This window comes from Nuphar pumila, chromosome 14 (genome assembly GCF_984573655.1).
Source record: "Nuphar pumila chromosome 14, dmNupPumi1.hap1.1, whole genome shotgun sequence".
NCBI lineage: Eukaryota > Viridiplantae > Streptophyta > Magnoliopsida > Nymphaeales > Nymphaeaceae > Nuphar > Nuphar pumila.
This window is the reverse complement of record NC_143262.1, coordinates 4,353,230-4,425,318: the sequence shown is the minus strand read 5'-3', so window position 1 is coordinate 4,425,318 and position 72,089 is coordinate 4,353,230. Positions and strand designations below refer to the sequence as shown.

General features: G+C 37.3%; 2 protein-coding genes across 4 annotated transcripts; both read right to left on the bottom strand.

Annotated features, from left to right (window-relative positions):
* Positions 1-14,059: 14,059 nt before the first annotated feature.
* On the bottom strand, positions 14,060-15,734 carry LOC149816133 (uncharacterized). The gene is made up of 3 exons (XM_089987634.1): positions 15,585-15,734; positions 15,370-15,499; positions 14,060-14,944 (listed from the first exon to the last, which is right to left on the bottom strand). Exons 1-3 carry the CDS (start codon positions 15,715-15,717, stop codon positions 14,173-14,175), a joined length of 1,035 nt encoding a protein of 344 aa, XP_089843760.1. The 5' UTR covers positions 15,718-15,734; the 3' UTR covers positions 14,060-14,172.
* A 9,339-nt stretch (positions 15,735-25,073) lies between these two features.
* LOC149816132 (mediator of RNA polymerase II transcription subunit) lies at positions 25,074-70,681 on the bottom strand. 3 transcript variants are annotated; one of them, XM_089986565.1, is made up of 22 exons: positions 70,526-70,681; positions 70,417-70,460; positions 53,725-53,824; positions 52,603-53,589; positions 51,678-51,918; positions 50,146-50,363; positions 49,837-50,050; positions 48,901-49,181; positions 40,795-40,878; positions 37,396-37,490; positions 33,187-33,349; positions 32,861-33,106; positions 32,351-32,521; positions 32,140-32,253; positions 31,868-31,993; positions 29,963-30,114; positions 29,523-29,763; positions 28,676-29,447; positions 27,777-27,958; positions 26,795-26,898; positions 26,448-26,669; positions 25,074-25,435 (listed from the first exon to the last, which is right to left on the bottom strand). In XM_089986565.1, the coding sequence occupies exons 1-21, from the start codon at positions 70,616-70,618 to the stop codon at positions 26,471-26,473; spliced, it is 4,827 nt and encodes a 1,608-aa protein (XP_089842691.1). In that variant the 5' UTR covers positions 70,619-70,681; the 3' UTR covers positions 25,074-25,435; positions 26,448-26,470. The 3 variants fall into 3 exon arrangements, with proteins under 3 accessions (XP_089842691.1, XP_089842692.1, XP_089842693.1); XM_089986566.1 differs by having other exon boundaries at positions 33,187-33,331; XM_089986567.1 differs by lacking the exons at positions 53,725-53,824; positions 70,417-70,460; positions 70,526-70,681 and having other exon boundaries at positions 52,655-52,772.
* Between the last annotated feature and the right edge of the window lie 1,408 nt (positions 70,682-72,089).

Sequence of the window (72,089 nt, the reverse complement as noted above, 5' to 3'; positions counted from 1 at the left end):
GACTGACAAATTTTATGGATTTCTCTCTCTCTCTCTGCTTCCAATGGATCTGATCTTGTTAAAATCTGAATCTAGATCCAAAATGGACAATATAATATTGGATCTAGTAAGAAATAATGAAATCTAAGATTTTTACATGTAAAAATTGAAATTATATTGGATTTTGATCTGGATCTGAGTTGGATCTAACCTAAAACACTCTAAATACTTCTTCAAATCTTATCTGAATATGAATGAAATCCTATCTAACAAATAATCCCATCTTAACCCACATTCAGATCATGCTGTAAGATATGAATCCGATTGTGTCAGATTTGGGTCAGATGTTGGATCATATCTGATCCCTTTGCATCTCTCTCTCTCTCTCTCTCTCTCTTTCTCTCTCTCTCTCTCATAAATGCGTGCCCTTCTCACTCACATTGTACATGTTTAAAACCCAGCATTTCACAAATGACCATTTAATAATACGGACTTGGGCATGTTTGATTACCTCGTATACCTACTGATTAATTTGAGATCTGAGTATCTTAGATGCACAGACCAGAAATCCTTGGATTTCACAGTTTAATCAGGTGGGTCGTGAAAAAGAAAGGTGTTTTAAGCCTTTTCAGGATCTCAAACCAACCTAAGTCCTGTTAGAAGTGAGACCCAGGTAGTCCAAAATTTTGGTCTGCTGCGTACTCGACTTGCTCGAACTGGAGTGAGCCTTATGCATACCGGTAGCTTTACTCTTTGGCCGCGTCTTTGCTCGGTAGCTGGGCTGCAAGGCTAAGCAGCAAAGTCCTAGCTGGTGAACGGTTTTCGTTCTCGGATCCACTTTGAAAACTCAACTGGGCTTACACTCTAGCTGAAGCATTACCCGATTAGGTTGTGCCAAAGGGTATCCCTCCTACAAGTTGCATCAGATCTCTTATCCTAGACCCCCAGGCATGCTGCTTGGAAAGAAATGGCATGCCATTTTTGAAATGGTGGTCGTTCTCCACCTGGTGGTACATTTGGCTAGCTGGAGAGGAACAGAAGGGTTTTCCAAAAATTTGTACTGGGTACCTGACCCGAACCCAAATTCCTGGGTAGGGGGATAAAAAGCACCGACCCGAATAATATTCAGGTCGACCCGAGCCTGTCCCAAGCAATATGCAGGTCGGTTTTGGGTTATAATTTTTGCCGGCTACCCGATCCGTCCCCACTTTTTTTGCCGGATACCCGACCAGACTTGAGCGGTTTATATGTATTTTAAGCAAAAGTAAACTAATTTCGGATCTGGGTTTGGAATTTCATTTTTGTGATCCGGCAAAACTCTAACCCAACACTGTGTTATTTGAGAGGGGTTAGGTATACCCTGATGGGTTGGGTACCCGATCCATTGACAGCCCTAACGGCCATACCTGAATATTCAGGTTCTGGTAGTAACCAGAGCAATTGACAGCTCTGTCTGGACTCCTGCAGGCCTCAGACTGGAAAATCGTTCCTTATCAAAGCGAAAATGGGCAAACTCAAGTACTTTTAAAATTAGCTGATATTTGCCAAATCGGGCTGTTCTACACTGAATCGATTAATTTACATGTCAAGAAATATATATCATCTATTAACAAATCAGATTAGCTAATAAACAGTCTTTGAAATGATTCGATTTATACATTATCTTATTCAATTTGATTCGGACCGATTTTATCATTTTTCTGAAAAATCGATTGACTTAGTGAACCGGTTTTAACATCATTGCATTTTGCTGTTTTAGGTTGCTCATGCATTGCCTTAGCATACTGTGGTCACCTTTTCATCAAGTGGCAAACATCTCATATGCCAAGAAGGAAGAGTAACACCCTTTTCTCTTTTCTCTTTTCTCTCTTGCTTTTTCAGAGAATTGCAATGGACCCAAAGTTCCTCAATAACATTAAAACTTTTGGATACAAGAAAAGGAAACACCATAATTGAAAAGGAACATCATAATTAAAAGAGAAACCTAATTAGCACTAGTGGATTGGCCAAGATTCTACTACAAGTCCCAAAGTCAAGAATGCTTCAATAAAAGCAGGGAAGTCAATCATGCCATTCTTCATTGTTTTTCCACATTCATCGGTTTATCCTCTTTGATGTATCTGCGTTTGCCATTTTTTTTTTATTTTTGTTATTTACACGGAGAAACTGCCCACAGGATCAGAGACCTAGTGCTGACTCTGCCTGCCGTACTTATGGTGGCTCTCCTGGTAGCATAAAACTCTATGGGCTTACCCCTTGGCCCCAAGATATGGGTTGGCTGTCCTTGCCAGTCGTTCTTTTAGTCTCTAGTATATGGATTTGCTAAATCCATTATTCAAATGTAATGGGGACCTTATTTTGCTTCAAGGGATCAATGAAAGGCTCTTAGACCAACCCAAATATTTGATGTTCCTTGGCTTAGAGGGATCAATGAAAGGTTCTCTTTTCTCTTCCTCTAAAAAAAAATCATGTGTAAGTGTGATACAACAGAGGCGTAGCTTGGGGGGGCGGGGGGGGGGGCAGGATTGGGCTGTAGCCCAGTCCTGCCTCCCAAAACAGTTATTATTTTTTTTTTAATCTCAGCTCTAGCCCAGCCCTGATTCCATATGAAATAGATTTTTATCTATTTCTGTAGCCCAGTCCTGACTGCAGCAAATAGTTTGATTTGTCCATATGAAATAGATTTTTATTAATAATTGCAGCCATTTTTTATTTTATCTCAAAAAAAAATCGGGGGCGCTGCCCCCGACCCCCGACCAAATATTTTTCTTTTGCTACACCCCTGTTTGCCCCCCCCCCCCCCTCACATGAATCCTAGCTACGCCCCAGGATACAAGGATACATATTGTGCAAAACTTCCCTCATGGCTATGTTCACTTTTGGAAGTGGGAAAAATGATAAGCAAAATGCAAGTGAAAAAGAAAAAAAATGCAGTTTTTCCAATTCTTCCAAACCAAAGAAATTCTCACATGAATTTTTTTTCAAAAATCTGTGTTTTACATATTAATTTTTTTCCCATCTCTGGAGATGGAGAAAGCTTCCACATGACAATGCCCCCCCCCCCCCCCCCTCTCTCTCTCCAATTCAAATTTCACACAACACAAACAAAAGAAAAACTTTTGGTGTGTAAAATTTTTCCTACGAGAACTTCTCATAAGTGAAATTTTCTTTTATGTGAGATTTTCTCTAACTTCTAAACGTAGTGCTGTGTGATGATGCATTGTGGGCCAGATGGAAAGGTTAGAAAAAGAAATAATAAAAAAAGGAAAAGGAGCTCTTAAAACAATAAAAATGCTCACAGGGAATGGCTGCATGTCATGCTGAGTAAAAGAATAGAAGGTAACGTGTACTAGAAGGCCAGGGGAAACGAAGGGAACAACCCTATCAAGAACAATCAAAATTCCATGATAAAAGTGACCACCCAATAAAAGATTATGAGCTAGATCTTGGCTTTTTTAATAGTGGGGGGATACGCCATCCTGAAAAGTGTGCCTATTGGCACCTATCCCATCTCCAATTAGGGCTACCCCACCAAAAAAACTGCTTCAATCTCAAAAAGACAATAAACTAATGCATAGTGATTGCGAGCAAAGCAAACATACGCCTACTCTTCAACAGGGCAAGGACAAGTGTGGACACCAGCCACTAACCTTAAGAACATGCATCCCTTGAACTTTATGAGGATAAAACGTGTTGTGAGATGGACCAATGTGGCCCACCACTTCCCAGTAATTAAGGAGAATCCAACCTGTGGGCTTGTGTTTGATCATCTCGTCCCACAAGCAGGATATCCATACCCTAAATATTGGATCCCTACCTACCAACCCCAACAAACTTCCACCATTTAAGTTCCCAGAGAAATGTATAATAGTAAGTAGAACTTGGAACTGTTCAACATAAGATTATATATATAATGCTAGCTAATTCCAGATGTAGGTCATATTATGCGCGAAGAATAAATTTTTAAATCTTGATTTCTTTTGGCTAGTCACTAAATGCATAGTCGTGAATGCGTTGCTGATGAGTCTAACTCTAAATAGGGACCAAAACCTGCTCATGTGACCGTGGCCAACTTTTATAATGGACCCTAATTTTGAAAGACAGTTATGACACTGGGGACCTTTGAGGAGCCTAATAGTCCAAACACCTGTCATGATCTCATGTTACAAATATAAAAGCAATCACAAGGCTTCATCATCCTCATCTTGCCTATTCACTCTTCCACTACCTACCTAATGCTATTATACAATGGGACCTCTCATGTGCCCAAAGTATATACAAAATCCATGGAAACAATCATTGTGACAGAGAAATAACCTTTTTTTCTATTATAGTTTCATATCCTAGTGCCAAATTTTCCTTGCATTTAAACAAACCCTAGAGCTTTTTCTCGGTGTCAATTTCAGAAGAACACAAAAGGGTGTAGTCCTTCGGTTGTGTTCAACTTGATTTGAGTTGAGTGGCAAACATATCTGCTGTGCATTGTCAATGAAACCACCTCATTTTCTCCTGAACTTTTATCTTGGAATCACACCATGTTTATGGACTTCAGCGTTTCAATTACTATTTTTTTCTTCTTGATATATATGTTTTATCTTAGCAAACACTTAGTTTAGGAAGAGGGAGTCTCACCTAGTAACATTTAAAAGTGGGGTTAATACGAGTCAGATAGATTTTTTCCTACTTAGAAAGAGAGATAGGGGTTGTTGCATCGATTGTAAGGTTATACCAGGAGAAAGTGTAGCTACACAACATAGAGTCTTAATTTTAGATCTTAGAATTAGACAATGCCACAAAAGGGATAGACATAGGATAGATCCTAGAATTAAGTGGTGGGCACTGAAAGGAGCTAAACAAGGAATGTTTGTAGAGCAGGTAGTTAAGGAAGTTGATTGGTGTCTCGAGGAGGATTCAGAATCAATGTGGAATAAGATAGCGGGTGGTATGAGAAAAGTAGCTAAGGAGGTATTGGGTGAGTCTAAAGGCGGTGCACCACTAGGTAAGGATACATCATGGTGGAACGAGGATGTCAAATTAGCTATTAAGGTTAAAAGAGAGTGTTATAGAAATCTAAGTAAGAGTCGTGATAATGAGAATTTGGAGAAGTATATGATAGCAAAGAAGGAAGCTAAAAAAGTTGTTCGAAACGTGAGGGCTAAGGTATATAAGGAGGTTTATGACAAGTTGGATACCAAAGAAGGCGAGAAGGATATTTATAGGCTTGCAAAGATGAGAGATAGGAAATCGAAGGATTTGGGTATGGTTAGATGTATCAAAGATGAAACGCAAAGGGTTTTAGTCAAAGATGAGGAGATTAAGGAGAGATGGAAAGATTATTTTGATAAGCTATTTAATGATAGTCATGCTCAAGATCTTGGAGACTTCTCCATTCCTTTTCATGAGATAAATCGTGACTTCATGCGCAAGATTCAAAAGAAAGAAATTGCAGAGGCTTTGAAGAAAATGAAATCAAGAAGGGCAGTTGGCCCAGATGGTATACCTATCGAGGCTTGGAAATGCTTGGGAGAGAAAGGTTTAGAATGGTTGACAAATCTTTTTAACTTGATTTGGCGAACAAATAAGATGCCTAATGAGTGGAGGAAGAGTACTTTGGTGCCTTTATATAAGAATAAGGGTGATATACAAGATTGCACAAACTATCGTGGTATAAAACTCATGAGTCATACTATGAAACTTTGGGAGAGGGTGATTGAGTCTAGGTTGAGGAAGGTTGTCATGATATCGGAGAATCAATTTGGTTTTATGCCTGGAAGATCAACTATGGAAGCTATACATCTTCTTAGACAACTTATTGAAAGATATAGAGAGAGGAACAAAGATTTGCATATGGTTTTTATTGATTTAGAGAAGGCATACGATAGAGTACCTAGGGACGTTCTCTGGTGGACAATGATGAAGAAAGGTGTTTCTCTCAAGTACATTAGTATAATTAAAGATATGTATGAAGGAGTAGTAACCAATGTCCGCACTTGTGGAGGGGTGACAACCAATTTTCCGATAACGGTTGGGTTACATCAAGGATCTGCTTTAAGCCCTTTCCTATTTGCGATAGTGATGGATGAGCTTACGAGATCAATTCAAGAAAATGTACCGTGGTGTATGTTGTTTGTTGATGATATTGTTTTGATTGATGAGTCTAGAGCTGGGGTTAATGCTAAGTTAGAATTATGGAGACAGACATTGGAAGCTAGAGGTTTTAAGTTGAGTAAGAGTAAGACTGAATATATGGAATGTCGGTTTAGTAAGCAACAAAGTAGTGATGGGAGTGTAGTGAAGCTTGGTGAGCAAGATATACCGGTGAATGATTATTTCAAATATTTGGGATCCATCATTCAAAAGTATGGAGAAATTGATGGAGATAAAAATCATAGGATAAAGGTTGGGTGGATGAAATGGAAAAGTGCTACTGGAGTGCTGTGCGATCGTAGAATGCCATTGCGGTTGAAGGGAAAGTTTTATGGGACGACTATTAGACCCGCTTTACTATATGGTACGGAATGTTGGGTTGCCAAGAGACATCATATTCAAAAAATGAGTGTAGCTGAGATGCGGATGCTTAGATGGATGTGTGGAAATACAATAAAAGATAAGATTCGGAACGAAGAGATACGTAAGAAGGTAGGTGTTGCACCCATTGAAAATAAGATGCGAGAGAATCGTTTACGGTGGTTTGGACATATTCGGCGAAGGCCTAATGATGCTCCAGTTAGAAGGTTGGAGAAATGGGAAAATATATTAGTTAAAAGAGGTCGGGGTAGGCCTAGGAAGACTTGGATGGAGATGATAGGAAAGGATATGAATGCTTTGAACCTCACCGAGGACATGGCGTTGGATAGAAATGATTGGAGGAAAAGGATTCATGTGGAAGACCCAAAATGAATTTCTTTTTTGGTTCATATCGCTGACCCCAATTGTTTTGGGATGAAGGCGTAGTTGTTGTTGTTGTTGTTGTTGTAATGGGGCGAAACCGCTGTTATGGTTTCGACAACCTCTTATAGGTTGAGAGGTACCACATTGACTGTGACACTGTTTGAGTGTCTATGGTACAGGACTCAACTAGTATTCTCCCTCCACTTGCTCACCAGAAATAGTTTCTCATTGGTTTCCACCCAGTGGCAAAGGACATGCACCCTGAGTATCAAACTTGCGGCGTCCTTCAACTTGAATGCCTTAAGTTGACCCACCAAGCTAGGTGTACAAAGCCCTTGTGAGCGAACATTTCTGTTACTAGTTGAAATAACAGATTTCATAAATTTGGAACAAATTTTATTTGAGATTATAGGCAGACTAAACATTTCAACAATCACCAATATTCTAACTCTGAAAACTTTCACTTTCTAATAGTACAAATGAAGGTCCTAAGCAAAAGGTCAGCTTTTGCCAGCAATGGTTATGCACAGTGGAAAACTGAATAGTGTCTATAAAAAATAACGAATCATCATTTACTATAGGCTCACATGAAATGTAAAAGAGAGTGTAGATATCGAGTTAGTAATAAAAGTAAACGAGTCTGCTAATCTGGTGTCTTAAAAAAGTACAACTTGGTTATCATTAGTTGCATGCTTCATTTTTAGATTATTTCTTTCGTTTGCAACCACTCCGTATCATAGTTGGACTCTTGACTTGCAATTTACAATGACTTCATTCCTACCAACCTCAACTGTCTTCGTTTTTCCCAATTTCTCAAATCACCTTCTTTCCTCTTCATGTACATGTCATATTATTCTCTTGATTCCGGAGCACTTCGACAGGCCGACTACATGATCTTCTTCTTGAGCTCACTATTAATTTTTATTGTTACTGTTAATCTTTTTCTCCCTTTTGTCTGAGGGAAAAAAATGCATATTAGATGTCATCATTGACAGCATAACTCAACTACCCAGGGACCAAAGAAGTTGCATTTTTTTTTCCAATTTATTTTCCTTTCTGGTTGGGAAATAATGTTCGAGGAAGACTTGGTATCATGAAGGATTGAATATTTTTTAAATATAAGAACAGAAGTATCTGCTATGCAGGACATGTTGACACATTTCAGGAATATTTCTTGGTATAAACAGTGTCTTTCTATGTGGCCTTTCAAAAATAATTGGAATTGAGCACCACTTCTCCGCACTTTTGGCATTGACATTTTCAAATCTCTCTCTCTCTCTCTCTCTCTCTCTCTCTCAAAAGAAGATCCCAGCTCTACAACCATGCAGTCATGCTAATTGGACGTCCCTTCTTTCCAATATGTCCTAGTGAATCATTTATAAGCAATCTTTGCATTCAACCACTATTGAGACAATTCAGTTACCAAGGGACCAATCAGCATAGTATTATGTGGTTCAGTCTACGTTTTAGACCCATAGATGACATTTGCCATCGCACATATCCTTGGAATCGAGTGGATTTGGAATTTAATTTCATCAAAATTCCTTCATAAAGAGCAGGGGGAAAAGTGTTCTCTGATGAAACCGGATTCCAATTCCTTAAATCCAAACACACCCTCAAGGTTTTATGAACATGCATAGTCAACCAACATATTTTGCCAAAATCTTGACATCGCATCTCACTAGAGTTCCGCCTTTCTGATTAGGGACGGTTATTGTTTGTCACCTAACATAAGACTACCACGGTTTCAAAACCATATCGAATATCGGTGTACTCCCCAATAGGACTTAAATATCGACCACAGCTTACAACATTACAACTATACCCTATGGAGTTCGAACTTGCAACATCCAACACAAGGTGACGTGCACAAGGGTATAGTTGTATAACTGGTAGGGGTCTGCCTAACCCCAGCTTGCCTTTCAAAAACAAAAACAAAAAAAACTATTATTTTATGAATTGGACTAACATTGCTCCCTAGTTCAACCTCAGCAAATTGCATGCTGATGTCCTTTTCTAAGGATGTGTGGCTAATTTCAAGATGGTTGGAGACGAGAAGGCAACTTTGTAAATTTATTAGGCCCACAGTTGCATCCCTTACCAAATAGCATCAACTATATATGATGATTTCCAACGTCTACAATCCCTCTAGTCCATGAAACTCACTTCTATTGCCTTGTGCTCCTTTGATACTACAAGTCATCATACGAGTCTACCCTATTACTGTTTATGCCTTCTCTCAGATTTTAGTTTTGATTTCAATTTCAATTACAATTACTATTGTTGGTCTACAACTTGAATTACCATGAACTTGGATCTCACATTTATGGCTGTTTTTGTTACGTGCGGATCACGCTTCAGGCGAAACTCGTGACCATGCAGGAAACTGCTTTCACATGGACCGGGTAGATGAGATTCCATTTTCACGTGAGAATAGAAAGCAGATCCCATTCTGAAGCCGAGTACTTGACAAACTTCTTGGTATACACAAAACATAATTGCTACGCGCAATGGGCGGTGTTGCACAGTAGTTTTCGCTGTGTTTCAATTTCTCGTGTTTTGTCTAGGCCGAGTTGTTAACAAAGTACTCGGCCACACTACTGGATCTGCTCTCATGAAAATGGCCATTCTGTACAAAAACAGTGGGCCCACTGATAGAATCTCCAAGGCGTTCATTTCAAACTCCATGTGAAAGAGGCCTTATTTCTGACAAATTTGGGCTTCTTTCCCACGTACTTTTTAAGCAGGGGCGTCTACGGGTCAGATCTGGTTGGGACCCAGGTGGGGCTCAACCCTAACCTGAATTGAGGCTCTGGTGCTGGATTCAATTCTAGATCCAAGCTGACCATACTCAGGTCCTGTAAGAATTACATTAATCGGAAATTGGGTTGGGCCCGAATCTGGTATGAAATTTTACAAACTATACCAAGCTCCATATATTAATCAGACCCTTTGAGTCCGACCCGGATTCTAATCAGACTTTATTCTTTATCACCAAACCCTGGCCTATAGGGTTAGGTATGGTCAGGTCCAAGTACTCAAAGCCGACCCATTGGCACCCTTACCTTTAGGGCACGTTTGGAAGCTAGAAAGATCGTAGGAAATGGGATGCAAATTTTTAAAATCCGTACAGATTTTCTGACCCCTACAAACAAGAGACTTTTTCGATGAGAGTTTTTCTAAAAAGTACATAGGAAACATTCCTCCATAGGGAAGAAAAATGTTCCTTAACAAGAGAATTTATTTTTACACTCCCCACCCCCCCCACCGTATCACCACCACCACCATCCATATCACCACCACCCACCACCCTCCGCTTCCTCTCTCATTTTTCCACTCTGTTTTTTTTTCATGCTACACAAACAAGAGAAAAACTTTCTTTTAAAGAACTTCCCATATCAAAAACTCTTATAAGCAAAACTTTTTTTTCTCTCTGAGAGTTTTTCTTTCTTACAAACCTGCCCTTAGTGATGTTTGGGAAGAGAATGCGAAAAGTCTGCATAAAATAAAGAAAAGAAATCTTTTGTTGCACTTCAAACGGGTATGATTTCACCACCCGTGCATGTGAAAAACTTATCCACCTACAGACGGAAAAGTGGGGCAAATGGTGGTCGTCTGTCCAGGGTGCGATGCCGTTTTCATTAAAAAAAATGTTCTGTATGAAAATGGTGGGCCCCAACGCTGTAATATGCTTGTTTTGCCCACCGTGAGAAAGAGGCCTTATTTCTTACAAAAGGGAGCCTCTTTTCCGTCGGTTTGGGGGGGGGGGGGGTGAAACGAACACACCCTTAGGTGACGCTTGGAAATGAGAAGATTCTGCAATAAATGGAAAAAAAAATCATGCACTTCTAAACGAGTATGACCCCACCAGCCACGCATAGTCCTCCATAAAGACAGACAAAAATGTTGGTAAAACTGCTTTCAATTGTGCATCCCATGCTTTCTTTTTAGGGAAAATTCTATTTCAGAGCCAACCTTTTATTCTTAATTCCGAAAAATGAGCCTCACTTTTCTGAAATTCTTGATACTGACCACAGGTTCCTTGAAATCTGGAAACTGTCAAATGCAACCTCAGGTTCATGTCCATCATCTTTAGAAACGTGATTTCTTTGGGTTTCCAACATTATCCGTGGGACTTGAAAAATACTTTTATTCTCATAAATGGAGAAAGTAAATGTTTTGAACATTAGATTATGACGACTTACTGCAATTTGACTTGAGTTAATGGATAAGAAGAAGAGTAGGTCTCTATTTGGAAATTTACAGAACCCATATCAAGATATTCAGAAATCTCTGGTCCACTTTTGAAATTAGGGGCAAAAGGTTAGCACCTAAAAGGAATTTTCCTTATTTCATGTGAATTGAATATCTGATTTTTCTAAGAAAAATTCTACCACTTCCAAACGTGGCCTCGGGGTGCATTTGTATCTCCCAATACAAGTGTGGTTTCGACGGCTTTTTGCTGCATGGTAGACGAAGTAGGTATGTCCCCCCCCCCCCCCCGAACAGGGCATCTCATGCTCGGGGGTCCTAAAAAGTACCACGTATTTAAGCCTGTGCATTTCGTATCCCCATGTTTGTCAGCATTAATTAGCATTGGAGTTTGATGCGATTGAAAAGACTTAAGTACCCTCTCTTTCATTGGTGCCAAAAAAAAATAACGATTCTAGAAAAAGAGTGATTGTAAAGACTTAAGTGCCTCGAAGATGATTATTTAAGACACAGTCTCTGCACTGCAGGATTATCCGAGAAAGAAATCTCTCCTGGAGGAGGCCATGAACATCAACCCTCTCACTCTCTCTCTCCCTTCTCTTTCTGCTTCTGTGCACATCCAGCAGAAGATCCTACATTGCTCCATCAAGCACCGACTGACCTGCACATTGACTGTTGTGGAGTCTGATTCAGAGTTTTTACCCTTACAAGAGGAGGGTTTGGGGGCTCCTCCCAGCGTGGGTAGCATCATTCAACTAATGAGTTGTTGATCCTGATTCAGAGTTTTTACCCTTACAGGAGAGAGGTCTGAGGGTTCCTCCCAGCGTGGGTAGCATCATTCAACTTGATGAGTTGTGGAGCTTGATTTAGAGTTTTTGCCCTTATAGAAAGAGGGCTTGGGGGTTCCTCCCAACGTGGGTAGCATCGTTCAACTTGATTCGTTGTGGAGCCTCATTTAGAGTTTTTAACCTTACAAGAGGGGGGTCCGGGGGCCGCCCCTGGCGGGAAGCTCGAGGGGCAACGCCCCCTGAACCAAAATTTTTTGGGGCCTTGTATAATTTTTTTATTTTCTTTCCCTCTTTTAACTATCGAAAAAAGAGCAATAAAGTATTTTGTTTAATCGTGGGGCTCATGTTTCCTTCGGTTGTTTCTTGCTCGAGGTTTTCGTAACACCCCTTCCCACGTTTTTTCTATTTTTCTTTTTCTGTTTCTTTTCCATGATTTTTTCAATAACTCCCCTACAGTGATTTTTAGTGTTGTCGGGTCTTCAACGAGCCCCACAGCGATTTATAGTGTTGCCTGGTCTTCCAACAATAATTTGTAGTATTGTCGAGCCTTCCTACAGCGATTTATAGTTTTTCGGGTCTTCAACGAGCCCCACAACGATTTATAGTGTTATCCGACCTTCCAACAACGATTTGTAGTATTGTCGGGCTTTTCTATAGCGATTTGTAGTATTTTCAGGTCTCCAACGAGCCCCACAATGATTTATAGTGTTATCCGGCCTTTCAACAGCGATTTATAATGTCTTTCGCAAATCACTATAGCGATTTATAGTATTTTTGGGTCTCCAACGAGCCCCACAGCGATTTATAGTGTTGTTGGATCTCACTATAATGATTTGTAGTGTCTTCAGCAAATCACTATAGCGATTTGTAGTGTTATTCAGTAAGCAAATCGCTGTAAATTGCTACTCGAATTAGGACCAACTTGTCAGGGTCATATCTCCTTAACCGAAGGTCATATTTCAAATCCATAAAAGGTGGTGTCTTTGTTATTGAGTCTAATTTATTCCTGTAAATTTTCAGCGATTTCTATTGTAATTTCATTATCCATTTTAATTAAATTTTTCGGCAGAACCCGCATCAATGGAGAGCCCCCGGACCTCCTTCTTGTAAGGGCAAAAACTCTAAATCAGGCTCCTCAACGAATCAAGTTGAACGATGCTACCCACGCTGAGAGGAGCCCCCAAACCCCCCTCCTGTAAGGGCAAAAACTCTGAAGCAGGCTCCACAACGAATCAAGTTGAACGATGTTGTGGGTCAGTCGGTGTTTGATGAAGCAATGTAGGATCGTCTGCTGGATGTGCACGAAAATAGAAAGAGAAGGGAGAGAGAGTGAGAGGGTTGATGTTCATGGCCTTCTCTAGGAGAAACTCTTTGTCTCCCTTGATTTCTTCTCTAGAGAGAGAGAGAGAGAGAGAGAAGGTTTTACAGTGTTTTACGGAGAAGGAAGAAGAAGAAGATGACGATGAAAAGTTCGAACAGACATTTTTGATGGCCCAAGTTCGTTTCGTCGGATGATCATCGGATCGTCGGTTTACCATCGGATTGTCGCCTCACCATCGTTTCGCCGAATCACCATTGGATCTTCGGCTAAGGTTTGTTTCCCTGTGTAGACTTTGAAGAGTCAACATCATCCTCGACTTTCTGGATGAAGAACATGTTTATCTTTTTTTTTGAACCGTTTGTTTTCCTTTTTTGAATGAAGGACGTTTTTGTCATTTTCTCAAACCATCGTTTTATGGCAAGAATAGCAAGAAAGGGTACTTAAGTCTTTGCAACTGAACCAGACTCCAATGCTGAGTGATGTCAACATACACGGGAATACGAGCCCCATGTGCTTATATACGTGGTGCTTTTTGGGACCTCGAACACAGACGTGGGATTCGGTGAATCATCGGGGGTGAACATACACCACCCTCTCCATAGTAGAACATGGGAGCAACTTCCTCGCAGCATGGATCCCCATTCTTGGGATCAACTAGTAATGCAAGAACGACTTGATGAGAAAAGGAAAAGAAAGAACTCACTGCAATAATCTTTCTTCAGACTAATAAGTAATGCAAGACAGAATTGACGAGAAAAGGAAAAGAACTTATTACAATAGTCTTTTGTCGTAAAAAGACTTGCATTTAAAAGGTTAAAAAGTAAAAATAAAAAGAACCTGCACAAAAAACTAACAAACGAAAGTAAAGTTTTCGTTTCCCTACTCGTTCAATTTCCCCTCTTTATTTCCATTTTGACACACATTACAAAGACGGTAAACGAAAGAACTAGATTACAAGCATGAATGTTGCCACTGTATTGGTTATAATGCATGCTTCAATTCGAAAAACGCTCTCTGATACGGATTGAAAGGATCGAGCGCTAATTTCTCATCTTGGTCACTCACCACGTTCAATCCCCACAAGCCAAGATCATTCTCTTGACTCTGCCAAAGAGAGCCCATGTCTGGCATCTCAAATTGCAGGAAGGGCTCTTCATGATTCCTCCATCCTAACCCGTCATGATTCAGAGATGTCGATGATGAAGACGTTGCAAATGATGATGGTGATGGCCATGGTGGAAGAGAAGCTGCTGCTGCTGCTGGAAGTGGTTGGTACAATTCTGAATTGTTGTGCCATGCAGAGCTGTCACAAGTGGAGTTACTGTACTCACTTGCCAAAGAGCATAAAATCTCATGGGGCTCGATGAGAGGGACTTCATCAGTGCAGAAAATTGGATTGGTAGAACCTGTCAAAAGAGGATCAGCGACGATGGGATCAAACGGGGACTCAAACAACTCACTGCTGCTGATGCTCTTCTCTTCCTCTGTTATGGTGGAAATGCAGGATTGTGTGAGGGAGTTTTGGGCACTTGGGGCTGAGTCTTTAGATGTGGAAGAAGTGGAGGAAGAAGAAATGCACATGTCTTCCTGTGAAGGTGGAGAACAACTGGGTTGCTCAGCAATTGGGGAGATGGCTTTGTGGGTAACAGGATCAATCCCCATCTTCTTTAGCTTCTTTTTGATGTGGGTGTTCCAATGGTTCTTTATCTCATTATCTGTCCTGCCAGGCAAGTGTGCAGCAATCTTGGACCATCTGCGCAACCAAGTTTTTCATTAGTTTTTTTTTTTTAAGATGGTCCAAGGAAAAAACCCCTCATCACCAACCGCATATTGGCGGACATCCTGTTGGTAAAACCCACCGGGGAGTACACCCATGAGCAGAGCCCTTGTATGCATAGTTAGTATCAGTTCATATACATGCATATTTTCTTTTTTAGGCTAGGCTAATGGAAAATCCCTCCATCACCAACGGCATATCTGGTTGGTAAAAGTAAAATCCTTGAGGTCCCTCTGCTCGTGGGGAGGAACACTCAGCTTCAAGCTTGTTGCAAGGGGTTTCAAACTTGTAACGTTCTGTCAACTTGGTGACATTCACAAGTTGCCTCTATCAGATGAGCGACGCTCTTGTGGGCACATCATATGCATTAAAGAAAAAGTAAAGCAGTAAAGTGCAATAACCTGTTGCCAAGACGGGCATGGAGGTCTATAACCATCTGTTCTTCCACCTCTGACAACAAACCCCTTTTCAAATCCGGTCTTAGATAATTTGTCCATCTTAATCGGCAACTCTTTCCACATCTAAGCAGTCCTGTGAGAGAACCATGATTAGATGTTAGTGAAAGAATTCAAAACTTAAGAAAAAAGAAAGGAAAACCCAATATTTCGGGAGATACCTGCAAGTTTAGGAACAGCCCTCCAACAGCATTGGCCATGAGTTAGGATGAAGCTGATGAGTTTCTTATCTTCCTCAACAGTCCAGGGTCCTTTCTTTAGACCAACCTTATCACAACAAGGTTGCCTTCCCATTCTTTTACCAAACTTTAAGCAAAGCCAAAAAGATGGAACCCTGTGTATATTTATATACAAAATGAGAGAAAGAGAGGAGGGGGGGGGGGGGGGGAAGGTGTGAACCTTCTACCTCTATAGAAAAAGACTACCCTTGTATTTTAATCAAAGTGTAGGAGTACATGCGTAACATTTAGCACGTGTAAAGCTATTGTCTGACAACGGCACATGAGCTGTTGTTTGGATTACTACCACGGAGGCCTTCTTGGTTTCATGCCAAGGATGAGATGTTATACAAGAGGGGAGCTAGCTAGTCAATGGACTCTCTCTCTCTCTCTCTGTATATATATATATATATATATATATATATATATATATATATATATATATATATATATATATATATATATATATATATATATATATATATATATCACAAAAAAGTGCTCCAATACGTGTCGTATCCTTTTATATATTAACTTTAATAAAAATTTATATAAAAAATGGCGTGTCCCAAGTCCTTTTAACCGTATCCTTGTGACATCTTTCTCTTGTTCTTATTTTACAATGATCACCTTTAATTTGGTGCAAGTATTTATGAGGGCGTGCCTGGCATGCTTTCATTTTGCCATCTCTTGAGTGCCGCATGCTAAGCCAGTAGGAAGCCACAAGGAGCTCCTTGTAGTGTTGGCTTGTCTTGATGACACCTTTTTTTCACTTTTCTTTTTTGTTTTCTTATGTGCAATACGAGACTTTGTATATGACTTCTCTTCCTCATTACACCCCAAATTTGAACTCATTTATTCACTCTCCTCCAAGATGATCATGCGGAGACAAAATAAGTGTAAAATGTATACAGCCAAGCTCACTAGGCTTCATATTTACCTACTTGAATCCTGTAATGAAGATTCAAGGAAGGTGTTTAATTTTTAGAGTAAAGTTTGGAAGGTCAGCTATCTAATTCAATAAAGTAGACACATATCAAAATGCAAGGGAAGGTTGGGTTATATTTGATAAGGTAATCCAACTGCACTACCCGCTCAGGTTTGGTTAGATGGAAATATCCGATATATTCAACTTATTTATAACTTAACTACCATGATTTGTTAATTTAAAAGTGACTCCCTGGCATTGACATTGCTGGGATTGGTTTGTCAATACAATAATTGCACCTCCATGATAAGCTTGAGTTAGTTTTGAGAATAGGATATAGTGCTTTTGGTAGTGGATGGCAGATGGAGACCATCCTCCAAATCTGTCTTGACTTTCTTGACTCTAAGAAATTACAAATTTGACCATTGACTTGTGAGAAAAGTTGAGGCTCCCTTTTGTCCTTTTCTATGACACCTTGTTTCGTGTAGAAGTCAATGGCAAATCTCATCCAAATTAGGAATCCAAAATCGGTTTTGTGCCAAAAAATCTTCACCACATTCTTCAAGAGTGAGTTGGGGCATCACCTGTTATAAAGGCTAGCTAGTGTTTCATGTTATCATGGTTCTTGGCAGCTTTTGAGCGCACCCACTTCCTTGACCCACCTCGCCACTGCACCTTTGCTTGCGCTCCTTAAAATTGTTACAGATGTATCTATAGATGCAGTCTTTATTTGATCAATTTGACCCAACATGACTATTATAGTGTATATATTTTCAAGCTTTAAAAAATACTTTAGAATAAATTTTCTTATAAAACGAGCCAGCTCATAACAAGCTTGGGCTTGGCTTGGCTCGTGATGAGTTCACGAGCCAAGCCGGAGCCCAAGCAGGGTATATCCTTAACGAGTCGAGCCCGAACAGCCCGAGCTTGGCTCATCCGGCCACTTTACCAGCCCTAACTGGGTGTCAGCATGAGTGTGATGGGGGGCTTTTATGGGCCAGCCGGAGCAGATATCTGCTGATGAAGTTCTAGGGCAATTATTAATTGACTATTCAGGTCAATGAATCGAAATCATTTGACATCATACGGAACAGGACCAAGTGATGAAATTCTAGCGTGTCCCAGTTCATTTAACTGAACATTACAGCTGATAGGAGAAACGTCATATTTCCAAAAACATGCTCACTTGAAAGGTGACGCTTAGATGATAAATTAGATACTACTTTTACTGTTTCCATTTTCCTATATATATATATATATATATATATATATAATTAGTAATGATACTCCCGTAGCACCTACAGCCACCTTATAGAAGCTTTAGATTTTCAAATTTGATGAACTTTTTTTGTTGATCAGGCTCTATAGATATGATCTATAAGCATTATTTGATAGAAAACAAGTTTTGGATCAGGTAATTATAACGTGCATGTAGGTTTTTTAATACCTTTAAAAATCAATGGTTCATAATGTATCAAAATTTTATAACTTAAAAAATCTTATTTTTATGCCAAAAAACATGATCCAAAGCATGATTCTTATTAAATAAACTATGTTTAATATACATCTATAAGGACTGATTCACAAAATACAACCTACAACTATGATGTCTAGTACGTGGGATTTAGTGCTCGTAGCGCAGCATTATATATATATATATATATATATATATATATATATATATATATATATATATATAGAGAGAGAGAGAGAGAGAGAGAGACGGTGTGGGATTTTGTGGGGGACATTGTGCCCTAGCTCTGTATTTTATTGAAGGTCAATTTGCTCTTCCCTTGAAAATATACGTTGCGGCCCCACGACTATAAGCTGATGTGGACCTACCAACCACACCAGAGAGACCAGCCACGTGCCACGTGCCACGTGCGAAACCAAAATTAGTTTTTCTAAAAAAATCATGGTAACGTCATGCATGTGTCATGCTTAGGTTGGCAGGTTGAGCCTTCTCCAATGTGCCTACCTGCTCGACTGGAGGGCCCTTGACTTTCTTTCATCATCATTTTGTCCAAGTCCAACTTTCATCAATTATTGGACACCCTAATAAATTAATTAAAATTAAAATAAAAAACGGTGAAATCACGAGAGAGAACCTCCCCTCGGTGTCTTATGATAATTACCATAACTCACCACTACAGGGGTCGCCTGCGTGGCCAGCAGGGTAGTTGTGACGGTGCTAAGATGAAGGTATTGGATCAAACCCCACTGGTGCGTGTGTTCGTAGCTTTTGTCACGTAAAGCAGGGTGATCTTGAGGCTCCACCCGAGGTTTTCTTGCTTCGGCGAGGGGTCCTTGTCATAAAAAAAAGAAGATAATCATCATAACTCCCCAAGTAAAAATTCTTATGTTGAATTTAAGAATAAAAAAATTGAGATATTCTCTGTCCTTATTTGACCAAGTACCTGATAACAACTACTAATGCATTTTTATTATGGGTTTCCTAATAATTACAAGCCAACTTGACATTCCCAAATCTTAAAATTATTATTTTCTTAGTACCATTTGCAATGAATTTCATGGTAGCAACAGCTAGTTTGGTGAGTTATATTTCAAAAGATGGATAATTAACTAATTTCTAATATAAAAAAAAGGTTTTACTCATTCTGGCCAATAATTGGAAGCATTGAGATGTATTATATAACAAATTTTTGTTCATTAATTAGTTTATAAACAAACTTTTTTTATATATTTTCACGGAGAAACCGCCCTCAGATCAGAGACCTAGCTGTCATACTTACGATCACTGTCCTCACAATGTAAAACTCTGTGGGCTTACCGTTTGCCCACACTTTGGCATGTACAAGAGATGTGCTCATGGGATTTGAACCTAGACCAGCCTAAGCCCCATCCCACTACACCAAACCCCTTTGGGGCGTTTATAAATGAACTGAACAAGTGAGAATATAATACCGAAAGAATAGTTCATTAATGTTTGTTGGGTGCACAATAGTTTTTCATTGGCAGAGTCCAAACTACGATATTCTTTGTCTTTAATATTTTCTCAATATTTCAGTACCATGTCACATAGCTTATTGAAGGGAACAGTTAACTGATTAACAAGGAATGGACATGAAAACGTCAAATTTTGGCATAATTGTTGTCCCATCTTAGCATAAATTGGTTTATCATAGTTTGTAATTGGTTTATTTAAAGGGAATATGTTATAGACTGTTATATTCAATTTACTTGATCTTTTTGGAGATAATTATTATTGTTATTTTTGTACAAAATCATGGGGTGGGGGATGGGAAGAGGGAAAAGACAAAAAAAAATTTCCAGTCGAGGGTCTTATTTTGTTGGTATTATTCAAAAAAAGAAAAAGAAAAGGAAAACCTTAGGGAGATGAAACCATATTTGAAAAACCCTTATGAGGTATTGATCTTTTCTCTTTTATTCTTTGATCATGACTACCAATCAAGAAAGGAAAAAAGACAAGAAAATTTTTTTATTCAACTGATGGCAGCGATCTTATTTTTTTATTTGTTTTTTATTTTTATAAGCAAGTTGGGGGATACACAGTGAGATTCCAAAACCGAGAGCTCTCGATTATGATAGTGTGACCTAATCATTAACGTATCACATCCGCCGTACAACCCCAATGACAACAGTCTTTACCTTCTACATTAGGGATGGCAGTGGACCGGGGAAATGGGGCTCTGTCCCGCCTCGCCCCATTTGGACCGGCGATGGAGGACATGAAATGGGGATGAAGGCGGTGATGAAGGTTAAAATCAAAACCCATGCGGTGATGGTGGCGGGGATGGACTCACGCTTTCTCCCACCCAGCCCAGTCTCCAATCCTTCTTTTGAGATGGCAATGAATCGAGGAGAAACGGGGCCCCGTCTCGCCCTGTTTGGACCGGGGATGGAGTACATGAAACGGGGATGGAGGCGGGGATGAAGGTCCGGATTTTGAGACAGGGCGGGGGTGGAGACCTTGTCCCCCTCCCCCGCCCCAGTCCACTACCATCCCTATTCTACATGTAGATTTAATATCTAATTTGAGGTAATGTTACTTAGATAATTATTTGAATTAAATTCTGGAAACTTATTTGACATTACTCTTTTTCCTGAAAAATGAATTATGACAAAGTTTTTTTTTTAATAAATTATGACAAAGTATGCAAAGTAAAAGAACTAGGATTACGACAATGTATATCATGAAGCAATGGAGTTACTTTAATCGCATCAGGTAACTTCTTACTAAATTGCTTGCATCATATAATTCAATCGGTAAATAATGAAAGATTTACAAAATGAGAACGGTGCTAAATGAAACATGCTAATGGATTTCTAGTATTTTTTTCAAAATTCTAACCCCATAGATGTGTTTAGCATAACTGATTTACTAGAAATCAACACTTGTATCATGTATTTTGGATGTAAAAAGTGGTATTTGGAGCCTCGAAAATTTATGAAAATTATAGGCCTTTGATTTTTGAAACTTATAAAAGCCTATCCATGTATCAAAATCAAATGCTCCAAAAAGTGATTCTTATAACAAGCATATATATCACATCTGTGTGACCAGAATTTTGAAAAAAATACCGAAAATCCAATAGCATGTTTCATTTAGCACTAGGTTTTTTTTGTAGGTTTTTTTTTGTAGGTTTTGTAGGTTTGTAGGCTCCAAAAAATACAGAATTTTGTAGGTTTTTTTTTCTCTATATATATAGGCAAATATTGGCTACTAACAAAGGTACAAAAGTAATGAACTAGAAATCATAGGTGCAAGTTGTATCGACTCAAACTAACCACATAGATGCGTTCAACATAGTTTGTTTGCTAAGGATCAGCCTTGGATCATGCTTTTTTTATATAAAAATATGATCTTTTGAGTGGTAAAATTTTAGCACATCATGGGCCATTAATTTTTGGACCCCTTTAAAAGCCTAATTACTTGTTATAATCACATGGTTCAAAATAAGTTTTCAACTAAACAAACCATGTAGATCACGTCAATAACATTTTTTTATATGCAAGCTGGGGTTAGGCATACGCCTACCAGGTATCTCTTAAGCCCCATGTGGTATAGGGATTGGAACCTGGGCCTTCCTCTTGGCATAGGACCCCACTTACCAAATGGGAATACCACCTCAGTGGTTCACATCCATAATATTTGATCTACAAAAAATTAAATTTCTTTGAAGAAAAGAGTAATTTTTACTCATTAGCTTTGTAGCTTCATTAGTAGCCAATATTAACCGGATATATATCGTTACTTTTATGGAATTTTTTTGACAGATATTCTTAAAGGTAGCATTTTTTTGAAAAATGCATGGTTACTAGATTCATAAAGTTATCTTTTTAGAAAAGTGTTTGACTTTTCAATTCCTTTAAGTTCAAAAGACTTATAACGCTACAAAAAATAACCATCTGTTTTCAAAACTATTATGTATCTGAAGGCATGTTTTTCATTTTAATAAGGCCATATCTTAAATACAACTAGTTTACTATTAGTTTAACCTCGTTGTATACACAAAGAGAGAACAGTGTATCGTCATACATTAATTTTGTCTGATGATACGTGCATCATTGATCGCACGCACACACATCTTTTTTTTCATGTTTTTCTGGGGTCCTGGACCGCCACTAAAGGTCTGGGTTCTGCCCAGTCTTTTAGTGGCAGTTCAGGAAAAAGTAAAAAGAAAAAAAAGAAAAAGACGTCTGCATCTGATGTTTGTCGGATGGGAGCATCATGTTATATATATATATATATATATATATATATATATATATATATATATATATATATATATATATATATATATAGAGAGAGAGAGAGAGAGAGAGAAAGAGAGAGAGAGAGACGAGGAGAGTTGTTGAAAATTAAAAATGCACAATATTTTTGCGATGATGTGGACGAGCATGGTCAATGCTTACGGACTTCCAACATCCAATGACATGATAGTAATGAACACAAGTGGAAGTATACAACCGGGGGAAAATAAAAATGAAACCCACCAAATGAATTCCAAGGGGTTCACCAGAACAAGGCATAGCATACGAGGTAGCTCAATATTGAATGTCAAAGCATGCAAGTACAAAATGTAAGTTGTTTTCCCTTAAGAGTGCCCTTCTAAAATCTTATTCAATTTGCAAATTCTTTCTCAATAGTCAAATAATGAAACGGGTGGTATCAAACCCAAGGGGATGGGCGTAGTAGGATGAGACCTGGACCATTTGACAGGCAGTCTAGGTTCAAATCCCATAGGCGTGCGTAAGCCAAAGATTGGAGACTCCCTGGGGTCGAGGAGTAAGCCTCGGAATTTTAGGTCGACATGGACAGAGACCGTAAGTAAGGCAAGCTGAGCCAGCAGGTCTAGGTCTCTGCGCCTGGGGCAGTTTCTCCGAGAAAAAAAATAAAATGAAACGGGTGGTATCATTGATCGTGTGATACAACAAACATGGATCTTTTGATATTTAACGAGGGAAAACTCCTGTTCAGGTGGAGAGGCTCACAAGAAAATGTCGTCCTTTTTTGAGCCCCATGCCCAAGCAGTTAAAACCAATGTTGTCAGTATCGGGCTGAATCTCCCAATCGTATCAGCAGAAAACTGAGATATAAATTACCTGAACCCGTTTTTCAAAAAAAACTGAAAAATGGTCGAAAATAATTTTTAATATTATTTTAATATTTTTTGACATGTGTCTTTTCCTCGTTAAAAGTTGGGTGATTCAGATTGATTCACCTCCGAATCGGTATCGTCCTATTCACAGGGTTCAAGACGATACTACAACATTGGTTAAAACTACTTAGGAAAACGGTTTGGATCCAAAACAGCTAAAAACATTGGGAAGCCAGATACAGTCAGATCCGGAACAGCCACAATTTGCAAAACCTTCATCTTGGATCCAACCCATTTGCATCCCTAATTAAAACCCCTTGGACGTCCCTGGTGTACCAGAGATCCTACTGAGCCCTGTAGTAACGGACATGCACCTTGGGTGTCTAACTCTTGACTAGGGATGTCAACAGTTAGATTCATGAGCTATCTGATACGATTATGAATCTGGTTAGTCGGATTTGATTAAGAAAACTTAATCAGATTAGTAATCAAATTCGGATTTGGTTTAAGATTTCATAACCGAATCCCATATATACCTGATCCAACAGATATCCAAATCCAATTACATGTATTTTCTTGGATTAGGTATTAGCTTTTTCTATCTGAATCCAAGTCTGATTAGTCGAATTTGACATTGACTACATCTGATCCAAATCCTAATTGTTTACATCCCTACTGTCAACGTCCTTGATCTTGGAACACCTTGAGCTCTAGCCAAGTTTAGGAAGCCCTTATATGCAAATGACATGGACGTGAGTGTAAGAAACTGAACATGGTGCTGTTATGTGCAACATTAGCGATCGTTTCATTCCCATGAAAGGGCTTGCCTTTTCATAGGAAGGGACATGGATTTCAAAAAAATCCTGAAGTCAACCTTCTCACAAAAAAGCTTTCACAGGGGAGATATGAAAAGACTTGCACATAAAAAGTGATAGATGGCAAGAAAAATTAAGGCCCACTTGTGCCAGCATGACACTTTTCCACCATGATGATTTTGATCGTACGCATTTGGTTAAGGAAAAGAAAAAGGATTGCCAGCTCAGCACTTTCGCATGAAAGTAGAATGAAACAAACGAGCCCTAGAAGATTTTTACTGTTTCTGCACGTGACAGCAAGACCTCTTCCGAGGCGATCAAATCAACAGTTCTAGCAATCGCTTTTCAATTTATAATTGTAGCGACAAAACACCGTCTTCGAACAAGCAACCAGTTTATCACACACAAATGCTATAATTTTAGTAAATGAATAAAACTAACGCATAACATCCTATTCTAATCAATTAAACCTCATAACTACTAAAATCCTATTCTATTTCCCGTTACTATCTGCTAGAACTTTAGAAACCTCATCAACTGTCTAATCCATTCTTTACGCATTTAATTACCCAATTTCTACCTCTTCATAGGCGGTCGGCTGGCCTATCTGCAGTTGGACAAGAGGTTTAGTTTTCAATTTGTATGACAGCAAAGAGGGTAGACATGGTCGATCATGCAGGAAATAAAATAATGATAACATGTCTTTTGATGACCCCCAATCAGAAATCATTTGCAGAAGCTTTAGTTGAAGAAACGCAAGGGAAATCTGCTTTTTCCCACTGACAACCCAGAAAATCATGTTAGGCCACGTTTGCTTGGCCCACATTACTGTGAGATTCCAATTCACAAAAAGGTCATTTACACACCTGCAAGCAGATTCCAATTCACACAAGGTCATTTACGCAACTCCAAACAAATGCATGTAAATTCTGGTGCGTATGAATGATTCAAATTCATGATTGTTTACTTACAAGGTATGTGATTCCAATTCACAGTACCTTTGATACGCTGAATTACATGAAAGAAGATGCAACAACCAAAGATCCTGAAAAAGTGCACTTGAAGAGAATGCAGTCTTCAACAAACAAGTGATGGAAATATTAGATGATTTATTGTAAAATATTAGGCATTTTCGTTTATTTTCCTTTATATTGCTTAAACAAAATAAACAGAATAAACAAAAATTAGAAACATCCAAACACTACCTACAAATGGCATACAATAGATCTACCAAACATCACTTGTTCACTAGTATCAAAACATAGGGACTAGGTTAAATTAGAACCTAGGGAGGGCTAAGCTCATCTTAAATTGGCACATTTTGTACAAATAAAAGTAGACATGAAGAGTTCCTTAAAACCTGAGTTAGTTGAGCATTGTCAGATTGGCAGGACCGGAATCAAGTCGAGAAAATGCTTCACGTCCAAAATTGCCCAAACATGATAGCAACGCCCTTCAGAATTCATTCTGCAAACAAAACTCCAAAGCTTAGTAGCCAGTAGGCCAATAAACAAGCCAAACAAGCAGAGCCCGAGGTGTTCAAGATTGGGTTGTTTTTATGGTGAGCTGGGCTGAGTTTGAACTGGCTTGTTTATGAAAATACATTGTTTCAAAACTGGAAGTAATAGGATTTTCATTGTAGACCTATTGACCTTGAGATTGAGCTGGCACATTTATGAAAAAATACATTGTTTCATAGCTGAAATCAATAAGATTTTATCTATAAACTGGAAGTAATAGGATTTTCATTGTAGACCTATTGACCTAGAGATTGAGCTGGCACATTTATGAAAAAATACATTGTTTCATAGCTGAAATCAATAAGATTTTATCTATAAACTGGAAGTAATAGGATTTCCATTGTAGACATATTGACCTTGAGATTGAGCTGGCACATTTATGAAAAAATACATTGTTTCATAGCTGAAATCAATAAGATTTTATCTATAAACCTACCACTTGCAAGCCAAACACTTCAATCATGTGTTCCACACAACACTATCTGATGTAAAATACATCTAAGATATATTCATCACTACTTAACAGGCCTATACGAGCCAAGCCAAGCTGACACCTAGGTTTTGTGTTCCTCTTGCCAAGCCTATTTTAGGAGTTTGAACAAGCTTTTTATGAGCCAAACACAAGCAAAGCCATCAAGCTGCTCCTAGTGTTTCCCAGCCTTAGTAGCCACTAGCCAGGGCATTTCCTCCACATCTCTATATTGCACTCAGAGCATAAAAGAAGTATCCACAAACCTATATGCTATGGTTTTGTCCATGCAATGTATATCTCCGGAGGCATCATGACTTAGATAATGTTTCAGATGGTTAACACGTATGAGAAATAGAGTACCTCCAGATTTCTGGACTTACCTGTACTCTGCAATATCTTCACAACATTCTGGCATATTATCAATAACTTAAAACTGTGAAAGAATGAATAGCATACAGAAGAAGCAGTACACAAGAAATAATTGGACCTTAGATAGCAAAGCACAAAGAACTATGACACACTCTGCACAAGCTTTGGATGAGTGGCTGCATATATGGAGGTGTTTGGATCAGGCCTCAAGTGGCAAAAAAGATGCTGCAGATCTGGTCGTAAGAGCTCAACCATTTTTCCGCATAGGGTCAATGTCTCTGGTTTTGGTCTGCTACCACCTTGTGCAGGCCCTTGCCCTTCATATAAGACAGCATGGTGGCTGCAATAAAGAAACAAAAAAATATCAAGTAAAAGCAGAATATGTAAAAAAAAAAAAGACTAAAAGAAAGCAGCAGTTCCAGAATTGCAGTAGAAAACATGTAGATGAGAAAAGCGGACTCTTACAGAAAATCAACAATATCTGATATGTCTTTCACTTCTGTCAGAGATGCTGGCTGGGAATTCCTCCCGAATACGTCAGACATTACATTGAATAGCAGAGCCAATGCCTACAAAATCAAATTCAAAGAGCAAATCTGAGATAAGTAAAAAATCCACAACAGGTGGCAGGTCAAATTATTAACAATTTAAAATTTGCCAGGGTAGTGATTAGTGTGGGTAGTTAAAATTCACTAGGCACGCACAATTCAAAAAATAAAAAGGCATCTGCTTTTTTCTCTGCATGATTTCTTCACCTAACAAGATCCCCAAACATAACATTGGCTTCGTACTGAGAAAGAACGGAGCTGTGATTAATCAATGTTGCAAAAGGACTTCCTTGCTTAAGTATATTATAAGAGGCGAAAGAATGGAAAAAGAGTAACTAGAACTTGGCCAAGGTAAATCTGTCTGATCATTGCTTTTTCCTCTCACTATAGCCAGTTAAAACCACCATCCCATGCTTATAAAAGAGCTGATCCTTGATGCCCAAGTAGGATTGATTATAACAAGCAATTGTTCTCACAGCCCCACAATTTATAGATTTGTAGTCACAATCCAGATCAAAATGGCCAGTTCAATCATACTTGATAATAAGAAAACATAATTGCTAAAGCTTTTGGTGCATAAAATTGTAATAGGGAACAATTATTTATTCTTCCTAGTGCTTTACCATTTGTTTTCTTAACAACAGTTCAATCTAGCCAAAGGAAAATATTTTAAATTTTAATTCAATTTTCTCTGATCAAGTGAACCAATGAGACAGGACAAAGGCATTTTGCCATGATTTAACTGATCAACCTCTGGGTCTCAAATGAGCAGGAAAATGTCACAACCATGCTGTGTAGAAGTAGAGCATTAGAGGAACTTTGAATAGTGAAAATTTCTCAAAACATCATCCATATCATCAATTTTTTCAATATATAAAACACAAAACATGTCACCATACCTTCAAGAAAAGTGAGCGTGTAGAAGCAAGGCGAGGAAGCAATGGACCCATTATTCGGAATGCTATTCTCAGCAAGGCAACAGAATTAACAGGCCTGAGTTGTTTAATTACAGTGTGAGCGCCATCGAGCCATTCTTGTGGAAGGTTGCTAAAGAAGGCATGTAGCAAAGCAACTATATTACCTGAACATATAAGCAAATATGGGATTCTATAAAAAAAAGAGAAAATATGAGACAAATATAGCTTCAAAAACATGACAACATATTGCCATTGAACCTAATTGTGGGAAGTAGTCAAGTGTAGACCAATATGTCCAGGAACAGTCAGAATTTTTCTCCTGTACAATATTATAATTACACTATTATTAGCGCATTTTAGTTATATTTTCTGTTTCTCTATTTGTAAAACAACTCGCAGTAAGGAGGTCAACTGGGATGTTTTCTTGCTTTTTTCCTTCCCCTTTTCTGGTGGATAACCCCCATGAGTTTTAACCCAAGACCCTCAGTTACCATAGTGTGACCTAACCATCCAGCTACCTCATTCGAACACACCAGCCCCCAAAACCCCTGGGGGATGTAGCTTTTATGAGCTTGGATAATAAGAACAATGGTTCTCCCTTCTTGTACACTTCTATTGTAGGGTTTTGTTCAAGATGGTACCAAAGCTTGAAAAGAACATTAGGAGACTAATAGAGATTATCAGGTAAAATAGAGCTGAAAATAGAGGTAACTATGGAAATATTAAGCCTTTTTGCTGTGGGTCGTATTAGGGTGCTGACATCACCCATTATTGTGACACTAAATGACATAAATAGACTTCTTCATTTCTGCAGTTATAAAATTGATAGCTAAAGTCACAATATCAAACAAGAATAGCCATTATTAGATTATAAAAGATACCAATTGCTGTTGAGGTGTTGTCTTGAGCAGCCCAGGTTGGATCCCACAGTGCATATCCAACAGCAGAATCTAACTCCCTGGATGACTTTGATGCATCTGTGAGCCACCAACACTCTTTGATTATACGAGAGGCTTCCACATAGAGTTGCATATGGAAATCTGGTGGGAGTTGAGCTAATAGTAGCCCACAAGCTTGAATCATCAAGCAAGACAATGATTGGCTTGTGTGACCAGTTCTCGAGATAAAATTGGTTAAATTGCTTCCGGATACTGGAGTAGATCTGCTAGTGCTCATGGAGTCTGTACTTCCACCTGAAGGGGATGTTGGTAGACCTGTACCTTGCCCAACAACATTCGGCATTATTTGCACTCCAAAGCTAGACTGGGTCAACATAGGTTGAACATGAACAACAATCTGAACAAGAGCAGATACTATTTGAGATGCAGTCACTGGCAGGGAAAGTATCTCAATTGCTGCTGTTTCCAAAACAAGTTGTGAATAAGTGCCTGGATCCTGGATTTGATAAAATGCTTTCTGATTTTCTGACACATTTATTGGCATAGACTGAACTGCTGAATGAGACTTATTAGGAGCAGTACGTCCAGAAGCTGCAGAAGTATCACCCACTGATCCTGTTCTTGGCTTGCTGCTTAAAGGAGGTATGACATTGTTTACAAGGCCGATTAGCAGAGCTGAAAAATAGTCAGGTGGTGGACATACAGCAGGGTTTGATGAGCCAATGTGTTGGGGGAATGCCTCTGAAAAAGGAATCTGAAACATGGTCCAGACTCAAATAAGGCTATCAAGTAATAGAAAAATGGATGGCAAACACATTACCGTCATTACCTTAGGAAGATCAAGTACATTAAGAATTCGGAATATTAGCTTGCTTGGAATATGGCCATAGAAGTACGCAAGAATATCACGAACAAATGTGAACCGCATAGGATGGTATGCAAGAAGTGGTGAATATGTCATAAGGAACCTGTCAGCAGCATCTAAAGCATCGTTTTCTATCAACCGATACACAATCAATGGGATGACTGGCAGCATACGGGCAGCAATATCATCAAAAAATGGGGGGTATCTGCAGAAATACACATATCATCACGCATTTCTCTTACATAAAAGTAATGAACCAGTTGACCTCTGACAAAACAATAGCTCAGTGTATGCATGTGTGTGCACCTGATGTGCCTGGGGAAAAGGATTAAAAGGAAAAACTTAAAAGAAACTACAAATTAGAGGAGTTTCTTTGTAGAAATAAACAAATGTCGTGAAGATACCTATCCTTTCCAGAAAGATGATTCCCAAGGGCTTTCTGTAGCTCAACGCGCTTCACAACCCCAGTGTTCATCCAGTGCTCTGAAAGTCCCCTATTCATGCAAAATACCTTGACTCTCTGTTGAAACTCTTGCCGGTCAAGAAGGAGACTGACCTGTAAGTTTTTTGTTAGTTTCTATCAGAAAAACACTACAACATAGGCTGACACAAGCTCTAGTCTTCTGCTGTACAACACGCAATATAAACTATCAAGGGAGAACAAATTTTTGTATTTAGGAGAGCAGTTCATAGTAGTGCAAAATTAATAGTACCAATTTAGAAAGATTATATAATTTCAGCACGCTATTTTATTATTATCAAGTCAACTCACTGTAGCTAAAACCTAAATAGCAACATACATCCAGAAATAAGAGTTTTCCAATAAGCACAACATTTAGCACCACAAATTATTAGAAAACGGCAAGCTAATATATCCATCAGCCAATTGAAACCATTAACAATGCAGGCCTAGGTAAATCAAGTTACCCAGTTTAGTGGAATATGCAATCAGAAGTGTATCGTGTTGCTTTTCCCCAGAATTAGTACTGTAATGTAGCATATTATACAATGTGTTACAACAATAGAAAAAGAACTAGATCTAGTGTCTTTTGGAGGAAAAAGTCAGAATTTTCAAAAACCAGAAAGGGCTTCTAAATGAAGGTGTTTTAAGGTGACATGTACTGATCAAGCCGTAAATTGGAAAAATAAGATGAGGTTTACATTGCAAATATACTCTTAACATAAATACTGCTGCCATGGAAACAGAAGCAACCTAGGCAAGACTCTTGGTCAACTAGTTCACCAAGTGGCCCAGTCAACTAGTGATTACCTAGTCTAGCATTTGACCACATGGTCATATATGTAGATAAATTATACAAATATATGAAATACTACATCGCATTAATGTAAAATATGCAGTTTAGCGTACAAATCAAGCCACAAGAATGTGATGGTTATGGTTATGTCCATACTGGACATGCTTCAGATTGATCAATTGGACGCTTAGAGAGCTTTTTGAGAAGGAAAAGTTGATGGCCTAGATTGCACTAAAATGTAAAGGCCAAAAGGCATTCCTTCACACCTCAAGTTGATCTAAAGCGATCCTAGTATGAAATTGAAAAAACATAATCACATATACAGAAGCTAATTTATGTAACATAGAATTTTCAATAGGTAGTACCAACACTATTGAGTTACTAGTTGGCACTCCGACAATATTGTGTAGAATCCATGACTTTATTGAATATTGACAAGTTCACAGTGTCCTAGGAATGATTCCTTATGATATCATGGTAATGCATAGCTAAAGCACTTACACAAGGGACAAAACATGACTTCTTTTTTATTCCAGAATTTACTAAAGCACATCAGCAGTCATACCATGCACTAGCTATTGGCAGGGCCACTCCAGCAAACTTAAAGAGAGATCATGAATCCCCAGTGCTAATGGCACCGAAGATAGATCAGAGAAATCTTATGAACCCAACCCTACTGACAAGGAGATCATTCAAAAAGGCCATGTGCTACTGGTCCAAACTGCAATCAAAACTCTCTTTTGGTCCTTAGTACAATAAGGTGCATATTTGCAGTTGAACACATAATATTAGGAGAACATCAAACTTGATAATTTCATAAAACAAGATCCTGCATTGCTGTTATAGCTTTGCTTTGTCAGAAAATCTCACACCTACACATCAACATGTCTACCAATTCAGACCAATCAAAGGAGGCCATTTTTCAACTATTTTAAGTAGAGCTTCTTCAAATGTACATCATGATAATATTAGTATTTACAAAATCACTTCTACAAAATTCCTAAACATAGTGAAAATATAAAAAATAAACTTTACTATTTGGGAAAAACTAACCAGAAGGCGCAGTGCATGGGGATCATCATCTCGATCAGCAAGTGCCAAAATCACAATATCCAAGGGAAGTAGTTCATGCGTCCAAATGAAAAAGGAAAGATTTGCACTAGCCTTAAACAATAGATCCTGTAATTGAAACTAACACAAAACAAATGAGTCTCGTCTTTTGCATAAACTACAAGCCTCCACACCTGAAACTGCAATACCTAATGGTATTAAAAGAGTGGAAATAAAAAATCTGTACAAGACAAAAAGAACATAAAGAAATGAACCTGTATAAGATGCCCATGTTGAAGTTCAATCTGAATATGATGAAGAAGAACATCCACCATTGTGTAGATATTTGATGTTACTTCATCAGGTGAAAACTCTTTTAGGACACGTCCCTACAATCCAATATCATATATCAAGTTTCTAAGGAATTGATTTAGTGTCAAAGCATTACATAATAAAACTCTGGATTGTAGTTATAAGCCTTCTTACAAGGTTGGCACTGTTGATATTCTCAGGGTGTCCATTCATCAGCATCCAAGCACCAGCACATAGATACTTACGGTGTTGAGGAAAACTATGACTGATGTATGTCAGCACATAGGTTGGATCAGCTTGAGGTGAAAGAAGCTGTGTACATTGATTGATCACAGTAGTTTCCACCTACAAGAATGAGAGATCATGAAGTAAAGCTGTTAGAAAGATGTTATATAACAAAAGGAGACCATATCAAAGAATACAATACATACAGAGGGCATGCATTCAATGAATGAAAACAGTAAAGTGTATGTGGGCACACATGCCTGCAGAAGCAGAGAAATGTACACAAACACATGCATGCATGTTGCGAATGAAATATTCACCGTGGCAAAGAAGTATAACTTTATGAGATGAAAAATAAAAGCTTGACATTAGTGTTACAATTTTTCTTGTTCTAAACAAAGATTAGAGCTGACACATACTGGTAACCCTCAACGGAATATAAAAATGGTTAACAAAAACCTGCTGCCAAGCTTGGATAACCTGTCCCCGTTTATCCATTCGACCCTTCAGCAATTCACGAATCATAGGAGGAAAATGTCGCAATGTTTTCTCAGACCATGTATGATGGCTTGTTGCCAATATTTGTTCCAAAAGGGGCTGTAGGTATACAATGTTTTCAGGCTCTGCTATTCCACGTGTCTTACTCATAATGGCAAGACTAACAATGCAAACCCTATTCAAAGTTTCTGTGAACTCTGATGGTTCCTGCAAAATTTTGCAGCAATTTAAGACAACCCCTTAACAAAGAGAACAATGCATCCTTCAAATGCCATTAGTACATGTACCTTTAGGTCCTTCTTTACAGAAAAATAGTCCCGCAATGAAAGTATAAGATTCATGCATAAATTTTCAGCAAGTCGGAAACTACGATGCTCTCCCCGTTTTCCCTTGATTGAAGAGATTGTCTTTGAAACATCATACAGTAGGGACCTGATTTTCCCATTGTACCTACAAGAGGCACATATAAAAATCATTTTCCATGATTTACAAATATAGATACAACAAAAAGGCATCTCAATAAAGTTACCAAGTGATGGGATGAAAGTGTTCTCTCGTTCACTCAAGCAAATAATGCATATGATAGAAAGAAAAAGAATATTTTCTTACAAATATAAGTGAAAAGGTCTCCGGATGAGCCATTCTCAGTCTAAGAATAACCATTTTATGAAGTTATTGGGCAAGTTTATGATGCCTTGTAAAAGGAGTAAAAAGCTGAAGAACTACCCCAGCCTAAAAAAGACATACATATCACATTATAGATGGCTAAAAAGAACTAAAATTGCAACCTACTGAAAAATAGAAGTAATGCAGCAAATAGTACACAAACGTGACAAGTGTGACAACTACGTTCAAAAGCAAATATAAGTACAACATACCATACACAACATTACATCAAAGTCAAACTGCAGAGTATCAATTTTCTTCTTATTTAACTAACATACTGTCTCGAAGTGGCACGGAATCCAAGGCACTCCAAATCATAGGCCAAATGCCAATCGAAATGTATTTGAATACTAACAATCTACAAACTTGATACAAGTTGTATGAATAAATGATTTCATTCATAATGAATAATGAAATACATAAAAGAACTAAATACATAAGATCCTAACTACAATACACTAAAAAACATACAAAAGAGTCTAAACCTACCCACCACACTCTCACCTACAATAAGCACACACACACCCATATATATAGAGAAAAGAGATGAAGAGATAGAGTAAAGAGAGGAGAGAGAAAGTCCTCTCTAACCATTGGACTAGAAATCTAATTATTGGGCTTAATTCCCAACACAAATCTAGCTGTGGGGCTGAGTTCCCAACAACTAGACCGTTGGGCAACAACTAATGCAAAGTCAACTTTAGTTGACTTTACAATGCAAGTTGACTTTGCAATGAATATATATGTATATAAATATATATATATATATATATACATATGCAATATATAGTATAAATATTATAAATATATACATATATAGGTATAGATGTACGTATATATAATATATTATATACATAAAAAATGATAGATTAATAACACCCTTCCTCAAACTTACAGTGACACAGTGAGTTTGCAATTACAAAGGAAAACACATTACATAAAATGTCTTCATTGACTTCATCAAGTTCTTTCATTTGTTGCTTCTTTCAAAGATGTGCTTGATATTCAATCATATGCTCTATTATAGAAAGGGGCTTTAGGATCTTAAATATCATCAATATTTGAGAACGTGTAAATAGAGCTAACAAAACATCCCAACCATACACATATATATCATAAAACATCAAATATTTCAAAAATAAATTATATCAGTTATATATTATGGAGAGAGGATGGCCAAAGACACCAAAAATCCAATACATAGAAAATATTTAATAAAACAATTTAACATTTTTAAAAATCATTTTAAAAATTTAATTTTGAAAATCATTAATTTTTCAAATACAATAGTCATTGAGAGACTCACTTGAATAGATAATTTTAAGAAATCATAGTTCTTAATTCATAAGAGAACATAATTGCATATTATCAAAAAGAGAAATGCATGCATAAAATATCTCAAAGATAAGCTCATAAATCCTTAATTACTTTAAAAATTCATGAAAACATGCATTATTCAAAGTCAATACTCACATGTATCTATCATGAAACGCACATTAATGCATAAAAGGCATGGATTTTCAACCAACATCAATACCATGAAGAAATAACTCACAAAAGAGTTTAAATACCAAAACCCCACAAAGGAGAGTAAATTACTCATAGTTAGATTTTCTTTCAAGAACAAATCATTTTTACACAGCAGAAGATATAAGAAATGATTCAACTCATTTAATAAGGATTTAAGAAGATACAAATAATCTTAGATCAATTAATTATTACATTTTAGAAGAAACATTAACCACACAACTAATGCATTTGTGAATGAATCATGCAATAGTTTAGAATCAATGAAAAAGTCACTTATGGACCAATTTTAAGATATAACAATGAAAAACTTTCAATAGACAACACCTTACAAGAAATATGAAGAGATCTAAAATTTTGCAAATATTAAGAAATGATAGTTTATGAATATCAATATATATATATATATGCAAAACAGGCAAGGCAGCCAATCATGAAACAAATTTAAAGTATTCTTAATCATGCAATTAAAGCATTTAATGCAAACTGCATGAAAATATTTCAATAACCATTTCCCATACAAGAACAAATTAGTAAAAAATTAGAAATTTTATGGAGAGATTTAAAAATCCCACAGCACAATGAATGATATTTGCAAATCTCAACAATAGTTCAACCACCACAAGCAATCACCTCACCAGACGTCCAAACCTCAAAAATCAAGTGTATCAACTACTATAACAAGAGTATAATTACAATGCCACTTATGGGCTAAATAAACACACAAAAAGTGTGAATAATCACCGGATGCACAAAACTCACCACATTCAAAACATCTCTTGTCTATATATAATGACACTCAAAATAAGTGTATCAGCTACTAGAACAAGAGTATAATCTCAATGTCACTTATGGGCTAAACAAACACACAAAAGTGTAAATAAGCATCTCTTGTCTACATATAATAACACTCAAAATAGGTGTATCAGCTACTAGAACAAAAGTATAATCTCAATGCCACTTATAGGCTAAACAAACACACAAAAGTGTGAACAAACATATTTTGTCTACATATAATGACACTTAGATACGAGGCATAATAAGATATTGGATACAATATCTTAACACCCTTAAACTTCAGAAAAAAAACTTTCTTCAAATTCACTAACCACCTTAAACCCCATGCCCCAAATCAAGTCTACATTGAACACAGAAAAGCCAAATAGATATAGCTTCAACCCTTCTAGAATTTCATATGGACAAAAAAACCCAAGATTAGGGGGGCAGCAGAAAATACAATAGAAAATCTGAAACTCCCCCAAATCTCCACTAAAAATATGAAAAAATACTGTAAATTCTTCTAAATACTTACTAGACTGAATCCCTACAAAAACCAGCTAAAATCTTTCACACTAGGCCAGGCGTGATGTCATTAACTGAAGTCACCTGGCTCACCTTCAACTTTGCAATCTGAGCCCTCAGACCAGTCATTCATGCTCTGATACCATCTTAATGACTGGTATTCCCTGCAATAAAGAGTTGAAGAAGAAGAAGTGAAGAAGGAAAAAGGGAGACTTGGGTAACTATCAGGCCCTCTCTCTATTTCTTATTCTTTCATTTGACCATAAACAGAGACAAGCATGACCATCATTAAGGGCTATTACAAAACTGGATATTATGGACCTGTTAAGGGCTCATAATATATACAAGTCAAAAAGTCAAAAAATAAACAAGCCAACTACAGAATGTGGACATTATTATGGACCTCCTACAATAACAATCATACCTAGTGTAGTGATTAGCAACCAAAGCATTAGACAAGATCGCAGTAGCAGCAACAAAATTCACTGATTTTTTAAAACATTTTCTGGTTATCATAGAGTTCACCAAAAGGTTCTTGCAAAACATAAGACAACTACCATGAAAAGTTGAAATTCTTCCAAATGGAAATAAGAATTATCATTACACATATGAAATAACTCTTGAATAGCACGTACATAAAAACAAGCAACAATAATGAAACAACTCACTGACCATTAACGAAATAATGCACATGATTCCCTTAACATATAACATTGAGGAAGTCCATGATAAAAATAGACTAATCTTATATGGAGACAGCAGCAGATCACAAAACATAAGACAACTACCATGAAAAGTTGAAATTCTTCCAAATGGAAATAAGAATTATCATTACACATATGAAATAACTCTTGAATAGCACGTACATAAAAACAAGCAACAATAATGAAACAACTCACTGACCATTAACGAAATAATGCACATGATTCCCTTAACATATAACATTGAGGAAGTCCATGATAAAAATAGACTAATCTTATATGGAGACAGCAGCAGATCACCTATATAGAGGAATGAGCCGGTAGTTTAGTATTTCCAATAGAAGAAGAGAAGCCCCAGGCTTGCTAAATATTGACGGAAACCGTTGTGACAGAGTCTGCAGAATATAAAGGAGCAATTCACTAGAAGAATTTAAAATAGAAGAACAAAAGAATAGCAAAATGTGCACGCATAAATTGTATGTACAAAGGAATGATAATGAATTTCAGACCAAGATTAGGCATGGGATGTAGTAACCATGCTCACCAAATTGGATTAATTGTCAGCAATGAGGAAGACAAGATCATCAGCATGCTATTTGATTGACCAGCTGTTGTCCACCAAAATTACATGATCATGAAAGACAACATTAAAAAATTTAAAAAAAAAAATCACACACCCACAACTCAAAAAAAAAAAACAAGAACACTTACAATTGCACTCATTCTGCATTTGTGAATGTTTTATTTAAAGGAGTTGTGTCCATATCAAAGGAGACAATGCCAAGGTTCGTTAAGATTGAAGACCTAGGCCAACACCTAACGATTCAAAATATGGGACAACAATACAGACAAGTGGAATTGGATACCGTTCAATTAAGCAGTTGACAACAATTGCCTCACATAGATCAAAACTTTTATCTGAATTGATTGGGTCAGCCAAATGAACATCCAATCAGCAGATTCAGTGCCATGAAGAGACTTGGGTTTTACTTGGACATATGATGCTTTTGAAAACTCTAGCAATGTCCCTTTGATTCTCTTTCATTATTTTCTCAGCCATCGTATCATGCACATGCATGTCGAAATTCCAAAAGTTCCTTCATTTTCCCAAAACATTAGCAAACTCCATAAAATCACCTATAGTACCTCATACCCTGATCCATGTTACCAAAACAACTGGGCGCAAGAAGCAAGTGTTTTAAAAAATATATTTAATGTGTGAAGTGTTTTAAAAAATATATTTAATGTGTGAAGTGTTTAGAAAGCATACAGCGAAGCAAGTAAGAAGCAATAATGGAAGCGAATAGAAATAACATTGACAAAATAAAGAAAAAAAAGGAGATAAAACCTGTGTTTTTACTTAAATGCATCTTTGAGCCTTTTTACCCAAAATACCCATCATATGTAGGTTTTAAAATCAAAATAATTAAAAAACAACTTCTAAAATGAAAAGTGCATTTCTGACAGCAGTAACAATTCGATTTCATATTAAAGGAAGCGAGCTTCCAACATAATTTTGAAAGCATGAAAGAAGCATTTGGTTTGGTACCTCCAATACAAGCTTCTTGAGAAGCAAGCTTTCGAGACTTTTAGAAGCTTCCAGTAACAATGTGGTGATCACAAGCATTAAAATTTCTAAAATAGCACTAAAGCTTCAAAATTTTCATAAATCATTAGAAAATATCTAAACAACTTTTTCAAACCACAATTCTACTATCAAATACAAAAATTTGAGCCCTAAGCTGCATAATTTCTGATTATCTAATGAAACATTTTAAATTTTCTATGTTTACACCTAACCATTTTGAAATACTATTAAAAACAATAATATCAAGGACCAGGAAAAGTGTGATAAAGACTTGGGAGGGGGAAAGCGAGGGAATATGAAAGAATGTAGGTTGACAAAGGCTGTAGCTCTGTGAAGAAAAAAGTTAAGAGATGAAACTCGCAAGGCTATGTATGTAGCGGGGATAAGGCTTGATGATGATGACAAAAACAGAAGAATGTCTTGAGAGTTTTAAACAATTCATAGCCCATTCTAGTGCTAATTTAACATGCAATTCAGCATCAAAGGCTAAATGGGAAGGGCTTTTTAGCATGTTTAGCATTCTCCTCTGTCCTTGCACTGACCTCCAGTCCATCTGTTCATGCAAATCCATCACAATGCTCTTTTCTTGTCTCCAAGGCAGTTTATACTTTTTGCCTCTGTTTTGCAAGCATGTGTTCTTCCTATTGAAGTTTTGTTCTGGTACTCCATTCATGTGCAACATCATATTTTCTGACTGCACACAATGCTTGGTCTTGGTTCTGGTGCCTCTTTGATAATAGGATACTTAGCTAATTCTTTGTTACGGAAGTTTCTCAACTAAGTCAGGAATTCCCAATGGTGCTTTAAATTTCACATGTTTGGCTATCCAACTTCAAATTCTCGGTGGAAGATTTTTCACAGCATTAGTTGCCTACATCATCGGCGATTCATTCAAGAGCTCATCGAATAGAGGCAATTTAGAAGTTTTAAAATGGAAACCTATGAGAAAAATCCAAGGGAAGACACATTCACATATGCATAGCTAAGCACATAGATTCACACTTCAACTAAGATTTATCAATCATAACATCTTACAACTGTTAATCAAGCTTTACATGACAAGGTTATATCTTATGAGTTTCAACTTATGATCTACCTCCCACAACACGAGCAAAAACGAGAACAAAATGGAAAATCTTTTTAAGCTCTTAATAAAATATATAGGCAAATATATAGAAATATGTTATGTATTACATATAAAAACACATAATGCATAAATGCACAAAAATGCACATATAAACACATCACATATGCATGTATACATGTATGAATGCGTAGATGTGTGCATGTATGCATCAGATTATCACAAACCTCTCAAAGAGTCAAATGGATAAGGTTCAAATTCATACAAAACAAATATAAATACCTACACAATTGGGGCCAGCCAATTAGTCAACCAACATAAGTGGGGTGGCTAATCCATGAAACTCAATTATATCAGAGATAACATAATGTTAGATCTACTGAAAAGATACTTGCAAGTTGCAACGAAATGTTTCAGAATTGAATTTCACAAGGACAAATTACATTGTGAAGAATGTCAAGTTCAAACACATAGCAGGATAGATGGACTTACTATCTTAACTACGGGACCCAATCTCAAACCAGGGCCAATTCCCCAGAATTGCCCCTGGTACGAAAATGATCTTGCAGCAAAAAAAAAACTTCAGCTATTGCCAATTACAAGGAAAGCTCTAACTATGAATAACGCATGCATAAATAGAAAGTGGTAGACACAAAATACATGTCTAAAATATGGAAGTGCATGACCTTTGTCAAGTATAACAAATTTAGTGAATGATTCTCTACATGGATAAGAGTACAGAAAATTCAAAAGGTGGTGGCTGTGAGGGGGAAGGCGACACCTGGATTTGAACTGGGGAAAAAGGATTTGCAGCCCCTAGCCTTACCACTCGGCCATGACACCAAAAAACAAATGGGCATAAATACTCTTTTTTGGAAAGGTTACTGAATTATGAACCTTTAATTTTTATTGGATTTGCACAGCACAGAATATGTTCCTTCTACCAAACTTGAAACTAACTGCTTTCAAACAAAAGAATCATGCAATGAACTTAACCAAGAAAGCAACTTTTGGCATAGGAACTTACATTAAAATGTAGACGAAATAATGAGTGAGGCGCAATCAGCAAAATCCTCGTATATGTTTCAACCAACGAAATGCTAGGAATGACCTAAAAAAGTTGAGAAAGAAGTCATTAGTTGATTAGCTATAAACATTCATGAAACAAAGCCACAAAATAAAGAAAATTAAAAAGACGCAAAGGAGATAACAGTGATGTTTCTTTAAAACGTTTAACTAGAGAAATAAATTGATGCATGAGAGGTTTATCATGAGCTATAATCAGTGTACAGTTTGATGACGATACAAAAAAGTAGAGTTTAACCTTTTGTAAGTTTTAGCCTACAAAATTAAATGGAATTTTTATCTAGTCTCACTTTATGAACTTAATGAAAAACCATAATAACTGATTTCTCTCCAAAGTTTCCTTTTCTTCTATGTCACGTGGATGTGGATGTGGATGCGGGTACAGGATACGATGGGGATTAGCTTGGTACGATACGGCAATTTTCAAAAATTAGGATTCAGGGACAAGGTCGTACATATATTATATATTTATATATTTATATAATTATATAATATATATTAACCATTAAAATTTTTAAAAATATATATTTATAAGTATATGTTTTATTGTGCCAGGCACCGTGTCATGCATGTACCATATTGAATGTGTCAAATGCCGTGTCATTCATGCCAGACACCATATTGAGTGTGCCGGACAGCGTGTCTGTGTGCCGGATATGTGTGATGTTGTTAAAATGTACCCATCAATTGTTGTAATTAGACATATTTTATATATATAAAAGATGATACATATACATATATGGTATATATGTATATGTATCCTCCTATTTATATATATAAAATATATATTTTCCTTTTGTTTAGCCGTAGGGGTATTTTAGTCTTTTCCTCTGTTTTACGCACATTCACTTTATGAATGTGATTGTAATTTATTTTATTTTTATTTTTCTTTTATTTTTATTTCTTTTTTCTCAAGTACCAAAAGGTACCTTGGGGGGCCCACTCAAATAGACGTTGGGCCCCTTCCAACGTTGGAGGGGCTCCAACGTCTATGAGTGGAGCCACTCCAAGGCTCCTTTTTGTTGTTATAAATAGGGGCTCTCCCCTTTGTATTTCTTACTTCTTGAGGGAGCTTATGCTCCATTGTAATGGGGTTTTTACCCCTTCTCCATTATTCTTCAATGATATGCAACTTATGACTTTATGTCATATTTTTCCCTTTTTATGGGTTTTATGTGTTAGCACATTATGTGCTTATGTTGTTTCCCTTTAATGGGTATATTTGCACTCCACGTGCATAAGTATGGGTTCATTATTGAACCCAATGTATTCCAAGTCACTTTCTAACATGGTATCATAGCAAGGTTGAGATCGAGTTGCTCTTTGGTGCATCGGGAAGCGTAGTATTCAAGAATTTGTTAAAGAAAAATGGTGAAGTATTCATTTCTCTCTATTGTCTTTCTTATAGTTATTCGGTATGCATTCTATTTCTTTGAGTATTGTATGAAGAATGGAATATGTTCTTTTCTTTATGTGTGATTTTTGTCATTATGTCTTTTTTGAGTTTCTTGCTACTCCATTGAATCGTTTTCGTATGTTTTTCTTTGAAAAACTTTAAATGATAACTTGTTTGGCGAAAAATTAGATATATGATTGCTCAAAACTTGCTTTAATGGGTCGGTAAAAATTTATGACCGTTGGAACTTTGAATTTACATTTTAAACCTAACCTTGTTTATGAAAATACCTTTATATGAATGTTTAGTCTTTAAAGAAAGGTATGTTAAGATTAAAATGCTTGTGAAATATAGTTTTTTGAAAAATGTTTGGCATATATGAAAAATTTCATATTATGTGTCCGTTTTATATGAGCAACATTTAATTAAAAAAGTTTTTTTTAATACCGGTTGAATTAAGTTTTAAAATGGTCTTATGGAATATGGTGATTTTCTTTCCATCTTTACACTCTTAAGGATGTTTTCAACATTTAGAGAGTTCTCTCTCTTTTCAATAAGAGACATTTATATTTTTATGTTGTGATTGTCTCTTGTGGGTTTTGGTGTTTGCCCTTTTGTTTGTTCATTTGTGAATGTTGTAAGTGCTTAATGCACTCTTTTGCTTTTCCGCATATTTCATTACAAAAGTTATGGTCTTCACTAATGTTTATTGTGTACTTATTTCATTAGGAGTAGGTAATAATCTATTAAGTCATGTTTTTCGATAAAACTTAAGAGTGTTAAATTTTTCCTCAATAAATGTTTACTTTTTATTTAAGCCATAGTACAATCTTATTTATCATAAGGTTTTGTTAATGAATCTATTTTGTTGGGATTTCTTCCACTTTAATGGAGTTTTCTCCTTCTTTGGGAGTTGTATATGTTTGTTTGTTCAAACTCTCCTTAAGGAGCCTTTCGGTCCTTATAATCTTCTTGTGAGTATATACACTTTTATGAAGATTTCATGATTGTTTATCATTTTTAAGTTGAAATAGTAGATTTCATAAGTTTTTCAAAATTCACCATCTTTATGAATGCCTATATTGGCCTAAGTTTGTTATTTTTGAACTTCACCAACTTCACCGTTTAATTGCACCTTATGTCTTTCATAGTTAAGGCTTGTTTGTTCCAAATCGGTTCATACACATGATGTTGCTTAATATTTCATGTTATGTTGCATAGTAAGCCTTTTTTGGTGTACAAGACTTCTTTTGAAGATTAAGCATAATTCGTGGTTATGCAAAATTGTTTTGATGGATTATATTGGACCTTTGATTTAATTTGTTAATCGGTCCTCTTTGTAAAAAAATTTTATTTGGAAAATGATTCCTTATGTGTTTATTGCCCTTTTGTGGCATTTATGTTTGTCCATCACATGTTATTTAATGCATCATTGTTTTGGCCTTATTATTGTTTTATTAGAGATGTTTGTTGAGGTGAGTTATGGGCACCTCGTGTTATATCATTTTAGATCGTCCAAATTGTCATATTATAGATGGTGGTTGAGGTGAGTTATGGGCACCTTGGGACTCTAGAATGATTTGGTATATGATCTCTAATTATGAGTGTGACACTCGTTGTTATGTCTTTTTAGATTGTCCACTTACCATATTATAGATGGTGGTTGAGGTGAGTTATGGGCACCTTGGGACTCTAGAATGATTTGATATATGAGTGTGTCACTAGTTTGTTCTTGTGCCATTGATATTATGGATGCTTCTAAGTAAATGTGATGGACATATGGTATTTGAAACCTTAAATGTTTTAAGGTACATTTAAAATCAAGATGTTTTGGGATTATAGCCCAACCTTTTATTTGTTTATGAATCTTATGAGCGCATTTGCACATTTGTGATTCCGTATGTTGTGCTCGTTGTGCACATGTGTTCTTGTGATTTTGCACAAGTATTCTAAGTGTTCTTGGTGTGTGTATGTTCACACATTTGTTCTCAAGAATTTTATTTTATCGATTATAGTATCTTGTTGAAGATATTTTTTACATGCATGTTATTGTTATGAGAATTCATTTTAAAAGGAGTATTGTTTTATTCGAGGTTTATTTTCATTACAAGTTTATTGCCTCAAAAGTCTTTTCCTTTTATGCCCATTATCTAAGTGTCATCATATGTAGACAAGAATTTTATTACACCTTCGTGTGTTTTTAGCCCTTTGTTGGCTTTTGCTCTCTTGGTCTAGTAGCTGAACACACTTGTCTTGAGTGTTTTTATATGTAGACAAGGCATGTTGATTCACACCATGGTGTATGATTTTTAGCGTATGTTGGCGTATGTTGGCGTTTGTGTCCTTGTTCTAGTCGCTTAAGATGTATGCCCATGGTTGGCTTATTTCATTCATTTCAAGTGCTATCATATGTAGACAAGAGATGTATTATGTTTTAGCCCATGGTTGGCTTATTACTCTTGTTCTAGTAGCCGAACATACTTGGTTTTAAGTGTATTTTTTACGTAGACAAGAGATACTTTTTAGTCCATGTTGGCATGTATTCTCTTGTTCTTGTCGTAAATGCACTTATTTCAAGTATTATTATATGTAGACAAGAGGTTCTTTTACACACCTTTGTGTGTGTCCTTGGCCTTTAATGGCTTTATATTCTTGATCTAGTAGCTTATACACTTGATTTATGGGTTTTGGAGGACTAATGAGGAAGATGTTTGTAATGGATAAACTATTGTTGAAATTGGCAAAATTTCATTCATGACTTGTGTTTTTCAAGTAAATCATCTTTTTGATTGATTTCTTAGCATTTAATCTATATATTAAGTGCTTATGGTTTTTGCCACCCTTATATGTAAAATGTTTTTTTTATTAAGTGTGACTTTCATAAATGTTTTTAAAAACCTTGTGAACTCTTGGGTTTATTTTGCCTAAAGTATGCTTGGAGACTTCGTTTCTCTTTTTTGGAACTTCACTACATGTTTGAAGCATGTTTTACTTCTTTGAGTATCAATTCATATTATGATTCGTATATGCATATGCTCTTTATGGCCTTTTTGGGGCTCTCATTCAATAAAGCATATGTCTGTTATGCCTCTTCGTAGGCTTCTTGTGGTATCCCTTAGTGGATCATTTTGTTATTCCCCATTATGGGGTTATATTTGTCCAGTGGTGGACCTTATGAATGCATTATGCATTCTTGCAATTTTTGCATAATTTGCTTCCGCTCATTTTGTTTTAACATAATGTATGATTTAGAAACTTTGGTTTTCTAAATTTTTCGTTTCATACTAAAGTAACTATCATATTATGCATAAATTTTGCACCTTGTTAGGAATGTTCCTTTTTTAGTAAAGTGCAAAGATATTGTTTACTTGTTCTTTGTTGTTTTCTTTTCTCAGGATCTTGGAGATAGGACAAAGGAAAGTACCTTGGATGGTTCGGGAAATGGGTTCATCATTTGAAGACAATTGGAGGAAGGCTATTTCAAGTTTCATTGCATCCTTGCCGAACCCTCTTGGAGTCGCCGAAGCCTCGTGGAGTTTTGCCCTTTTTTTCAATCTTTTCGTTTCCTTGCAAAGCTTGAGGGGGGGTGTTAAAATGTACCCATCAATTGTTGTAATTAGACATATTTTATATATATAAAAGATGATACATATACATATATGGTATATATGTATATGTATCCTCCTATTTATATATATAAAATATATATTTTCCTTTTGTTTAGCCGTAGGGGTATTTTAGTCTTTTCCTCTGTTTTACGCACATTCACTTTATGAATGTGATTGTAATTTATTTTCTTTTTCTTTTTCTTTTATTTTTATTTCTTTTTTCTCAAGTACCAAAAGGTACCTTGGGGGGCCCACTCAAATAGACGTTGGGCTATGAGTGGAGCCCCTCCAAGGCTCCTTTTTGTTGTTATAAATAGGGGCTCTCCCCTTTGTATTTCTTACTTCTTGAGGGAGCTTATGCTCCATTGTAATGGGGTTTTTACCCCTTCTCCATTATTCTTCAATGATATGCAACTTATGACTTTATGTCATATTTTTCCCTTTTTATGGGTTTTATGTGTTAGCACATTATGTGCTTATGTTGTTTCCCTTTAATGGGTATATTTGCACTCCACGTGCATAAGTATGGGTTCATTATTGAACCCAATGTATTCCAAGTCACTTTCTAACAGATGCATTATGTCAACGTGTCAAACACGGTGTTGCCCGTGTCCTTTGCATGTCGCACTGAATCCCGTATCTGGATCCGTGTCGTATCGTACCAACGTGTGATTCGCCCCTTGAGGGGTGTGTCCCTGTGACATAGTCACATAGCTTTTCTTTATTTCAATTCCATCCATCCGACTAAAGCAGTAGGATATAATAAAATCTATGTCACATGGGTGCGGGTGCGGGTGCGGGGATTCGGCACTTCCAAAAAACCCGAGTGTGGGGGTGTGGCAGGGGAAAATGTAATATATATATATATAGTGTATATGTATGAATGTATGGTAGGCTGGTAGCTCTTAAGGTCCATGACATTTATGCATGTTAGTACGTTCACCACAATTTTATGCCCCTAACAAATTTAAAAATTGATATGGTGATTAGGTGTATTAATTGTCACAATTATGGACATTTTAGTAATTTTTATTAGGAAAACATATTAATAATTGTGCATTTTGAATGCACAGCTAATAAGTGTAACTTATTTTTACACAAAATTGCAAAAATAGCTATTGGTGTCCATTAATGCATGGAACTGCCAAGTCATTTTTAAACTTCAAGGGTGTATTTTATGGTCATTGTTTTTGCCACTGGTGTCCATTAATGCATGAAACTTTGGGAGAGGGTGATTGAGTCTAGGTTGAGGAAGGTTGTCATGATATCGGAGAATCAATTTGGTTTTATGCCTGGAAGATCAACTATGGAAGCTATACATCTTCTTAGACAACTTATTGAAAGATATAGAGAGAGGAACAAAGATTTGCATATGGTTTTTATTGATTTAGAGAAGGCATACGATAGAGTACCTAAGGACGTTCTCTGGTGGACAATGATGAAGAAAGGTGTTTCTCTCAAGTACATTAGTATAATTAAAGATATGTATGAAGGAGTAGTAACCAATGTCCGCTCTTGTGGAGGGGTGACAACCAATTTTCCGATAACGGTTGGGTTACATCAAGGATCTGCTTTAAGCCCTTTCCTATTTGCGATAGTGATGGATGAGCTTATGAGATCAATTCAAGAAAATGTACCGTGGTGTATGTTGTTTGCTGATGATATTGTTTTGATTGATGAGTCTAGAGATGGGGTTAATGCTAAGTTAGAATTATGGAGACAGACATTGGAAGCTAGAGGTTTTAAGTTGAGTAAGAGTAAGACTGAATATATGGAATGTCGGTTTAGTAAGCAACGAAGTAGTGATGAGAGTGTAGTGAAGCTTGGTGAGCAAGAAATACCGGTGAATGATTATTTCAAATATTTGGGATCCATCATTCAAAAGTATGGAGAAATTGATGGAGATGTAAATCATAGGATAAAGGTTGGGTGGATGAAATGGAAAAGTGCAACTGGAGTGTTGTGCGATCGTAGAATGCCATTGCGGTTGAAGGGAAAGTTTTATAGGACGACTATTAGACCCGCTTTACTATATGGTACAGAATGTTGGGCTGCCAAGAGACATCATATTCAAAAAATGAGTGTAGCTGAGATGCGGATGCTTAGATGGATGTGTGGAAATACAATAAAAGATAAGATTCGGAACGAAGAGATACGTAAGAAGGTAGGTGTTGCACCCATTGAAAATAAGATGCGAGAGAATCGTTTACGGTGGTTTGGACATATTCGGCGAAGGCCTAATGATGCTCCAGTTAGAAGGTTGGAGAAATGGGAAAATATATTAGTTAAAAGAGGTCGGGGTAGGCCTAGGAAGACTTGGATGGAGATGATAGGAAAGGATATGAATGCTTTGAACCTCACCGAGGACATGGCGTTGGATAGAAATGATTGGAGGAAAAGGATTCATGTGGAAGACCCAAAATGAATTTCTTTTTTGGTTCATATCGCTGACCCCAATTGTTTTGGGATGAAGGCGTAGTTGTTGTTGTTGTTGTTGTTGTTTTTGCCCTGGCAGGAAGGGGGGTCCGGGGGCTCCCTCCGGCGCGGGTCCCGTTGCGCGGTCAGCGGGCGGGGGTCCGGGGGGGGGGGTATAGGGGGGCAGCGCCCCCCCCCCCCCCCAAAGAATTTTTTTTTAAATTCCGCAGCCCATTTCATAGGGAAAAAAAATTTTAAAAACAAATCCAAAAAATGGACAAAAATGACCCTGGGTGCGGTCAACGCACCCAGGGTCGGGTTGGCCGCACCCGCACCGAGTCGCGTCAACGCGGGTGCGACACCCTGCTAGCCGAATCCCTGTGACATAGAATAAAATTGCAAGCATAAATTTGAATAAAGAAAGAAAAATCAAAATGACAAACAGCAGCACATCACATTTTTTGCTCACAGGGTCCAAATTGCAAGATGCATGCATTTTTCCTGAATTTCTATACAACAGAGAATCATGAAGCCCAAGAATATAGCTTGGATAGGAACCCAATTTGCTCCTAAAACATTGAACATAAAGTATTTAAAAACTAAACATATTCACCAACATGTCAGATACCTGCCCTTGAAATAAGACATCTTCGATCTTTGAAGACAAAATCAGTAACAGATGGATTGAAAGGCCAGATAAGAATGTCATTGGCAAAGGGCATGAGTCACGCATCACCATCATCCTCTCATTAGGTTGAATGGATACTGGCTGCAATAACTCACTAACACCAGCAGAATTCAGCCAATTCATCAAGGTGTCGCAGGCAGATTGGACCATTGTATGTGAAAGTACCCAAAACATCCCGAGTGATCTATCATCTAAATTCACATAATCTAGCATGCGCTCCCCTTAAGAATGAAAATCCAAGCAAGAGACAAGTTAGGCACCTATAAACAACACTATAGGAGAAACATGCAATGACATTGTCAGAAGTTTGAACACACTTGTTTGATGTAATAAAAAGCTTGCAACAAGAATGAATAGAACAAAGACCAGAAAATGCACTCATAACTAAAAATAGAATTTCACAACAGATGATGGTGCATAATGGAAGTTTCAAAATGATAATGCATTTCAAGAACTGGATCTGTCTTCTAAATGAATTTCATAAATGAACCAAATAATTTTATTTCATTAACAAAAAAAGTACTGAGATTAAGTTATTCTCCTTTCATGAATGACAAGCTATGAAGAACTAAACAAGTGTTTGTATCACACCAGCTCAATCAACAGAGTCAAGGACCGTAAGACTGAACCAGCAACTTGCAGAAAAAAAATGCTTCAGCACTAGTTGCTTTCCCTACTGTGTCAAATACACATAGTATCTTACCTGAGGCACCTATGAGCCTCAAGTCTGATTTCATTTATTAGATGCATGTGCAAAGCTCTGCTTAGCTGTTAAGCAATACTTAATCAAGCAGCTATAAAAGGTCTACTCAAGAGATAATAGACTACATTGTCATCAAACCATGAGATATTTGGATAGCATACTAATAAAAATACCTTTTGCAAATGGCCTCCACCATTCTTCTATTTGCTTTCCCTTTTGAATCTGTTCAGGGTTCAAATAATCCCTGATTGAAGGGTTGGATGACCGTATCCGCAATGACTGGATGCTACATACAAAGTCGAGAAGGATGCTCCAAGGATTAACCATGTTCTGATCAGAATTTCTCTCTTCCCATTGAAATGATATAATCTTTCTAATTGTCTCCATCTAACCAGCAAAATTATTGCATTACATTTGGTAATTCCCTATAACAACCAACTGTAACAATTCTAAGGAACTGCAAGACGCTGATAAAGACTAACCTTTTTGGGGTCTTGATTCAAAGCATTTGTCACAACCTCTAAGCGGATCATCTGAGTCAGCAGCCATGCAACATGGTTACTACGAGTAAATTGTTGATCACCTTTCGTAACACGAAGTACAAGCTTGTCGACAAAATCCAGGAAATCAATATGCCCATTCTTCATAAAAAAGAACAAAATATCTGAAAAAATAAGCCACTCCTGCCAGCAATTTGCTTCTGCAAAGGCCAAATTCAAACTGCCAAATGACTTTTGTAATAAAAGATGCAGACCAACTCAAAAAAAATATCAACAAAATGTGAAGAATTCATGACATAGTTCATCGCATATCATCCTATTAAAATTGAAAGACTCTTAAAGGATGACTTACACCAGGCACAGCATAAAAAATGAAACACTGAAAATGGTGGAAATGGACTACTTTGGAGTTTGGACCATCCATTTCAAAATATACCACCAAATATAGACAACTAAGACAGTGGACCACAATGGACTAATTTGGAATTTTGGATCATCACACCAAAAACACCGCATCCCTAGTTGCCACAAATGATAAAACTCAAAAGACAACCTTATTCACAAAATCGAGGAAGTTGACATTGTAAAAAAATAAATAAATAAAAAACTGCAAAGTGAGCCATTCTTACCAGCAGTCTATCTATTTCTAAAGACCCAAATTAGAACTACCAAATGAATTCTGCAATAAGAAGATGTAAAGCAAATGAAACAGACGTCAAAAGAAGCAATGAAGTTCAGCTTAACTTGCACCAATTTTCACTGCCCAATAAAAATAAATGGCACGCTAGCATGACACCCTCCCCCAAAACCATCAGATTGCTCCCACTACTCTCCCCCTTCCCCTCCTTCCCCAGCCTACCCTTGCACCACACGTTTGTATACAAGCCACCCAAGTCTGCAATCTTCAAGTTCACTTGGTACAGCTCGTAGCAGGCTTGACCTCAGGTCAGCTAAGCTCTAACCACTTCTATTAAAGAAAAAAAATTAAACTTGTAAAATAGTGACAGGATAAGATTTCAAATCATCACCTCTCTCACTTGTAAGAACTACAAGGTAGCCAGTACAAAAATAGTTCGCTTCTGTTCATATATGCACACATTTCATTTTGCAAATATAACCATTGGGACAGAGATCGTAAGTACGGCAGGCTTAGCCAGCACGACTATGTCTTTGATTATGAGGGTGGTTTCCCGTCCTTCATGGAAAAAAAACAATAATTAAGACCCTAAATAAGCCCGAGCTCAGGCTCAATCTTGTCTCATTTATCAAAAGAACAAGTTCGAGCTCTTCTGAGGAGCTCAACTTGCTGCCCAACCTCCAACCCCCACAGACCCACACACATTGGTACCATTGATTACAGGTGTGTGGTGCTGGGTTGTGGATCAATAACTGTTAAATATCCTAGTATGACAGGTAGGAGGATCAAGCACACGTAAATGCCCACCTGCCCGCATGCACACGCACAAACACATACACATGTATATCAGCCACTCAATGCAGGAAAAGACACTTGCCTGAATTTGAACATTTCAACAGCTCCATTATTCTGCCAATGACAGCCTCACAAATCATTTCAGTAGAAAAAGCAACACCAGAAACTGCTACTTGTTGTTGAGCCTGTGGCCTATAACAAGGAGCAACAACAAGCACACGTCTCCACCAATCTGGAGATGGAGTAGCACGCAGAGCATGTCTTAGGCAACGAAGAGCTCTTTCCCAATCCACGCTTTCTTTCTGAATCATTGTTGCAAGATCCTACAACAAAGGAATTTTTATTAATAATAAATTTAACATGGGTGTCTATCTGACAAAATCCAGGATATCCCACATGAAGAAGACATACTGCTTTAACACTAAAATCAATGAGAATCATGAAGTGGCAAGACTTGAAATAACTACCATGCCACATTAATGTTCTATGACATCACTGGCATATATATATATATATATATATATATATATATATATATATATATATATATATATATATATATATATGTCAACATGTGCCAGGTGTCATTCATGTTGCAGTTCTTCGGCCCAAAACATGACACATGTTTAATGGGCCTGCACGTTGAGACAGGCTGTCGCTTTGTGCCACACAACATTTACAAGTTAATCTTTTTTTCATGCCTGTAAGATTTGACACATCATATTGCTTCGCTCATGGTAACATTGTAGCTCTCACAAAGATAGAAAATAAATTCCTATAGCGAAGTACTATTAACTAAATCCTTCAGCCTAAACTCTTACTTTACATTCTTTCTAATAATTTATCAGTATTCATTAGACAACACAATGAAAAACTAGACCAAGAAGACAAAACGACCAATTATTTAGCAGTAAAGGCACCCCCTGAATTCAACCATCAGCAGTATCAAGCTAAAATACAGTGCATCTTAAAGAAAATATGCAATAAGAACATGATTATGCCCTTACCTCTCCATGCAGTGGTTCTCCTAAAACACTTGGATATGTTAAAGGTGCTGACCTCAAATTAATCAATGACTCCCCTGATATAATTGGATAAGACTGAGATAAAAGCCTGTTTGTTGCAAAAGTTGGGCAGTGCAAGTGCTGATCCAGCATTTGCATGTGCATAGCTACCATATCGCGCCTCCTGTGAATCTCCAAAATCATCGTAAATAATGCCTCATCATCAGGAATGTTATCTAAGAATTGCAAGCCGCTCCTGAGTAACTCATAGAATGGGACACGACATTTGCCTTCCTCAACCAAGAGCCATATTACATCCAAGCAGCTATGGATCCACTCAGTTGTATCTCTCTCAGATTTAAATGCATTGGTCCCATCAAATTCATCTGCTACTACATGTTGTCTTTGATCCCAACTAACCAACCAATTCATCATGTGTGAAAAAATATCCGCATAAGTAACAGGTTTCTGATTAAATTCGAGACCTTCCAAAATGATTTTGCAAGACAGCTGGCGTAACCAGTTTGTGTCAATACCTCTGACGGATGTACTGGACTTCAGAGTTATCTGTTGGCTATTGCAAGACATTTCAGAAGATTTGACTGGTGAATGGCCTATGGAAGCTAATGGATCAACTGAACCCTGACCAGGAGATCCAATAGCATGAACTGGGGGTAAAGGTGATGCTGGATTCGAAGTCTGAAAATTAGAAGAGTTGGGCATAGTGATTGAAGAACTTGTGATGCAAGACGCTCCTGATACAGTAGATGGCACACTAGTAATAGATTGAGTCCCTTGCCCAACTGGGACTTCTGTTGTTGAAATAAAAGAGAGAAGCGCAGGCAGGAATGTGACCCAGTTTATGTAATCTATAGAGCACAAACTCCTCACTGAGAAAAGAAGAAATTCTGCATGAGGAGCATGGCTGCTGCAGTGCACAACCAAGGTAACAAGTACAGATTCTGTAGCTGCACGTAGTTGCTCCTTGTCCTGTCATACAAAAGCACCCATTGTCATCCGGCACTAAGCTCAAGCATATCTGCATATATGCCAAGAATTTCCACAGAACTTCAATATATGTGATATGTGATTGACAAAAAAATATAAATATGCATTGACACTTACAGGAAATTGTGCTTGAAGTTGCTCAAAATCCAAAAGAAACTGCTCATTTGAAGGAGGAAGCTCACGGTTAATAGCAGTTATCCTTTTCTGCATTTTATTCCTAATAGTCCTCTTATGTTAGCAATACACAGCACGAAACTTTGCCATTCAAGTTATTGTATTTAGTTGGGAAGGAGATTGATTTCAAGTGGAAGTAAGAAGCAGGAAACTTTTGCTAGGTAAAGCAATAAAGCTAAACAAAGGATCTTGGCTAGCCATATAAAAATCATGTTCATACAAGGTCTGATGACAATTCAGGATGAAAGTTCAACAATCAATCTGTGATAATAAAAGTGTTCTTCCATTGGATGTTAAACCTAATTTACATGACATTTCAATTATGAATCCCCCAGCACTTGTGTATGATAAGATTGCTGTAGAAGAGACATAAATTACTGCTACAGATATAAGTAGCCCATATGTTTACAGGTCTTCCAATTATGTGGAGTATATTTGAGATGCAAGTTGTACATGTTCAAACACAATATGTAACCCAAATTTTTGTGACACGAATTATTATATTCACTGAATGCATCTTTATATCATGTAATATACTAATTGTGAATATGGAACTTAGTTGTTAAAAGTGGAACCTAGGCAAAGCCCCACCGCCTGGGCGACTAAGCTTGGGCGGTGGGGCCCTAATTTAGCGCCTAGGCTGGGACTGACTAGGCGTAAGCCTAAATAGGCCCTTTTTTGTTGACCCATATGGGTCATATAAAAGCGAAAAAGGGGGCCCTAATTGCCCCTTTTTCGCACTCTCTCCTTCTCTCCTCTCTCGGTTTTTGCAAGAAGAATAAGAAGAAGAGGATGACCCAACCAAGGTACTCTTTCTCTTTCTCTTTCTCTTTCTCTTTCTCTTTCTCTTTCTCTTTCTCTTTCTCCTTTGGCTCTCACTCTCTCTTTCTCTTAGTTATTCTCTCGCTCTTTGTTTCTCTCACTCTTTGTCTCTCGCTCTCTCTATCTCTCTCTCAGTTTCTCTCTCGCTTATTATGTAATATCTTATATGTGTGTGTGTTAATGTGCTTCTGTGATTTTTTCTGTGAAATGCTGAATTTTTATGTATATATTGAATTAGTATTATATTTTCTGTGAAATGCTGAATTAGTATTATATTTGTTTCTGTGAATTCATATTTTGTCGATTATATTCATACATTATGAGTAATTGAATATATATGTATATACAGTTATATATATGTAATTATGTATATTCTACAATATAATCTGAATTTTTATTAGTTGAATTTTTTTTTCTGTGAAACCATGCATAGTTAACTTTGTTGATTTTCTTTATGTCGTTTACATTTTAGTATGACTTGGATGTCAACTTAATATTGTTAAGGCTTTAATTGTGTTCAAATTATGTAGTTGCCTACTTGCCTTTTATTTACATTGGGCAGGTTATCAATTGTATGGTTTGTTTATTCAATTGTTCATTTCTTCTTATTTGTCTATTTCTTATATCATGTCTATTGTTGTTAATTTGATTGTATACATGATTTTATTTTTGTATATTGTTTATTCACATTGTTAGTTGTATGGTTTGGTTATTCAATTGTTCATTTATTCTTAATGTTTTTGTGCAGGTTATCAGTTTCATGGTTTGTTTATTTAAATTCAATTGTTCATTTTTTCTCCTTATTTGTTTATTGCTTATATAATGTCCATTGTTGACCTGTTCATTTTTTTGTATACATGATTTTATTTTTTGTATACTGTTCATTCACATTGTTAGTTGTATGGATTGTTTATTTATTCTTCATTTTTTTAGCAGATTATTTAATATAATTGATTTACGGTGTTCGACGACATGTTATGTTTTGTCTATTTCTTATTGTTGATTGATTTTATGTTGTACACATATTTGTTATTAATTTTAGCATTTTGTTTACATATTTTGTGTGTGTGTGTGTGTTTTGTTTTGTTTTATTTGAGGTACCGCCTAGGCCCCGTCTAGTCTTTTTAGGGCCTCACCGCCTAGCGCCTTTGACAACTAAGATATGGAAAGTATTAAATGTTTATTTCTTCTACAGAAACACTAAAAATGGTTAACTTGGCTAGTTAAAGATGATGTATGATATAAAGATCCCAACAAAAAAGTAATGATTTATTTGAAACAAAAAGACCACAAACCAAAATGCAACAACAACAAAAGACAATTGATTTCATAGTCCTTACTCAACCCCTTTAAGGGAATATATGAACCAGGTATATAAAATATGTTACATTTCATCGCATTGGCCCAGGTGAAACGATGTTAGGAATGTATAATTATATACAATATGTTACATTTCATAACATTGACCCCAGGTAGAACCATGTTGAGGAATATGTAAAGACTTGCCTTGTCTACCAACAAGATAAGCCCAGCCATCTATGTCACATGGACACTTCACTTAGTATGTGTATCCCATGTCGACACGACACGACACTCGAACACTTCATGGATATGACACTTTGAAACTAGGTGTGTTGTTAGAACTGAAAAAGTGTGATTATTGTAATTTTTGGGTCTGGATATCATATCAGACCCGGGTCCATATTATGTATAATCTTTATTTCATTCTGGGTCTGGATGTTATACCAGACCCGGACCCATATGTAATGAAATGGTGGTCTTCAACAAATGCACAAATAACTCACAAACAAGTGTCTATTGGAGACACTACAAGCATGACCCTTGAAAGGGTATAAAAGGAAGAACACTTGAAAAATAAATAATACTTTATTCACGAACAAAATGCTTAAGAAGCATGGTGCTTTACATTGAAGGGGTTCACCCCTATATATACAAAAAAGTGGAAGAGAGAGGAGAGCTCATTTTGAGCTCTCCAAAAGAGACGTTGGATTCCAACGTCTCTTAATATAGCTGTTGGACTACCGTCCAACAGCATTTATTATTATAGTTGTTGGACTATAGTCCACCAACATTTATTATAGCTGTTGGACTACAGTCCAACATCTATTTGCACAGTCAAGTTCAGGAACTTGACTAGATCAAATATCTAGTTTCGATTAAACTAGATGCTAAAAAAGAAAATAAAGAAAAATAGAAAAAGAAAATAATAAAAGAAAATATAATAATATTAAATAATATATATATATATATATATATTACAGTTTACATTTTAACACTCCCCCTCAAACTTACGATACAATGAGCGAAAGTTTGTCTAAGAGGAAGTAAAATCTGGGAGCAGCAAGAGGCTTGGTGAAGAAGTCTGCTAATTGATATTCTGATGTAACATATGGCAGATCAATGGTTCCATGTAAGTATTCCTCTCTTACATAGTGACAGTCCATCTCAATGTGTTTAGTACGCTCATGGAATGTCCGGTTGCTTGCAATGTAGATCGCACTTTTGTTGTCACAACACATCTTTGAAGCTTGTGTTGCTTTAGCTCCCATATCCGCTAGCAATCGTCTGAGCCAAACAACCTCCATAGTGGTGGTTGCCATGGCTCTGTATTCAACTTCGGTGGAGGAAAGAGAGACTTTTTGTTGCTTCCTGCACCTCCACGAAATTAAGGTTTCACCTAAGAACACACAAAAACCAGTAGTTGAGTGTCTATTATTGGGATCACCTCCCCAGTCAGCATCAGTATATGCAATTAAATTTAATGAAGATGAAGCAGACAAGAAGAGTCCTCGTGAAAGAGAGGATTTTAAGTATCTAATAATACGAAAAATCGCTCCCATGTGCATGGAGGTGGGAGCATGCTGAAACTGACTGACTGTATGAACCGCATGCGTTATATCTGGCCTAGTAATGGAAAGATAAGAAAGAGCTCCAACAAGCTGTCTATAAGGAGTAGGATCATCAAGAAGTTCTCCATCATCAATTTTCATTTTAACATTGACAACTTCTGGAGTGTCTACTTTCTTATCATCTGTAATTTCAGACCTAGAAACGATATCAAGAGCAAATTTAGATTGAGATATCAAATACCCCCGAGGGGAATAAGCAACTTCAATGCCTAAAAAATATCTTAATAAACCTAAGTCAGTCATTTCAAAGTGAGTTTTAAGAAGAGATTTGATATTTGCAACTCCCTGTTTGTCGCCTCCAGTGATGATCATATCGTCCACATAGAGAAGAAGAATAATGATGTCTGCATCAGATTTCTTAACAAACAAAGCAGTGTCAGTTAAACAAGGTTGAAAACCAATATCAAGCATAACATGACTAAATCGGTCATACCAGGCTTTTGAAGCCTGTTTAAGACCATAAAGAGCTTTTTCTAGACGAAGAGCTTTACCCTTAGGGATACTAATACCAGATGGGGCTTCCATGTATACTTCTTCAACGAGATTCCCATTCAGGAAAGCATTTTTGACATCTAATTGAAAGATATGTCATGTTCTAATGGAGGCCAAGGCTATTAAAGTTCTAACAGTGGTCATACGGGCCACAGGAGCAAATGTTTCTTCATAATCGATGCCATACTCTTGGGCATATCCTTTTGCTACTAAACGGGCCTTATATCTTTTCAGGGTCCCATCACTTTTGGTTTTGACTTTGTATACCCACCTACAACCTATAGGTTTCTTACCCGGAGGAATATCTTGTATCGTTCAAGTATTGGCCTTTTCTGGTGCATCCAATTTTATTTTCATGGATTCTATCCATTCTATATGATTTTTTGCTTGAGAATAGGATGATGGTTCAACGTATGATTGTATTAATGCAATGGCGGCGCTATACGTGGGTGAAAAAGATTCATAAAACACAAATTTTTCTGGAGGTTTAGAGATTCTAGACGTTCTTCTAGGTGAGACTTCAGAGTATTTTTGTAATGCACATGGAAGATTTTGCTCTCTACGTCTTGAATATTGTAGACTAACATCCCTATGGATTTGCTCTTCATTATCATCATTTTCAACAACAATAGGACTTTGATCATTGTCAAGGTCACATCCAACATCACATTCATTGGATTTTGAAGTTTGATCAATTAAAAACGAGTATTCAGTGACATCCTTGGATTTTTCAAATTCAAAGAAGCTTTCTTTTTCCAAAAAAGATACATTTCTTGACACATATAATTTGTCATTTTGAAAATCGAAACACCTGTAGCCTTTTTTATTATCAGCATATCCTAAAAAGGCACATGGGATTGCACGAGGAGAGAGTTTGTCATTTCTGTTGGTGAAAACAAAACATTTGCATCCAAAGACTCTTAATCTAGAATAATCTGGAGTTAAATTAACAAGTTTTTCTATTGGAGTTGTATTCTTTAATGAGGAAGATGGCATCCTATTAATGAGGTAGGTGGCAGTTAGGACCGCTTCAGCCCAAAAACTTTTTGGAACTTGATTTGCAATTAGCAATGTCCTAGTAGTTTCCATAATGTGTCGATGTTTGCGTTCGGCTAGGCCATTCTGTTGTGGAGTGTGTGGACATGATCTTTGATGTGTAATACCATGTAAATTGAGATAGTCTTTGAATTCATTGGACATAAATTCTCCCCCTGAATCAGTGCGAAAAACAGAAATATCATTTTGAAACTTATTTTTAACCATTTTATGAAATATTTGGAAGTTAGCAAAGACATCAGATTTATGTTTAAGAAAATAAATCCAAGTATGTCTAGAAAAGTCATCAACAAAAATGACATAATATGTATAACCACCTTTGGAAATAACTGGTGCGGGGCCCCAAACATCCGAATGTATTAACTCAAGTGGTCGTGAGGAAACAAAAGTTCTACTAAGAAATGGTAACATTTTCATTTTGCCAAGAATGCAGTCTTTACAAGAAAAATTTTCAGAATTACAAAATTTTTTCAAACTTGGAAAATATTGAATTTTAGACATATGAGGATGGCCAAGCCTTTTGTGCCATAAATCCAATTCTAATTTCTGAATATTATAACAAAATGCATTCTTGGGTAATTCCAAAAAGTCCATGTAATAAAGTCCTCCTTCTCTATGGCCTTCCCCAATCAGCTTCCCTGACTGGCGATCCTGTACCCAACAACCATGAGAAGAGAAGGAGATATTACATCCATAATCAGATATTTGCGAGACAGATAAGAGATTCAAATTAAGTTTAGGGATATATCTAACTTCTGGGATAAAAAATCTTTTGGATTTTTGAAGATTTTCAAAACATCCTATTCCTTTTACTTCAAGAGATGTGTCATCGGCTGTAAAAACCTTTGACACACTTGAGTTATTTTTAAGACATTAGGATAGACTATTAACATTTAGGATCATATGAAAAGAAGCACCAAAATCTAAAAGCCAAGGAAAGTTACCTGGACCGGAGAAAGATGCAACTGTCGCTCCAGTTGAGGCTTCGTTTGAGGAGGATACCCCTTTGAGAAGAGGTTGAAGGATTTCCATCAGTTGAGCCATAGACACAGGTGCATCTTGATCTTTTGACTCAAATTCAACAGATGCAACTCTTTTTTCTTCTCTTCTTTTTAACTTTGGACATTGAGGCCTATAGTGCCCCGGTTCATGACAATGATGACAAATAACTTTTCTTTTATCAAAGTCGTTGTTTTGCCTTCCAAAATGAGGCGGCTTGTAAGTACGAGTATGATTCCCCGATCTAGATACAACTAAAACGGAGTCATCATCAACTTTATGAGTACTTTTTCTAAGTCTATTTTCCTTCATAGTGAGCTCTTCTATAGTATCAACAATAGAAGGAATTTTTCCACGATGTAAAAGGGCCGATTTGGTGGATTCAAACTCCGGCCTTAGACCATTCACAAATTGATAGAAATGTTCCATATCGAGTTGCTTTTGGCGAAGCTCGATGTCTTCGGCACAATGCCATTTGGGCTCAAAAAGAGCCAACTCTTCCCAAAGTTCGGACAACTCATTATAATATTCTCGAATAGTTTTATCTTTTTGAGTCATTGTCCGAACTTTATCTTGTAAATTGCATACATGTGCAATATCTTTAAGGGAATACATGTTTTTGAGGTATTCCCAAGCCTTATCGGCATGCTCAAACTTAGCTAGACTAGAGCATTTTTTAATGTCTATGCTATTGATGAGCCATAACATAATTTTTGCATGCCCTATCCTCCATTCTTTCCATTTCTTTTCATAAGTGGCTAACGCCTTACTCTTCTCTTCTTCCGTTAGAGGAACCTTTTTATCACCCTCTTTCTTGGTAAGAGATAGTTTAGGTTTCAAATCGGAATCATCCACTATACCCCATAAACCTTTTCCCCAAATGTGGTGCTTCATAATCGAAGCCCACATTACATAGTTAGTATCATTTAGCTTCATAGGAATGATGGTGATCTTATCATTGTCATCCATCTTTTACAAGGGTAAGAGAGGAATAAATAGGAGAAGAGAGAGAGAAATAAAAAGAAAAGAAAAAGAGTAGACAAAGGAATAAGAGAGGTTACAAAACCAAAAATTTTTGTAGTACAAGTTCGCCTTTCTTCAAACAAATCTTCTTGAGCCAAGAACAAGGTGATGAAACATCTTTTGTAAATGTGGCACGGAAATCGAGGCAGAAGCACTTCAAGATCTAAGGATTTCGTAGCTCTGATACCATGTAATGAAATGGTGATCTTCAACAAATGCACAAATAACTCACAAACAAGTGTCTATTGGAGACACTACAAGCATGACCCTTGAAAGGGTATAAAAGGAAGAACACTTGAAAAATAAATAATACTTTATTCATGAACAAAATGCTTAAGAAGCATGGTGCTTTACATTGAAGGGGTTCACCCCTATATATACAAAAAAGTGGAAGAGAGAGGAGAGCTCATTTTGAGCTCTCCAAAAGAGACGTTGGATTCCAATGTCTCTTAATATAGCTGTTGGACTACAGTCCAACAGCATTTATTATTATAGTTGTTGGACTTAATATAGCTGTTGCAGTCCAACAGCATTTATTATTATAGTTGTTGGACTATAGTCCAACAGCATTTATTATAGCTATTGGACTACAGTCCAACAGCTATTTGCACAGTCAAGTTCTGGATCAAATATCTAGTTTCTATTGAACTAGATGCTAAAAAAGAAAATAAAGAAAAATAGAAAAATAAAATAATAAAAGAAAATATAATAATATTAAATAATATATATATATATATATATATATTACAGTTTACATTTTAACACCATATTGTATACTAACACATATTAATACATGGTTCTAGGTCACAATTTCAGCCGCAACCTCTATTCTTCTCTTTCTTTCTCTTCTCACAAAACAGGTTCAGAGGCAAAATCTCACATGGTATCAAAGCAGAAATCCACCTAGGGTTTGAAGGGTGCTTCCAAAAGGTGCGACCAGAGGTTTGAGATCTCTTCATCTCTCTCGTTTTTCTTCACTTTCGATTTTCTTCATCTCTCTTTTCGTTTCTTTCCTGGAAGATTCACATCTCACGTGAATCTCTAAATCATCAGGTGAATCGTGAATCTCTTAAATATCCTACTTCTTATCCTTGTATTCAAAAAATCACGCCTCACGTGAATCCATTGTTTCACGTGAAACCCTAAAGTCAACCCATTTTCTTATTCCTCTAGTATATTCAGATTTGATCGTGCTTTTGCACAAGATCTGGAGCACTTCTCCCCTGCGCATCCTTCTGCCACTTGGACTGGAACATTCAGATCTGAGCATGAAGTTGCATCAGATCTGAAATATCAAGCTTTTGATGTCCAGAGTTGATATTTGACAGCAGAATTTTAATTTGTTTTTCATTTCTACCAAGTGTCTCCACCTTTCAGCCTATTTTCTTCTCGTTGTCACAACTGGTACTCATAACAGTTGTTTGTCAACGTCATCCTCATCTTTTTTTTTGTCCAGATCTGAAAACGCAATTAGTTTCAACTTATGTTCAACGTGTGAGAAATTCCTATTGTGTCAATCTCAAATTTTATAAAAAAAAAAGGAAGGGAAAATTCAGATCTGATCTCTCCTTGAATCTGACAGTCTCTAATCGCTAGTTTCTCGAAGGTTGCTCAGGGCAACCAGCAAACCTCTTTGGCAGTAGACTGGGCACTTCGTGAACACTTGAATATCCTTGTTCAATTCTTTTTCCTTCGTGGATTATCATTCTTCTCAATCGAGTCTTTTTTCAAGTTTCCTGAGTCAACTTGTTTCCGAAAAGTTAATCACCTCAAACTTCTTTATTTGGAAGAGACAAATCATTCCTTTTATAAGGAGCCAAGGTCTCTTAGGTCACTTGGACGGAACCACCCCAGTCCCACTAGAATTTGTTGCGAGAGAAGAGAAAGATGATAAAGGGACAAGTTTAATTGTGTATGTCAAAAATGCAGAATATCTCAATTGAGAAAGGAAAGATCAATCAGTAGTTGCATACATTACATCTATATTGTCTCAAGAGGTTCTTGTTGCAATTCCTGACAATTGTACAACCCTGCAACTTTGGGAGAGAATGGTTCAGACGTATTCGCAAGTTTCACAGGCGAGAATGGTTTTTCTCAAGAGGGAATTTCAGCTGCTGAGAATAAACTCCATGACCATCATGGAATATTTAAACAAGATGAAGACTATCACAGACCAACTTGCAGTTATAGGATGTGCAGTGAGTGACAGTGATATGGTGCAACAAAGTCTGAGTGGATTGGGATCCGACTATAACATGATCGTCACTTTACTGCAGTGCTTACCTGCCCTTCCTACTTTTGATGAGTTGCGAACTAAATTAATTCAGTATGAAATGACTCTAAAGGGATTTTCAGAAAGAACCCACGCTTATGCAAATTCTCAAGAAGTTTTTGCCACAGGGGTGACTTATGGTCGAGGACGGAGGCGAGGTGGACAAGGGTGAAATGGACACGAAGGGTGTGGTTTGCTTCCCACCCCAAATATGTTGACCCATGCTCAGGGACAAAGATCTATCCCCACTTGCTTTCTTTATAACAAAAGAGGGCTGATCAAGGCGAGTTGTTGGCACAATCCTGAAAATAAAGGAAAGACTCCACAGACAGAACCAAAAAAAAGTTCAGCAATATCAAAGAAAGTGGAGAGATTAGAGATTTGTTGATATCCGCCTTGTCAGAATTGAATTTAAAGCAGAATGATCAAGGAACTTGGTTTGTTGACTCAGGAGCAGCAACTCACGTGACTGGTGATGCAGGTAAACTTTCTAAACCTATTCTTTATTTTGGCAAAAGTAAGATTGTCATTGGAGACAGATCCTACCAGCCTGTTTTTCATATTGAAAAATCTGGCATTCCCATGTCATATTCTACTCTTGAACTTTCTGATGTCTTTCATGCTCCCAATATCAAGAAAAATATTGTTTTTGTTTCTAAGCTTGTTGATGATAATCATGCTTCAGTCGTATTTACTCCCTTCTCTGTGCAGGTCAAGGACCTTCGCACGAGAGAAACATTCATTGAAGGAAAGAGATGAGGCAATATGTATGTCTTTCAAGAAGCTCCATGTCATCATGTCTGCCCTACTCACCTGGATTCGGAGTTTTCATTAAAGTCATGTTCTTTGTCTTCTGCAAATGTTTTTAGTATTTCTTAATGTAATAAGCATTTCCTATGACACAGTCGGTTAGGACATTGTGGGAGTCATTTTATTGAGAAACTTGTTTCTAATAATCTTATTCCAAAAGAAAGTCTCCATGTGGATGAGAAAAGTCAGAAGTGTTCAAGTTGTCTTTTATGCAAAAGTCATGTATTGTCGTTTCACTCTGTTAATAAGAGAGTTTCAAAGCCTTTTGAGATAATATGTTCTGATGTATGGGGTCCTGCTCCAGTTGCCTCTGGATCTGGAAGCAGATACTACTTAATTTTTGTTGATAGCTACTCCTGATACACTTGGATATATTTCATAAAAAATAAGTCGAAAGTTTTCTTTTTGTTTCAAAACTTTCTTTCCTTAGTAAAAAATCAATTCTATGAGTCCATCCAATTCTTCCAATGTGACGGAGGAGAGGAGTTCTCATCTAGTGACTTTATTTCTTTCCTCCAAAATAATGAGATAGGAAAAAGGGTGTCCTATCCACACACACCTCAACAAAATAGGATTGTTGAGCGAAAACACAGGCATATCGTCGAAAGTTCCATGAGCATGCCCCATGACAGTAATCTTCCCATTAATATGTGGACAAAAGCTTTTCATTCTACCGTACATGTGATAAATAGATTGTCTATGGTTGTTTTGGAAGATAAGTCTCCTTATTACTGTCTTTTTGGAGTTCATCCTAGTTATCATGATTTACGTGCCTTCGGATGTGTTTGTTATGTGCGCATTAATCGGTCTCTGAGAAACAAGTTTCAGGAGAAGACTCAGAAGTGTAGATTTGTGGGATATTCAGACGACTACAAAGGATATAGGTGTTATGATCCTGCCAACGGACGCATCAGAATCTCAAGAAATGTTGTCTTTTATGAGCAAAATTTTGATCACAAAGCTGGCACAACGGATATGTCCCCTAACACAACCGAAGTTTATTATCCTTGGCTGAATTCAGAACTTTTTGCTAATTCCAATGAAGTCTGTTCTTCAGACTGTGTGCAGCAGGAAGAAGAAATGTTTGAGACTACTGGTACATCAGGATCACAAAATTGGGAAGAAGTACCATCATCGGTACCGGGCAGATACAAGGGCATTTCCTATACTAGACAGAGAACGACAGCGCCAAGCCTTCTAAATTGCGCCCGAGCAACTGATCCTACTTCCTCTCATACTCTTAAGGGTAGAAGATCCAATCGCATGCGACATCCTATTGATAGGTGGGTCAGCTATAACAACTTCTTGGATTTTCAGCTCTTTTTAACTGCCCTAAAAAAGGAAGATGAGCATATTATATAATATCAAGCAACCACTTCTACCAAATGGGTAGAAGCCATGAATGATGAAATGCAAGCCTTACATGAATGTGAAACCTGAGAAATTGTTCTCAGACCACCTGACAAAAATGTTGTCGGATGCAAATGGGACTACAAAATAAAGTATAAACCAAATGAAACCATTGAACGATAAGGCAAGACTAGTGGCAAAAGGGTTCACTCAAGAAGCAGGGCAAGACTATGATGAGACCTTCAGCCCAATGGTGAGAATGGGAACGATTCAAATTATTCTTTCCTTGGTTGTCGAACATGGATGAAAGTTGAGTCAATTTGATGTGAAAAATGCATTCTTGCATAGGGATCTAAAGGAGGAAGTCTACATGGAACAACCCCCTGGATATCACGAGCAAAACTGTAAAACCCATGTGTGCAGGCTAAAAAGAGCTATCTATGGCCTAAAACAAGCATCTCGTTCTTGGTTTGACAGCTTCTCACTTGAGATTCAAAAGCATGGATTTTCACGTTCTCTACTAGATCACTGATTATTCATTTTTAGAAGTCAGAATGTGATCACCCTATTATTAATTTATGTTGACGATATTGTCATTACAGGAAACTCTGAAGCTCACATCAAAGAAGTAAAAAACCTATTAGGTTAGAGGTTCAAAATGAAAGATCTTGGTGCCTTGCGCTATTTTCTTGGTGTAGAAGTTGACAGTCAAGCTCATGGCTTGACTCTCACTCAGCACAAGTATACCATAGATGTTCTCAGCAAGGCAGGTATGAAAGAATGCAAGCCTCTAGGAACTCCAAGTATGCTCCACCAAAAACTCAGTACTCATGAAGGAGATCTATGTGAGGACCCCACCAGGTATCGCAGTCTAATAGGGATGTTACAATATCTCACATTCACTCGTCCTGATATTGTTTATTCAGTCAATCAAGTGTCATAGTTTATGTATGCACCACGTACTGGACACATGGAGGCGATTAAGAGGATACTCAGATATCTGAAAGGGACCATTGGGGACGGGTTGATATATTATCCACAGTCATCTGGCAAGGATGTGTGTGAACTTACTGTAAATTATGATGCAGACTGGGCAGGGGATCCTGATGAACGAAGATCTACATCAGGATATTGTGTTTTTATTTGAAGAAACTTAGTCTCTTGGAGTAGTAGAAAACAAAAGGATGTCGCTAGATCAAGCACCGAGGCTGAGTATAGTTTCATGGTTGCCGCTACTGCCGAAGTCACATGGGTCAAGCATCTACTAACTGAAGTGGGAGAAATGATCTCTCGGTTTACCTTGTTGTGTAACAATCAAAGTGCTCTCAACATGTCATTCAATCCAGTACATCACAGTCGTGCAAAGCATATCGAGATCGACCAACATTTTGTAAGACAAAAAGTTGAAGAAAAAGAGATTGAGCCTGAGTTTGTTAATACTGAAAGACAAGTTGCAGACATATTTACAAAGGGCTTGACAAAAGATCGTTTTTGGATGCTTAAAGGCAAGTTGTTCATGGTTCAAGACCATGATCAACTTGAGCAAGGTGAAAAAGTGTGCTTATTGTAATTTTTGGGTCTAGAAATCATATCAGGCCCGGGTCCATATTATGTATAGTCTTTATTTCATTCTGGGTTTGGATGTTATACCAGACCTGGACCCATATTGTATACTAACACATATTAATACATGGTTCTAGGTCCAGCGGCAGCCTCTATTCTTCGCTTTCTTTCTCTTCTCACAAAATCAGTTCAGAGGGAAAATCTCACAAGAATCCCCTGCCCTTCCCAAGTCATCCATGGGAGAGTGTTGCTATGTACTTCATTATGGCCCTACCCTACCCACGATCGATAGGTACGATTCTGCCATGGTGGCAGGGGCCCAGTTTTCAAGGTATGCTATCTTTGTTGATGCACTACTCACCCGTAGTTTTCATCATGTAGCCAACTTTGTAATATCGCGTATTTTTCCTTGATTTTAAAATTTGAAAAATATGATTTTTAAATTGTATATTTAATTAAATTGATAAATTCATGGAAAATATATTAAAATATAGGTGACATCAACTGGGTCTGGGCATGGCCCAAAGCCCACTGACAAGACTTAGTTGAACTAATTATGATTTGAGAAATTTTTCTTTTTAACATTTAAATTCGAGCAAAATTCAAGTATATACACCGTTAGATGCACCTCGAAATACTGATCATGTTGGCACAACAATCCAACACTATTTTTAAAACCAAACATGCGCAATCAAGAGTTTTATTGCCTCTGATAATCATGTAGAAATGAGGTTGAAGAGGATTTAGGTCAATCAAATAGAGCTAAGGGTAGGACTAGTGTACAAGAGCGACCATTAGTTCCCCACGGTAGGATTAATAGTTTATTTAGCAACAGACCCAAGTGAGGTATGCATTATGTATCTTGTGTTTTTTTGTTTTTTTTTACTTTCTTCCATATGCATTGTTTATATTTTAAATTAAGATTTTTTAACATTTTAACATATTCATTGTAGGAAATGAAGGAAGTAGAAGGAATGAAGGGCGTGGAGAGACAGAAAGTTCCTTCAAATATATTGCATTGATGTTTGAATGTTGAAGTGAAGCAGTGAACTATGTTAGTTTTAAAGTTTAAAGTTTATACCAAGGTTGATGTATCGTATCGTAACCCATGTCGGTAGGGCTCAAAATAAGATACATTTTGTATTGTATCGTAAAAAAACATAAATTTTGAAAATATATATATAAAAAATCAGAAAAAAAAATGAACAAATATTTTAAAAAAATCATAACACATGAAACAATGATGAATTGCACAAAATAGAACCAGAAAATCACATATGAAACATTTATGTCTCTATGAGTTGCATAAGACATCATCAAACATTAACTATCTCACAAGAACAATGCAAAATATTAAATATCTTGCAATTAAGAACATGTCACAAGGCTCATACTTTCATATTATATAAACAAAAATATGATGGCAATAGTTGCACTCGATTTTCAATCGGTTTTCACTCATTACTTGAGTGCCTCACCTCATTGCCACACTGGATCATCTGATGACATCTTTGTTGGAGGAGTGTGGAGCCTGATTTCTACCTTGATATAAATCTCTAGTTTTCGCAGATGGAAATTCACTTTTATTTTAGCAAACTGCAAAAAACCCTCTCCCATGCGCATGGATCGGCCCCCAAATCGCTCTCATGTACACAAATGAGGGAGTCAGTCCTCAAGAGGTCTTTAAAACCCAAAACTGAAAAATTACGATTTGGCCATTTTTTAAGAGTGTTGACTCTGTATCATATGATACACCCTGTATCGTACGATACGGGCATGTATCGTACGATACGTCATGTATCGTACGGTACGGGCATGTATCGTACGATACGGGCATGTATCGTACGATACGGGCATGTATCGTACGATACGGGCATGTATCGTACGATACGGGCATGTATCGTACGATACATACAATACAATTACATGTGTATCATGATACGAGTGTGTATCGTATCGATATTCTAAATAGTAACGATACGGTACGATACGAACAACCTTGGTTTATACTTTAAACTTTGAAATGTTTAATTTACTTTATGTTTTTTAGTGCTTAAATGCATAATTTGTTTTGTGCATTGAAAAACTTAACCATATCTCCATGTAATCTTTTAGTTTATTGATTTTGCTATCTTGCAGAAATCACAACCTCAAATAACAAGTCATTGGACTCATTTCTTATAAAAGGTATGCTTCTTAATCAAATTTATTAGTTTTTTATAGCTTATATAGTTTTTAAATTCTTGTTATATGGATTATGTAATGTGATTTTTTCTTGATGTAATAATTATTAAATGCTTGCAACAGGATGCATTTGTTAAATGGTTGCACTTGCATATACAATTCGGTTTTGAGATTAATAGATCTACTTTAATGTTATGTACTCATGCTTTATTTTGTCCATGATAACATAAATTTTATATATTGGTAAATTAAGAAAAATATAATTATATTTTCGCTTTTTGTTTGATTCTCTCTTGTTTTCCCAAGTCGAATCTTTTTTTGCTTCTCGTTTGATTCCTAGGTCACTTCCAGTTCAATTCTCTTATCGCTTCCGATATGATTCCCGATTCGCTTCCAAGTCATTTCGCGTTTCACACTTCCTAAATTTTTAAAAGTGCCTCGCTTACCGCTTTCGCTTCCCACTCCCACTTCCTCGACTGGCAACCTTGGAATTTTTCAACCTTTTTCTTTACTACAATGGAGTGTATTGTATTTCATGGACCTACAATACTATGTTTTATTGTAACATATACAATATGAAACGCATGCTTTTATAGGTTTCTCAATAAATAGGACGCATGCAAACAACAGTGAACTGATTCTAGGATTGACAACATATCTTTGCACCTGCATAAATCCCACGCAATCACTGATTCTAAACCCGAATGAATAGGCAAAAGAACTCATAACCATCTCAAACTCGACTTCGTTGAGCATAAATCTCCGTGTTATGGTCAAGCATTCACTCTCAACATCTCGTTTCATGAATAACACCTACACCCTTTTGTCCCATTCTTCACCCCTCTCACTAACCCAACCTTCACTTTTCATCTTCTTTGGATCGGCGTGGCTTGCGCTCTAGACCCAAGTTATACACACAAACTCTTTTGTTCTTATTCCCAGAACCCCAAAAAGAGCAGGGAATAATGCAATAACAAGCTTTGAGCCAACCAGGAAACGAATCAAAACTGGCAATCGATATTATAGATACTTTAGCACAAATGACTATCAGCATTTCCATATAATCAAATCAAGAAGTTCATCGAGCGTCGACTAAATGAGAAATTAGCAATGGAGATTGCTGCTAAAACTTACGGGGTTTCGCGAAACGATTCTTCACCGTTGCTCTTCGGAATCCTCTGAGTAGATAGAGGGATGTGAGGACATGAAACAGGGGAAACATGAGAGAGAGAGAGAGGCATACCCCCAAGTAGAGGTTGAAGAGGTCGAGGACGGCCGCCCTAGCAGCAGCTTGGAATTGGGGAAGATTCGGAGTCCCGACATGATTCGAATCCATAGCTCGCCCCTCTTCACTCTCACAGAGTGAGCGAGCAACAAGAGGAGCGAGAGAGAGAGAGAGAGGGTTTGCGGAAGGGCCGCGGGGGAATTGGGGATTAAATAGGGCTCCGGTGGCGGTTGCGCGAGCTCGAAAGACTCGGACACGTCCGAGACGTTACTTAGCGTCGGACCGGTTTCGAAATGGTGCGAGAGGATCGAAGATCTATCTCAACTGGAGCTTGATCTACGACATTAAGCGTGCCACGTGGGTTCGGAGGTGCTGGTTCCAAAGAACCGGACAAGGACTCGAGACAATAGAAAGTTTGACTCGTTGAATCAGAGTCCTTCCAACGTTCAGGCTCCGTTTGGAAACCGGTAGTCCATGGAGATTGCCCATCTCAAATTGGCAGCTGCCAAATCCTGAATGGAAATTAGGGGTGGCAATCGTGTCGGGTTGGCGGGTCAGCATACCTCAACCCGAACCTGACCCGTTTATTAAACGGGTCGGCTGTGGCAAACACGAACCCGACCCGTTTAATAAACGGGTAACCCGACACGACCCGCCAACCCATTTAATAAATGGGTTGGGTCGGGTAAATGGGTTCTCAGGTTGGCGGGTCGGGTTGACAGGTTGACGGGTCGGGTTGGTGGGTTGGCAGACGGGTTGGCGGGTCGGGTTGGTGTTTTGACCCACCCGCCTAACACGTTTATTAAACGGGTCAGCCGGGTTGACGGGTTGGCATACCCCCAACCCGAACCCAACCTGTTTAATAAACAAGTTACGCGGGTCAACCTGTTTATTAAATGGGTTGGCTTAAGCCCAACCCGAACCCGCCTAAGAGGCAGGTTGGCCGGTCGTGTCAGGTTTTGCCACCCCTAATGGAAATACAAAGGAGAGAGGACCTTACTTTCCATAAACACCATCCCAACTATCAGATATGAAGGTAATTTGACCAAGTTTTTACCATTGGAGCAACTCTCATCTCAGCTATTACTTTCCAAGCAAAATCTTATTAGTCGGTGTTTGGATTCCACAACATTCTTTTGGACCCGGGCGGGGGGACAAAATCTCCACCCCAGCTCCATCTCAAAATCTTGCCCTCCATCCCTGCACGGGTCTTGATTTTAACTTTTATCCTCATTTCATATCCTCCATCCCTTGTCTAAAAGGGACGAGGGGGGGTGAGACCTAGTTTCCCCTCGGTCAATTGCCATCCGGATCAGGGACGAGGCAAGGATTGAAGACGGGGACAGGGTGGGACGAGGAAAAGCGTAAGTCTATCCCCGCCTCCATCTCCATATGGGTTTTGATTTTAACCTCCATCCCTATTTCATGTCCTTCATCCCCGGTCCAAACGGGGCAAGGTGGGACGGGTCCCGTTTTCCCCTGTTCCACTGTCATCCCTAGAGTAAAGCCTATGTTTGTGATATTTTCCTTAAACATATGCACTGGAGGAAAACAGCTTCCATGTGAGAAATGGAAGTGAACC

Coding starts and splice junctions, on each gene's coding strand:
- LOC149816133 (XM_089987634.1), bottom strand. CDS start 15,717: ATGGGAAGGCAACCTTGTTGTGATAAGGTTGGTCTAAAGAAAGGACCC. Junction 15,500..15,584: donor GGCTGTTCCTAAACTTGCAG/GTATCTCCCGAA, acceptor GTTCTCTCACAG/GACTGCTTAGATGTGGAAAG. Junction 14,945..15,369: donor CATGCCCGTCTTGGCAACAG/GTTATTGCACTT, acceptor TTGGTTGCGCAG/ATGGTCCAAGATTGCTGCAC.
- LOC149816132 (XM_089986565.1), bottom strand. CDS start 70,618: ATGGATTCGAATCATGTCGGGACTCCGAATCTTCCCCAATTCCAAGCT. Junction 29,764..29,962: donor CATCTTTCTGGAAAGGATAG/GTATCTTCACGA, acceptor GTATTTCTGCAG/ATACCCCCCATTTTTTGATG. Junction 26,670..26,794: donor TCAGATATTGTTGATTTTCT/GTAAGAGTCCGC, acceptor TCTTTATTGCAG/CCACCATGCTGTCTTATATG.